Raw genomic sequence first — 62681 nt, forward strand, 5'->3', positions numbered from 1 at the left:
TAACTTAGAACAACCACTGCTTCAAGCAACCAAAATAAACTAGGATAGGATCAAGTAAATAAATACATAAGGAGCCGGTAAGCAGCTCAACGAAATCTCTTAATGTACAGTCAACATCCTTGCCAGGAGGACATTATATCTTCGATCTGTTACTACGTTCAAGGACAAGTTTGAAGGAAAAAGTATTTTAATCGTTTTAGCTTCTCTTGAAAGGAATTTCCCATGATGTATGATCTTATGCTCTTTACTTACTCTTGCGCAAACTAGTAAACTATTATAAAATCCAAAAAATACTTTCATAAAATCGGTGAATAAAAAAAGCTACTTGCAACTATAAAATTTTAAGCCGACGAAACAATTGCAAATGAAATAACTTATAGAGGTTCTTCGTCATTGAATAAAAGATGTATAAGAGTTTTTTCTATTTAGAATCGAGACAAATGGATCACTTTTCTAAACGCCCTAAGCGTCCTCCAGGGTACAGAACAAATGTCTATTGGTTCTTGCTAATCTACGAAGGGTACTCGATGGCGCTATCTATAAGTAATACATGGTCCATACAAAGTCCTTTCTAAATATGGCTATAAAGAGCATCCGTTCAGCTCTCATTCAATGCTGAAAGCCAAGTAAATGAAAGTGATAAGTAATCGCTCGTACCTTCGTTCCATGGTACACGTAGTTCGTTGTTTTCACCAGATCGTCCTCATGTTCTTTACCCGTGGAGTTATTCAGTTCACAGTTGTGTGCTTCTGCTCTATTTTTCCCCAAATAAAAGTTAACACTGACACAGTTATGGTCCAGGTAACAACGATATTCACACGTGTCTCTGTCAATCACACTGATGCCTGCTATGGTGTGGTTAACAAGACGTTCTCCCACGAAGAACAGAGTCGATGGAAATGCTAAGATACGACATTGATCTAAGAATGAAATTAATAAAACATCAAAATGAATTGGTTCTACCCCTTGAGAATCTCCATATGTCGTTAAGCAAGCTGTTTGAACTGGAGATAACAATACGTATATCGATAATTCCGACTTTTCCCCGGATTCTATATGTTAACATTGAAATACCCACCTTTATTTTGAGACAGAATTTGCATCCTATGCCATCAGTGGTTTTTCCTAATTGGTAAGTTCGCTCGATTATTTGACCTCCAAAAGCTTATCAACCGTTACTCAATAAAACTGTAAACTTTATTAGGAAGTCCTGTGTTTACCTAGCGGGCAATCGACAAGCTATTCAAGAATCAAAATTGAAAACTCATCAGGTATCTTTCGAACAGAAGCGAATTATAAACAATTAGTAAAGCCCACACCTTAGGGGAGTTAAAAATTTCATAACTCCTGCTAACATTAATTTATTATTTCAAATGGAAAAACTAGTATGATTTTTCCATTGGTGCACACATTGTTTTTAAACAAGAATTTCCCTCACCTGATAAGAAAGGTTGTTTTCAATAACAGTATCAACTATCTCTTTATAATCAAGATAGCGGTCATAGTTTTACAAGATACACGCGAGTTAGTAAGAAAAATGCTACCAAATTTCTCGAATATAAAGGTTTACTTTTCGCTCAGAGGTATCAAAGCCTTTTCATCACCGTTTCAATACTTCCAGTCCCATGGGGTCTCTTTTGAATATACTAGAGAAATACAAACATAAGTGGAATGTGAAAGACCTTACGAGAACTCTGTTGGACAAACTGGGGATAAAATGAGTAGTACTCAGTGGGGTACTTTCAAAGGCAGATATTTTTTTTAAACGAAGTGGAAGAATATGTTTCCCTACAGAATCAAAAAATTTTGTTATAGATTTGAAGTCACTGTATCAATTAAGTCTTGAGAGACTTATGTTCAGTCTTTACACTTTTGCATACCGAAGTTTTTTTTTTTCAATAAACTGTTGAGGACAAGTTTACCACACGAACAGACACAATGTTGAAACTGAATTTCTAAAAACAAGAAAGAAATGTTACCATCATAGCAGCATAAAACTTGCCCAAGGGGAAGAACCAAAGAGATTAAAAACAGATGAAGCAAAAGTACCATGTTCTCAGAACCTGGCCAAACAGGAACCTCAGCTCGGGAGTAAAAGAAACGTTTGGCAAACCTGCTATCTAAACATTAACTGCTGATTGAGACTTTAACAAGGCTTCTTACTTTAATCCTCTGGGGGGCCTGACAGAATATTTGCTGTGTATATTTTTTTTTTCTCTCTCTCTTTTCTTTTTTTTTTTTTTTTTCTTAACCTGTTATATTATATTTCACCTGTTATATTATGGCCTTCGCATTTCCGCGATACATTACATTTTTGTTTTGAATAGACATTTTGACGTTCGTTTTCGTCTTATTTCCGTTCACAATAATTCCAATTAATCCTCCTTTCCTACTGCCAAAAGTAAAATCTTTATTTACAGGTGTTGCATCATCAAACGAAGGAGGAAAACATTTACACGAGAAGACAAAACATGGAACCGCGTAATTTCGACACCCGCTGACTCGAAAGTTCCAGAGAAGGTGGAAAAGAATCACGTCATCTACAAATACAGAGGTCAGGAATTGAAAACCCGCGTCAAATAAAAGAAGAAAAGGCAGCGTTTTCTAATCATCCAGAAAACATTTTATTCACATTTTACTAAAAGAATCTTGGAGCCAAACCGTAGACAGAAAATTACCTCGTAGGCCGAGTAAAAAATTAATTACCTCTTGGCTGACTGGTAACCAACAATAATCTCTCGCCGAGTCATTATGTGGATAGAAGCACGAAGAGGACTAACTATCTAACCAACCATTGATTAGCTCTGGGCTTACATAGATTTAAAAAGGTTAGATGTGATTGTATCTGGGAGAGCAGAATGCTTGTTATTTCTTAGAACATTGAGTTACCCACTATTTTACCCTAAAAGGACAACGGAACGCGCAAAATATGCCACGGTCATACTCTGCAGAACGGGGCACAAATACGGACGTAAAGCAGAGGAACACAATGGCCGCGTTGAGAAATTCAATCTTTGATATTTTTGTCTTTTGCGCACGCCTTATTCGATCGGTAAGTGACTGCCAACCCAATGACAGGTTCTACAAATGGCAGCCACGTTGAATTATTCAGACAAAAATATATTTTTCAAATATTTGGTAACTTTTTTTTTATTACTCATTATTTCACTAAAGTACATCAAGTTACAAATAAAGGCTATCACAACTGCAATGGGAATTTACAGCGTATCACTAATTTGCGGTATAAGACTAACGACGGATTTATTGATGCCTCTCAACTACTGCTGTCACGACTAACCACGAAGAAAGACCAAGTAAAAAGGAGTAAAGACTGATATCGGACATGTGTACACTTTAAACGTAGGTAAGCGTTTGTAACCCCTACGCTGTGTTCGCTATTTACATTTAAAAAGTGATTATTTTCTTCAAAATTTGTTACTGATTAACATTTTCACCCTTAACTGGGTTAAATAACGTCAAAGAAGTTTTACATCCTGATTTGTTCGGAAAAAAAATTGTGTGCGAGTTCAAGAACTATGACTACCAATACCCCTTTCATTTCAAAACAAGAAACAAAGTCCATGCGGGTGAAATCAGTAGTATATTTGTGGTAATTCTATTTTACTCGGCCTACGAGCAAAACGGACTTCGTATTGTTTTCATGATAACTTTAGTCAGCACCACAATATCGCAAGTGACACGGATGCTCAGGAGGTGTGCCGCTGATGTTATACACAAAATATCCATTGCAATTCCTTACTTGGATGTTGATAGACCACTCACAGCATCTTGATGACCAATGAAAACAGACCTGCCTTGTGACTATACCCTCGCTCACGGTAGGATGAGACCCGTTCAACCAGCCAGTGGCCTGGGTTCCACACCGGTCAGTTGGGACACATGTGGTAGCCATTTTATTTCCGGCTGCTCCCTGAAAACGAAACCAATTTGGACCGAGTGAAGTGTCGCATACTGAAAAACTTCCGGAGTAAGTTTCTTTCCTTTCGGCATCTTTAAAACTTGAAGTATTTTGACATTCTGAGAAAGAAAAGAGTCAAAACAGTGATATAAACAATGCCTCATTATTGTTTGTGTTAAATTTTTTCTTTTCCGTTATTTTTGTCAGTTCCGTTTGTATTTAACCACTGACTTTTTCGAATACTCCTTACGTATTTTGATCGTTTCAACATTCAATCCGGAATGGTTGAAAATTTTTCTTCTATCATAAATTTTAATAGTTCATTATCCTACTACTGTAATATTTTCTCCCCCGATCACGTGCGTGGAAAAGAGCTTTGAATCTTATTTCGTATTAAAAATTATTCATATTTCTTTAAAAAATAAATTATAGATATCTCAACGAATAATTACTCACGAAACATTCTCACAAATCATTAACCCGCCCTCATCTAAAAAATGAAGAGCAACAGTCTCGTAGCAGCAACTCAGGTCAGACGAAAAATTCTGAAATAGCATTGTTATTGTAAGTCGGATCCTTTCATATTTCTTGTAAGAAAAAAAAATCAAACTGACCGGGTGACTGCACACTGTAACTTGTACTTCCGTCCCCAACGTAACCATGGTTATAAGAACAGTTGTAAGAACCAATAGTGTTTATGCACGTGGCTGTTTCATTGAGGCAACCGTGAACGCCAACTGAACATTCATCAATATCTGTGAAATATAAAAAGGCACCTGTCCATACTGTACATTTCCTGTAAATCATTTCTACGTGTGGGTTTAACATTTTTTTCACCAGGGCTCACCAAGCAAAAGAAATAGACTGATATCAAACTGGTTTTGAAAAGTCTAAACACAGTAAAACATTTTTTCCATAAAGGAAACAAAATAAATTCCTTTAAAATTGATTTAAGATATTTTTGCTGGGAGAAAAAAGCTTTAGGAACGTAGAAAGTTTTATCAGTCATAAACTTCCTTGTATCGGCTTATCTTAATTGTAAAACATCTTTGTCGTCTGTGCCATTTTTACGGTACCAGTACGTAATCCAAATGGATTCCAAAACTTACTTTTACCATGACATAAAAGTGTAATAGGTGCTTAGCTCGACCCAAACATTCTATCCCAGTTGATCAAACTATATAGAGTTAACTTGAGTTCGAGACTCCCTTAACATGGAAATGTATGTAGTAGCAATTATTGTATTACAAAACCTAATATTTTAAGATTGCATGATACTTGTACAAAAACTATACGTGAAAAAGGCCAAGGAACTAAATAATGAAATCCACACGTAGAGCTGATTCGGAAAGTATAGCAAAAGAGATGGGAATGGGTATAAAATGTACCAATAGAAAATCAACAGCTCTATCAAGAGCCATCCTCGGATGAGCCACTGATGGCCTGGATCGGAAGTCGATAGAAAGAGTCGTGGTCTAAGAAAGCATAGACGCAGATGAAGAACAAAGACAGGCGATAAGTCAACTTGTAGAGGAAACAGCTAATAAAAACTAGTGGTGCTCTCTAACAGGGAAGCCTTCTGTGTACCACACACAAAAATTAAATAAGTTCACTGAAAGTAATCTGCACATATAGTCCTCACAAACACATTATTTTCCCCTTTTCCACTTTTTTAGAGACAGTCTGCCCCTCCGGTCCCCCCTTGTGCAGATCACATAATGTTAGCGACCATGTGCACAAATAGTTGTGCGTTGTTTGTGCGTAGGAAGGTTTGCTTTTTTATTGTCTTTTGATGTTCATGTTCGGTTTAGCTTGCAGATGGACAAAAATATGTAAGTCGTCGCTTTGTGTGTTATTCTTTTTCTTGTAATTCAATATTTGTTTCAGTTTCGAGTTTAGCTTTCTGTTTTATGTAATTTGTTGCTGTACCGAATGAGAAGATCGCGTCCAGATTAAACATCTCCAGTTCAAAACATTTAGTCTGAGATTATCTTCAACACACTTTTCCACTCACTATGACTGAAACCATCTGCATTTTTATTTAGGGAGCACCTCTGAGACTTCGAGATAGATGCAAAGGTTTTGGCATCAGTTTCTTTTTCCAGTAACTCTTGCTTCTTTTAGATAGAGGTGCCTCCTGAGTAGAGATTCCTAGTATGGAAGGTTTCAATTGATATTTTTTCCAATAGCTCTTCCTTCTTTTTAATAATCAATTGTAAATTTTACGTATGTTTGTTTTTTTTTGTTTGTTTGCTTGTTTGTTTGGTCGGTTGCTGTTGTTTTTGTTTTACGTTTGATTAGTATTGTGTTTTAGGCTATAAAAGAAATATCAGGGTTACGATTTAAATTGACGAGGCCCTTGCGCTAAAAATTTTATCATGTCTTAACTTGTCCTTATCTTGTACCGTGTACAATGTGTTTAACTCGGTTTAGCATCTCACAAACATCATGTCATTCATCCTCCTTTCGAAAATAAGCAAATGAAGAAGCCTTGACCTTGCTCTGTTCTTTTGTAAAGCAAGCAAGAAGCGGCTAGAGCATAAAAGAAGTGCAAGGGTTGGAAATTTGGCAGACGAGAGTTCTTCCCTACTTCTTGACTGCTCTAAACGTTTCCTAAGTGCTGTACAATAGAGCTGAGCGCAGTCAAGGCTACTTTATCTGTTTTACAATAAAGAATCCGTATTTCAGTTTTCCTAGGGAACGTTACCTTACAATCTAACTGAGCGTAAAAACCTTCCAGGGCTCAGACAGTCCATTTCGTTTTCTCTTTGGTCATTCTCGTCAATAACATCAATTACGGCGCTTGGCATGTTTAGAAACCTTTGTTTGGTTCATCTGTTGCTACTTGCAAGCTCGCTTGTTCCGAAATTTCACTTACAATAAACAAAGAAAACTTAGAGAAAAGTCCAGGAAAAAGTCGAACATTGTCCAAATTGCATATTGCCTGATGGCTTCACCTCAGCTCCAAACTTTACCAATGAAAAGGTGAAACGTTTTTCCCACTTACTGTAATTGAACTCCGGTTTACCTTCGTAAGAGTAGCTGGGTTCTGGTGATACTTTTGTCTATATCTAGACTCACACACATTTTAACAATGTTCATGTGCCTTGATGTTTTCTCACCAAATATTGTCTCGACTATCACGTATCATCAACCTTGAACAGAAATCTATATTGACAATACATAGATGAATGCATTTTGCAGTGAATTTTAAATAAAAATCAATTGACCGTTGGTTCATGGTTAGCGTGCGTGTATCGCGATATGGATGCACGTGGAATGTTTTGAGAGCAGAGGCAAAGCATTCGTTATTCGTCATGTTTTGACAAATATAAAAAACCAGGTCGAGGGTTCTGAATCTGTTAATTCCGATGCTTAGAAACCTTAGATGGACAAATGTTACCTGTGCAAATCCTGCCATCGCCATTAAATCCAACCTTGCAGCTGCAGTTAAAAGAACCTTCGGTATTGTTGCACTCAGCGTTGACATCACATTTGTGGATATTGGTGAGACATTCATCTATATCTGCACAAATATTGAAGTCAGTTTTAAAATAAATAAGCTAGCAATGAAGAATGTTCAAAAGTAACGAGTAAATGCGCTGTTCTAGTCACCAGTGCAATTTTCATCATCACCATCAAATCCATCTTCGCAGCTGCAGTGAAAGGAACCTTCAGTATTTATGCACCGAAAATTCACACCACACTTGTGGGTATTGGTCGCACATTCGTCTACATCTTAACAAGAGAGAAAAACATTTAATAAAAAGTTTAGTGCAATTGTTTAGTTCTCAACAAATTGAATCTATCATGTTAAGAGCAACAAAAATTATTTAGCCAGCACAAGGAAGGCTTCTTTTAGACAAATCATCTAGAAAAGACAGGAGTTTACTTAGATAGAAAGAGGGCGCGAGACGTAACGTAATGCTAAGAATGATTCCAAGGATGAAAATATAATGGTGCTAAAAAGAAAACAAAACATTGTAAACTTAACTAACCTCCAAACACGAAGGGAGGATTGCAACCAAAACTAAGAGAACGCAATTTGCCGTCCACGACTCGAAAATCATTTGATGCCGGACTCGAAGTAGCACTCGAGACACGGAACGCGTAATAAAATGCACACTTCGACGGATGCCAAACGCGACAAACGTCACACTAACAGCCGACTGATCCCTCAAAATTACTATTCACAGCTTTGTTCTGAAAATCGTTGATGTTGTTGATACGCTGGTCAAGTTCTGAGCAAATATATATAAAGAAAAAAACCTAGGATTATGGATCTACTGATTTCGATCCATGGAACAATTTAGATGAACAAATTTCATAGTTACCTTTGCAGCTTTTGCCATCGCCATCAAACCCAACCTTGCAGCTGCAGTTGAAAGAACCTTCAGTATTGTTGCACTCAGCATTGACGTCAAATTTGTGGGTTTTGGTGGTAAACTCGTCTACATCTGGAGAAACAAATTCTTTCCGTTGATAGTGAAATTAGAAAAAAAAATAAATGATAAAAGCTTTTTGCAGGTAAGAGAGATCAGGGTAAAATGGATGCAAAAGAGACGCATAATCGTGGCAAAATAACTCTTGCCTTTTTCACAGTGTTCTCCCGTGTAGCCAGGTGGACACACACACTTGTATCCCTTGTTTTTGAATCCAACCAGGCAAGTTGCATTGTTGTAGCAGATGTTGAAGCAGCACTTGTTCTGATGGGGAAAGATGTTGAGCCTTATTTTTCATAAAATAACGGAGATGCTATTCATGCAAGCCATTTATACTTTTGATCCATACGGGGCATACTTGGAGTTTTTTCTTTTTTCGCTTATCAAATAAAGAATCCGCGACTGTTCTCTGTTGTGTTGTAAAGTCGCATGAAGCGGCTAGAGGACGAAAGAAGTAAAGCAGAAAAAGTATCCCTTCTCGATACCCTGATAAAGCAGACTGTCTCAGCCAGTCAGAGCGAAAGTAATAGGGAAACTTTATGTTTTAATTTATTTATTCACCTTTTTTGTCGGCCGATTCAGGTGTTTTCAGACCTCATTTTGAAAAAAGGCTAAACGTTTCTAAAAAAACTATGGTCCTGCGTCGGTGGGGGTAACAAGGTAATTTGGTTATATCAACTAAGTTAAAATTGTAAATTGGCCACCGTAACGAATAAAAAAGCTGACGTTTCGAGCAATAGCCCTTTGTCGGAGGGAATGGAGGAATTGTTGGTTGTATGTGGATTTATATGCAGAAAGCGAAGCTACGCCATTGGTGGGAACGTGGCGGCGAGAAAAACACGAATAAATTAGTGGAATGAGAAACGTTCGTTGATACCTGAGGGATTAAGGCTGCCAATTTGAAAGAGAAACTTTTGTTCAAGAGTTTTGCGGCTCTCCTTGTTGCCTAAATGTAAGGAAAGACCGCAGATTGCCATATGTTTTTTAGAATGATTGGGTAAATTAAAGTGTCTAGCGACTGGTTTTGATGCGTCCTTGTCATTGAAAGGAATGACAAGGAAGCACAATTCCTCTATTCGCTCCGACGAAGGGCTAACGCTCGAAACGTCAGCTTTTTTATTCGTTCCGGTGGCCAATTTGCAATTTTAACTTAGTTGATATAACCATATTACTTCGTTTTGAAAAGTTTTGAAATGATATTGCTTCATCTGAGTTTCCGAACACGCAATCACACACACACACACACACACACACACACACACACACACACACAACTTAATTATTACTTCCGTGCTCCTGTATATAAAGCCTGCCATCGGTTTCAGATCATTTGGGTGTTGTAAGTCGTCCGAGTCACTCAACTGACATAAAACTTTCTTTTTTTCTCCTGAGGGCCCCATGTTGATCGATTTACACCTGTCTTCCATACTGCACCAATTTTTACAGTGACTATGCATATGCATTCCGACTTGTAATGAAATGTTTTTAACGGCATGGCCCACCAATGCATATCCATCTCTGACTTCCAGAAACTTGAGTCTCCGACAGCTATCTGTATATTAGACAGGAGTAGAGAGATTTTGATTGGTTTACGGATCGGCTTGTGTGAGTTGGCAAAAAAAGAAATTCTGAAAACATGTGACTACAACAAAGTAAAGTTAAGGAATCGTGGATTTTAAAAATTCAATGGATATCAACCGCATCAGCTGAGAGTTCCCATTCAGATTCTATGCTATCTGCCAAAAAATTCGCTCTTGTACTGAATTGTCAGCCTTTGGTTCGGCGTAGGTCGGCATATCTGCGTTTTTTCGATTTAGTATTTTAGCTTTTATACATTTTCCAACAGAAATGGATTAATAGGAATGGGACGAGATCATTCAAAAGCTGGCAACCTCTGGGGTTTGCGAACGTCCGAGGCAGGTTATGACATCTCATCTTACTAGACAACGTTGAAAAGATAAAAAAAAGCGTAAATGAACGTCTAATCGTTTGTCTCACGAAGATTATAGATTATAGATTGTTTAATTTTTTTTTTTTTTTTTTTTTTTTTTTTTTACTGACTTCTAGCAGTTTTTATCTTGTTATGAATCATTTTAAAATATCTCCCATTCAGGCTAGTTGATCGAAACAGCATTTTAGGTACTCGCAGTAATGATCCATTTCTCCAAACCTCTATTTTACTCAAAGTCTACGAGAGAATAATGATAAAGTATTCGATTTGCATTCCTTGTTTCCCTAAACCAGGTTTCTTTTTTAAAAAAACTGCTCTGCTTTTTTCGCTGCTTTTATCAATGAAGTTATTACTTAGATTGCTAATGCATGAGGTAACTGTGCTTCAAAAGTTGCAAACGTTAAAAAGAAGAACAAAACTGTTTTTCGTTGACCCTCAACTTTCTTGATGGCTCCCGTGATGTCTTTGTAAATTATATTACTGTTAAAGACAGCAGAAACATTGAAATCCATCTTCCAAGCATTGTTTAGGAATGAAACATGTGTACGTCTCATCTTAAAACTAATCAAAAACATAAATAATCGATGTGTTTTTCACTTGGTATTCTTTGTATAATTAATAGCAATACCTCATTTGCTTTTGTATCCCTCCTTGAAATACAATCGTCAAGTAGAAAATTTTAATTTTCTACTTGATTATTTCTACTTGTAAAATTCCTGTTGTCAAGATGAATGTTGATATCTAATGCTTCCCAACAGTTTTGGGTGGCATTCAGTTTACTTGAATTCTATTGCTCTTGATGAGAACCCTTCTATCGACGACTTAGTTTTTTCCTTTGCTTAGACATTAAAATTGTTAATGCTGCTTTGTTCGAGCAAGTTGCCTTTTCTAATAAAATTCAGCAAGGAAAGCTATTTATAGGACATTTGAATTCTCTGTAATCTTTTTTGGTCAGAAAATATAACAAAACGAATTCTTACAATAGACGCATCTTTGCTTTATCTTTAGTTGGAATTGTATATGGATTAATCCCTTGGATCATTTTCAAACAATTCCCTTCTTTATTTTTCAAAATATGATTCAGGGAAAACTTTTTTATTTTGATACCAGATCCTGCACAGCAAGTTTGAGTCAAAACTCGTGAAACTCATGTAGTTAAAACAAATGACATATACACCCATTTCTTAGACTAACATTAAAAAACTGTTGCTTCAAATGAGATTTTACGGAACTTTAAGTTCTGTTATTATTTTTTGTTTTCGTATGTTAGACATATGAGAGTGTCTCTTACACATTCTGATCAATTATTAATCGGTATTTACCTGCGATCCCGATCTGACCACGGACAAACTTTGGGATTGTCGATAATAACCACAAAAATAGATTTTTTAGCATCTTTTTATTGATTGTTTCATGATGGATTTGATCAGAAAAATTCTCCTCAAAATTTGAACTGCCGCGTGTTGGCGTCCCTGCCCGTTGTTATTAAAACTTGTGTAGAAAGTTTCAAAAGGAGTTACCCTCTCTTAAAATCGTGTTTCGCTTTATTTCAAATTTCGGTGAGCAATAATTGCCGGAGAAAAATTCAATTTCGTTTTACCTAAGCTCACGTTAAATGTTCACGTTAGAGTTTAGTTCTGAGCCTCATTGATGAGCTGAAATAGGATATTCAAAGTGTTTAGTTAGCTTTCCTAGATAAGTTGTGGCATCTTCCCACATTGCGTGAAACGAATTGTCCTTAAAAATTGATTTGAAAGCTGCAAGTCTTCAACTTTTCTGTAGATGCATGAATAAAAAATCATAACACAAGAACCAACTGAAGTTAGATCGATTTTTCACCGCCTATTTTAACTTTTTGGATGGCGAAAGGCAGAGCTTTCGATCTGAAATCGAAAGCAATGACCGAAGTGCAACCGCATCTCCCGCCAAAAGAAACCAAAGAAACAACCAAGAAAGTTTAAAACATGTTACATTAAAGCTGCCATGAAAAATTAATATAATCCTTCATCTAACCCACACTATAGAGTGTTAAAGTAAACTCACCATGGTTTGCAAATGTAAGGGCATAAAACCAGCCTCCATATAGAAAAAAAAGAAATAGGAAAGAAAACATCGGGAAGCGACGACACTTCATCTTCAGAGTCTGAAGAAAAACGAAGTTTTACGGAGAGTATTCAAATATGTTTAATCGTGATTAATTATTAACCAAAAGTTGTACTCAATCTTTCTGTTTATTACTATTATTATTATTATTATTACTTAAATACTTCTCAACATGATTCATTATTAACCGGGAGTTTTCTCAATCTTCCTGTTTATAAAGTTCCTCTCACGCCCTTTTGGCACGGAACTGTTCACTGATTGGTCTCTCCTTTTGGCTTAATGCGCAAACAAATTGACTAAAACAGGGATTAAAACAACGAAAAATTAATAAAAAAACAGAGAGCTGCGGCAGAAATTTTGTCCTTTTTACACTATTTCAAGTTACTATCATCATCATTGTAATTGCTTTAACCATAATTATTATCGTTATGTAACTTTTTCCAGCAAGGTTCAACTATCAACTCCCTAGATGGGTTCATCTTGTATAAGCTGCGTCTTTTGTATTCTAGGTTGAAGTCAAAACGATACCATATTTTTATAAAGGCTGATAGTTTCTAAAGAAACTGTTTGGGGCTGCGTCGGTGGGGGTATCGAAATAATTTGAATATATCAACAAAGTTGAAATGGTAAATTGGCCACCGTTACGATTATAAAAGCTGTCGTTTCGAGTGTTAGCCCTTCTTCTGAGCGAATAGAGGAATTTTGGGTTGTGTGTGCTGTTAAAGGCAGAAAATGGAGCTACGTTATTGGTGGGAACATGGCAACGAGAAAAACACGAATAAATTAGTGGAATGTAAAGCGTTCGTTAATGCCTGTGGGATTTTTAGACTGCCGGTTTGAAAGATGAGCTTTTGTTCGAGAGTTTTACGGCTTTCCGTGCTACCTAAGTGCAAGGAAAGACCGCAGATTGCCATATGTTCCTTAGAATGATTAAGTAAATTCAAATGCCTAGCGACTGGTTTCGATGTGTCCTTGTCATTCCTCTCCACGTCGCGAAGGTGTTCTCGGAATCGGTCAGTTAGTCTTCTGCCTGTTTCACCGATGTAAATATTTTTGCAATAAGTGCAAGTTATGCAATAGATTGCATTGGCGGAGGTGCACGTGAAGTGATCGGTGATCTTAACGGATCGTTTAGGTCCCGATATTTTCTCGGTATTTTTATAAACTGACTTGACGACATGTTTTGTTTTTCATGCTCACATTTAATTTGGTATTCGGGAGTTAAGACTATCATTTCATGAACATCTGGTGTGTTGAATGACTAAAGAGTCAAAACTTGAAAGTTCGAGAGAGTTCATGTACCAGATACCAGATATATTCTATTTGAAGCTTTCCAAAGTCGAAAGTATTAGTTTATGTACGAGTTAGCTGTAGCGCTTTAAAATGTTTCTCAAGCAAGAGTGGAAAGGATTTCTACCATCTCCATTTGAAAACTTCCTTTCTGGCAGAAGCTTGTGTACATCCATTCATACGTGATCTCAGATATACTTCCGCTTTGTTACATCACGCAAAGTATTTCAACAGCATTTTTCTCATTTTTGGTGCACGGAAATTCTGCCTACAACTTTATCCTTTATTTTCACGAGTGGCGCTAATGAGGCATCGAAACTGATGTCTTGATTTTTCTATTCTATGGCCGCTTCTATAGCTATCAATCACTATTTTACTTGATCACGACTTAAACATATAATCTAGCTTGCATCGGACAAATGAATGACACACTTGGCCTCCTTCCCCATCCCACCTCTCCATCGTGCTAACCCTAGCCCCACCCCCTCCCTCCAGTCCGCTTCGCCTGAGATTGCCGGATTCTCATAATTAAACTTGCTGGACCAATGAGCATGACTGTCAGCTGGCGTTACTTGTGATCAAGCCATGAAGAGGCTTAATACTCGAATGCATCAGTTTAAACGAATCGATATCAGTTGCTGGACCCAGGACGCCCGAGTATCTCCTTGATGATACACCTCTAATTGAGATTAATTCGTTAATATAGACGGGCGCCAGACCGTGGTTAGCTTTAAAAGTATTTAAAAGCACTCTAAAGATTATTCTGTATCTGACGGGAAACCAGTGCAATGATTTCAGAAGTGGCGTTACATGGCAGTATTTGCTTTCTTCAAATATAAGGCGCGCGGCTGCACACTCAGCTAGTATTTGCTGCTGACCTCTTGTCCTCATTCACTCGCGTTGATCTCTTTGCGCGAATCAGCTGGCAGCTTTTTAATTGAACCAAGTTGAACTGGAAGGTAAGAAAACAGCGCAGCATCATTCCCATCCAAGACAGTTCACCATGTAAATAATTTGATATTATTAACTGAGGGGTTAATAAGGCAAGTTTACCACCATAAAGAGCATCTAAAGCCAATTTACGTTAATAACTCAGTTGAAAATACCGAGTTATCTTGTAATACTCCCTCCTCCAGCTATCCCCTTTAACCTGCATGTAAATAGTTTCGCTTTCAGAGGACTCACCTCTGTTGATACGTCGTCTGAAGTAATATCTCTCAGAGTTGGGTACAAAATCTTCAGGTATGGCTTCTTTGGTGCGGTTACTCAGCTCAAACTTGTCTTGAGTAAGGACGTAGTTGAAGCTTTGGCATGTCATGTCACAATGACATTCTCTTAAACACACATCAACATATGCCGCTCTAGTGATCGTCTTAAAAGCGTGTCCTCGCAGCATCATATCAGAAATTGACGTCTCACTGCTGAGTTGTCACTTCGATAGTCAGGTCAGGATCACGACGGACAAGTTACACTGTCCAGCAGAATCCAACTCGGATTGTGCTGTACACTTATGACAACAGACTAGAAGCAATAGGAGCAGCAGGAGGGTACGGATTATCCAGTAACAATGGTGAATACCGAGGGAGAGGTGTAAGAAGGATCGGCAATTTCTCCTTAACTAAAAGTGAGATCATCCGCATTCTTGTTGGCCGTGAAGGTGGAATCAACAACGTCTGTAATTCAGCAGGAGGAGGCGGAGGCACCTTCGTAGTGAGAGAAACTGACAATGCGCCTTTTATAATAGCAGGAGCCGGAGGAGGGATAGAAACGGTCACTTTCAGACATGAAGGATGTGATGCTAGTACGAACACAACAATTCATGGTCAGCGGGCAAGCGACGGACAAGGCACACAGATTGCTAATATTAGTAATTCAGCTGAGTAGACTTATTATGACAACATACAGTTGTATTTCAGTACCAGTTTTATTCCTAATCGTTATTGTGTTAGCTTACTTCTCAAATACTTCGTTTTAGATTACTTTAATTAGGTAAAAGCTTTCAAACACACTTTAAACCAGGGAAATTCAGCTAAATCTTGTACCCCTTTTCAGTCAATCTATGTTGAAAAGAAGAGAGAGTAATTGGATATATCCCTCCTATCATTTTTTCATTATTGTTTTAGGAGGTAAAATAGATGGTTTCTACTCCGGCGGCAGAAGTTCGCAGCACTTTGGTGGAATCATGCTGGGAATAAGTTGCAAAAATGAGATCAAGATTTTCCCTTATTTTTTCTACAATCGCGGCCGTTCATTTGCTAACAACTCAACTGAATTGCATTATCTAGAGTTGTTATTTATTTCCAGCAAAGGTGAGGGAAAACCTACACCATACCCAAAATGAATGAGCTACCTTGAGAAGAAAGAGAGAGGGAAAAACGTTTTAGCACTAAAGCTGAGAAAAAGAGGCCTGAAACTTGGCCTCTATGGACTTGAGTACTCATCACTAAGAATCCCGTATGTAAACTGACCCTTAGTAGTAAACATTATGAGGCGTAGCTAGCTGCATAAAATAATTTATTCCCTATGGGGGTAAAATTTAACCAGTATCGTCCGAGTAATGTTCTAACAGTAATCAAAACTATAACGAAATTCTCGAGCGTAATAGGTCATTACCAGCCCGATTCGAGCACTAATAAGACAATGTACGCGTCCTCCTTGTCATCGTTTAGTGTCATAGGACAGTTGACACTTAATGCCTGTGTAAGTGGCAATACGCGTCATGTGCGCGCGCTACTGTCGCCCATTTTGCGGTGCTAACTGTTGTTGTTTCATGAAAACGTATAACCGATGTTTAGTTTCTCTCTCAAATTTTGTCATAGTTTAGATTAATTGGGAACAGGACTTCGCGTCGTCCAATTCTGTCCTGTCACTAAAAGAACGATTAGCAGACTAGACTCCCGCTTCGCGTTCGTCCGATGATTACGGGCCGAATTGGACTCCACTCAGTTCTGGTACCATATAGGGGCTACAGAGAATGTCTTTGATTTATTCTTTCATATACAGAATCACGCATGATAACAACTTATATCAAGTGAAAATGGTTAAAGCGAAAAGTTTAGTTTTTGTCTTTCGATTAAGATGGGCACAACTAGCCTCACGCTGAGAGCGACGAAAATTTTGATGTATTAAGTTCTTTTTTCCGTACAAAACTTTATAACAATTTACACTGAAAGACGTGAAATAAATTTCATTTTTCCTCTGGATGAAATGATCCTGGAAGGCTTTTTTTATGCATCGCTAAAATTGTATTTCACCGGTGAGGATCAGTTTGCTTCATTTTCATCCGCAGATCAAATAAAATTTATTAAATTGTAAGTTCTAATCTAGATTTAGTAAAATCCCTATTTTTAGCGCTGAGCTTGTAAAAAATTTAGATGCAGATTATATTTTATCTGGGAGAGCAAAATACTTTAATCACAGGAGATTAAATTACCGAACTATATGTTTGAAATATAGGCGGTGAAGGGAACATTGGGTTCCATTCTTCAGCAATAACAACATTGCCTGGGCCTTTCAACCCAGTAGAGAAATTAACTGCCAAACCAGTTTCAGGTTTTTCAACGGGCGACCATGTTCGGTTTACAAAAGAATATAGTTTTCACAGTTTTACTGACTCTTTCCTTAGAAAAAGACAGTACACCAAGTATGAAAATGATACGATGAGGCTGTTACAACTGCTGTGGCTATTTTTTATAGTAAAACTGATTTGTGATTAAAAAAAGAAACATGGATTGGCATTGATGTTTTCCTTTTAAACGGCCATCGACAAAAGAATACTTTTAAACAACGGAGTTAAAGAGAAAAGAAGAATGATTTCGGATGTCTATTTCCTTTTACACGTAGGAAAACGCTTTCAAATTTACACCTTAGTCGTTGGTCTCATCCTGGAGTGATGGCCATTTTACGGTTTACGATTAAATTCTTTCTTTTGCGGTTGCCAGAAGTATTTTTACAGTTAACCCATCGTGTACGACTAGAAGTTAGAATTTGTGAGTTTTGACGCCTAACAGCTAAATTTTTAGCTATTAATCTCATTGAGACTCTCTCAGTCGTAATTTTAATTTTTACCTCTCATTATTTTATTTCAAAAATTAGCTGCTGATAAATAGTTTCTTCACTGTTTTGGCTTATTGATCTCAAACAAATTGTACACTCTAACCTCTCCATAAAAAAAAAAAAAAAAAAAATAGCTGGGACTTGAAAAAAAATTATTGCTAATCAGGGCTTCCTTCGCTTCAGAGTGATAAGTGATACCATTAGAGTTACGTGAACTGAAGCTAAGTACCTTAGGTAGCAACATAACATCGGATTATCGGGGTGCCGAAGAAACCACTTCTTATCACGTAAACAGAAATAAACTGAAATCTCGACTGCACTGCGTGAGCAAGCTCCTTTCATTTCTATCCACTAGGAACCTACATTATCCATGCCTTGTTTACAAGCTCCAACGGCTCTTGCATAGCATATCTTATGCAGGCAACGTTATGATTAACGTCGAGACGTGATCGAAGAAAGTCGCATGTGGGGCTATTATTTTCTGCTCATCAACAGTCTTTTGTTTCGCCGCTTTTCTTTATGCTTTTTGGTTATGATTAAGGTTATGATTAACGTTATGATTACGCTTTTCCGTAATGATTAACATCGAAACGGGATCGAAGAAAGTCGCATGTGGGGCTATTATTTTCTGCTCATCAACAGTCTTTTGTTTCGCCGCTTTTCTATTGCCACCGTAGCCAAAGTTCCTTTAAGTCCCTGTTACTTATTAGTATGATGCACGATCCTTCGCAGTAGATAGCGCTATTTATGCAATAGCGAAAATCAGACCTGAAAAAAATCAGGCCTGTACGGGATTCGAACCACTGACCTCTGCGATACTAGTGCAGCGCTCTACCAATTGAGCTAACAAGCCAACTGGGACTGCAGGCCGTTAAGTTGATTCGTGATAAACCCGTGATGATAAATCAGATTCAATGAATATATGAAGTTCATATATTTTGAACTACGGTAACTAATACCGCAGTTCAAAATATATGAACTTCATATATTCATTGTATCTTACTTATTAGTATTAATAAGAATGTGTGCCTTGATTGGCTGAAACGACTATCGTTTGTTGTGCTGATAAACCCATAGAAAACTGAAATATCTTCCTGTCCTGAGAAATAGCACCACTGGGGACGAATTCCAAGACGACGCTGTGAACGCCAAAAATAACGAGAAATATTCTAGGATCTTTCAAATTGTCTACCTAAAATGCTGAAGCTTCACATTTTCTCACCACGAAAGAAAAGTCGAGGAGGAGATGTTACCACGTTTAGACTTCAAGAGATAGGATCTTATTCGGAAATTTATAAGAAATTCGATCTTATTCGGAAATTTATAAGAAATTCGATCTTATTCGGAAATTTATTGGAAAGTTTGTAGACCACTCTCAAATCAAGTGGTACAGTTTTTTTCCATTACAAAACAGATATAAGTAATTTAAAGGAAGATGCTTCCCCGACACATCACCTGTTAAATTCTATTAGTCCAAACTGACTGTGTATATGGATAAGAGTGAACAAAATAATATATATGTGAACGGCGGGTTACCAAAGAAATATCAAAGCAATCTTCGCAGTAATGAACACTTCTCACGCATATGATTTTTATATTTTCACAGTCATTTATTCATCCCTTCACGGGTTTATTACGAAACATCATGTTTACTAACTCCCAGTTTGCTAGTTAGCTCAGTCGGTAGAGCACTGCACCAGTATCGCAGAGGTCGTGGGTTCAAAACTCCCGTATAGGTCTGATTTTTTTGTGCCCTATTTTGACTACTGTTCAAGTATTGTGCATTGCTGCGAAGATTGCTTAGATATTCATTTCTAAACCCGCAGTTCACATATATGATTTTCATATATTCCCAGGCAAAACAAATAATGTTGATAATGATAACAATTATAATAATGATAATAATAGTGATAATAAGAGGTATGGTAAGGGATGCATATATTTAAAGCAGTCTGTCAGTATCTCATTTGACAGCCTGTTGACAACACAACTAAAGAAGCAAGAATGAATTTCAAGTAAGGACTTAATCGGAGCTTAAAATTATGACAACTTTTGTGGTTTCTTTGTTCCCTCTGAGGAATCCACTGATACACATCAGTTGCTAGTCTCCTTCGCAACCGTTGTTTGGGCTCGTCACGCAATGCTCCCTCCCCCACGGCTGCGAAGGAGACTAATCAGTTGTCAGTATATACTAAAAATATGGATAGCGTCGAAAGTGGGCTCTGATTGGCTACTCAAACTGCCGATATCCTTTGTTAGTATATACTAAAATAGTGGATAGCGTTGAAGGCACGCTCTGATTGGCTAGTCAAACTCCGAATATCCTTTGCTATTTACCTCCAAGCAACTCGGGAAAAATTGGAGTCCCGGTTCGCATCCGTGACAAGCGAAGAAATCACTCAAATTAATTTTTGGTGGTGTATATATCTCACTGTTCTAGTATATACTGAAACAACTATTCACCACCGAGCAAAGCGCGCGGGATTTGCATCCAAAAATATTGGAACCGCTGTAGGATAAATTAGTAAAAATAATCGTTTTGTGCTATATTATCTCACTGTTTTGTTGTATTGAAACGACTATTCACCTTAGTGCTGGAGGTTAGCGGTTATTTACCTCATCCCTTTGTGGCTCAGCAAATATCCGCCATTAGCCACTTCGAATTCCACGTCGGCGGTTAGTTTTTAAATAGGGACCTTAAGCAGTCAGGACTGCGACGCCAAGGAAAACGTCGATTAAAAAATTAATTTCTACTTTTAATTAGAATTTAGAAAATGGCTGCATGTGTGTACCATCTCATACGGTACCACAACTCATCCTGAACATAACGTATTAAAGTAGCGTTGAGTTGCAAATGAAAATTGAAATAATTTGTATAAAGTAAAATTTAAGCTAGCACCAAGCTATATGCGAGATTTATTTTCAGCAAATCACATAGTGTGTAACTTAAGAGTTAAAGAATTTACTATTCCAAGATTTAACTCTATTAATTATGGCAGGCATTCCCTTAGGTATTTAAGACCTGTGCTATGGGCTAAGCTACCTTCCCGTAGTAGGACGTTGAATTCACTAGCGGGTTTTAAGAGGACAGTTAGAGGAATGGATTTGAAAATGTTAATGGACGATGGTGGTGGCTGTGTGGGCTGCTTGGTTTGCAGTGCATGATTCTTAGTGATATCTTAATTAGGCTCAGACTATTCCTTTCCCCCCACCCCCCCCCCCCCACGTCTTTGCAGTGCATGATTCTCAGTTATATCTTAGTTAGGCTCAGACTATTTCACTCCCCCTAGCCTAATTCTGCTGACCACAAATTTTATGCTATTTATTCGTATATTTTATGCTATTTAATCGTATATTAATACTTCGTTATTTATTATTTTATCTAAATTGTCTTGTTGTGTCCTTACTTAGTGGTTTTATTACTGCTATTTTATAATTGACACATAAATAAAGTTCATCATCATCATCATCATCATTTGCTGTTGCGGTTTCGGTTCGCAGATGACGCAAATTTTGCTAATTTCACGTTATCGTTTTGCAAAGGACGGCTGAGAAATGTACTAAGTTTTAAAATACACGTGCTGAGCTATTGTTCTGCTAATTAGATCTATTGTTTTTCCAAGTTCTCGTTGCCGTCGCCGTCGTGGTCTGCTTAAGGTCCCCAATTATCATCCGTAGGTTACAATTGGTTCAAATCCTTTTGAACCTGAGTTTTTTACTCTTTTCCAATGCATTTTTATCAGAGAGGATCATCTGTAACTTGAGGGTGACTTTAACTTTTATAAGGCACTTAGGTGTTATCAAATTGAAGATGCTGCATTGTTGCTTTGACGGATGTAAATATCTTACTTGTAATTGGCTACAAGCACGCTCCTAATTGTGGCTATTTTTAGACGAATTTGTGTTCTAGTGACGTTCTGTTTACGAACATTGGTTTTTATGTTTGCGATTGTGTTATAACAATTTTTGGATTCAGTTTGTGGATGAAAGTGAAAATTATCCAGGCCTTGGTTTCAGTCATCCTATTCATCCTCGGGGCTCCACGGATTTGGTGTGAATCCCGCAACCGTAGAGTGATGCACTGGAGATAATTTCCCTTTTTTTGTTTGTTTGCTTTTTTATTTATTTTTTTTTGTTTTTGTTTCGTCTTTTCTCTCCCTCTTGAATTAAAATATTGCAGTAAAATTTCATGTTATACGGTCAATAGAGTACTTTTAATGTGTCAAAGAACATGATTGTTGTTTGGGTCAATTGAAAGAAATGTACAGATTATCGAGTCAAAGATTTCAGGTTAAATACTCAAAATTCCAAATTGATAACTCCTTTCGTTCTCTGTTCATTGCGTGCTAAATAGATTATCTATGCTTCAAATTCAGCGACCACTATCGACAGTCCAAGACGGTTGTTTAGGCAATAGAGAGCGGCATAGCTAGTCGTCTACCTTAGAAATAAAGTTTCAAATTATTATCATCACGCCTTATCTGTGTGGCTCAGACAAACGTAACAAAGACCGATTATGGGACCTTAATTTACATGTTATATTTTCAATCTAACAATGATCAAAAACACTTTTGCAATGCCTCAGCAAAATCTGAAGACTTTTCTGCGCAGCCATAGCTTAATCGTAACATGTTCCGAAGTTAAAATATTTTTCCGACGCTTAGACTACAAAAGAAAAAAAGAGGGTGCGCTATACTTGAAATGAAAATAGAGAAAATTTAAAAACACAGCGGACACTGCGGTAAATTTTAGAACTAAAAGCGCTAACCTTGCTCCACTGAACGGAATTTGACCAAGATCTTTTCGTAGAGGTGAATCCCTTTAAAATTTGAGGATCATTATCAATAGCTGGGAACAGACCCTTATATAAAACTACCATGACAGTTTATTCAAAACCCTCTTATGTAAATCATCATCGTTACACAGCGACAATATAGAGGTACAAATATAAAACCCCTGGATGTCAAGTACGGTTCTGACCTTCACGATCGACGATCGATATCAACATCTGCGCGCAGACCCCTAGATGTAACATTTTACCATCGCAATAAACAACTGGGCACAGGTTTAACATGGATGTGACATTTTAAGTTCAATTAATCAATATCAACATCTGGACAAAGAATACGCACTGTATGTAAAGAGTTTCGATCAACACAGACTCCTAACCGTAATATACTAAGATAAGTAGCAACATCTGCCTACAGCCCATCATGTAAGACACATTGATTAAAACCCATGGATGTAAGAAACAACGAACAATATCAACATCTGGGCACAGCCCCCACGTGTAAGACACACTGATATAAACCCCTGAACGTAAGGAGCAACGATCATTATCAACCCCTGATTGTAAGAACCCCTTATTATAAGAACCTCTGATTGTAAGAACCCCTGACTGTAAGACCCCTGATTGTAAGAACCCCTGATTATAAGACCCCTAAATGTATGGCAATCTCTGAGTTGAAGGCTTTGATATTGTTGTAAGGTATGAATTAGAAGCCCTAACATAAACCAGAAATTTGCAACTCTTTTTTTTTATGTTTAAGGTGGACGGCCGGGCCCCGATGAAGGGAGGTGCAATCCCGCCGACCTACATGTTCTAATCCCAACCCATTGGCTGGCGTGCAATGCCTTAGGGATGGGGACCACCATAAACGAGGGTCACCAGACGCCAAACTCGCTGGGGAATCGAACCCCACCTCACTTAAAAATTACACACTCACTCCCAAAAATTAAACACACACACTCGACCTAAACTTAATTATGTACCTAATTTTGTACTTAGTTGTTGTAGATACTAATTAAGAGCCCATGACTGTAAATATCGAGAATCGCTGGCCAAGCTGAAAAATCGAAAATTCTGATAATTTTCGTGGAAAACCCTTTTAGGGAGATATATTAGAAAAAAATATTTCAAAGTCTGAAAAATCAAATGTTTCCGAGAAAATGGGGAAAAACCAAAATTCGGGTTTTTACCTAATTAATTCTGCAAAAAATACAGTAAAATTGAGCAACTTTAGCGTGCTAGTACTGAAGGAGGATGTTTCGTAAGAAATCGGGGATGTTTTTACTTGAAAATATAATTCATTTGATTTTTATTTATGGCACTTTTAGGAGCTTTGGCTTAATTTTAAAAATTACAAGATTTTTTAACAAAGTACTCTCAAACACTTGTTGCAAAAGGCGAAAATTCGAGCAACTTCAAGCCTTCAAAACGCGTCTTGGTATGTGAGAAATCATGTCAAAATGCATGCTCTCACAAAGTTTGGTCCCTATACTCAAATAATATGAAATAAAAGATTTGGGTAGTTCAGAAAAGGGTCGGAAAAATACAAGAGTTACGACGCAATATGGCCAAGGTCATGAATTTGCATGATACAAATCAGTTCTAGAAATCGTACTTGAGAGCTACGAAGTAAACAAGATAGTCAAAGATGGTTAAAACAATTATTTGATATGGAAATGATATGAAATTATACATTAAAAAATCCATAGTCATTGCTGAAGAGGGCTGTAAATTGATGTGTAGATACGAAATTTTCTGTTAATTTGAATTGCACAAGACTTTGTTAGTGTTGACTCGCTATTTCAACAGCACTACCTGCACCTAACTATAGATAAGGGCCGCTGTATATTTCACCATTTTTGTTGACTAGGTGTTTATTATCGACAATATTCTTTATTAAATAGCAACGTTTTCTGCAACTGCGATAATATTTCTTTTGAAATATCTTGCATATCTTGAAAAATGTTGTGTGAGTGAACAAAGTCACGCAACACCGCAAGCTTCTGCTGTGTAGTTTTTCAGCTAAGATAATAACCCAACTATTTTTTATGCCATTTACTCTTATCTTTTTCGGAAAAAGAGCCACATTTCTGTCAGAAAAATTGATAAAAAGGACTTATGTCACGGTAACAATTAGACCGTGTTGCAGTCTGGGCGATAATTCTCTATGAGGTAATCACGGTCTTTTTCTTAAAGGTAAACACGTGCGAGGTTTTTCACAGAGCTTAAAAATAAAACGATGTCATTCTGTAGCTTTGCTTCTCTTCTTGGGAGGGGGGGGGGTGGCTTGTGGTGCAAGTTCTGGGATTCGTGTAGTGACTAGAGTTAGACAGTCTCGGGGAACGCGAAACTGTTCCCCCAAGCAAAAGAAGATTAATAAACAACTTCAGATTTTATCCTGGTGGAATGAGGGTGTGGCAGACATTTGATAAAGACCCCGGCAAATGCATCTCTTTGGAAGGAACAAATGGTAAGCTTTACGTTAAACTCTCTTTCCATTTTCTAGCTCTAATGTAGCATGATCTCTCTTTAGTTTTGAGACTGAAAAATTCAGCGAGGGAAAGCTTGAAATCAAGACCACTTGAAAACATCAAACCTGGCGCCAGTTTTTGTTATAAAAATTATTTGAAGTTTTATTTTTTTTTTAATTTCGAACGCTATACTGGAAAAAGAAACTTTTACTTCGTTTAGGTAGCAGTGCACAAGCTGCACCTAACGCTATTTTCGCTGTGGGAAACGTACCAAATCTCGCTCTGGTCAATTTTTAGGTGTGTTTGATTTTGTCGTTAATCATCTTTCATGCTATTATTTTCCACAGAGCGCCATTACCAAAATATTCCCTCGGCGAATTTAAAGAGATCGCCCCAAGGAGAAAACTTAAAGAGCCTACTAAGTGAAGCCTACTGGCCGTGAAGCGAAAGGTGATGTTCAAGTGTTTCCACGTCCAAAAGAAGGCGCCACGCGTAGTTTCCAAAGGCATTCTTCTCTGGAAAAGCATCTCGCGTTCGGAACATGCACAAAGACGGTTGAAAGGGAGACATTTCTTGATAAAGCGAAGGTTAAATATGCCGCAAGGCTCGAGGGAGGTTCATGTTCCGTACCAAATGTTCCTCTACCTCCTGAAACCTGTCCTCGTAGCACTGAAGGCTTCGCTTTCAAACAAGTTAAGAAAGCTTACCTGTTTAACGAAAAGCAACGAGAATATCTGATTGTTAGATTTACCATCAAACAAGAAAGTGGCAAAAAGGTCGACGCGGAAATGGTTGCAACAGAAATGAGAAGAGCAAAGGGATCGAAAGGGAAGCGCTTGTTCACTGTCTCCGAGTTTTTGGTGACTCAACAAGTAGCTTCATTTTTTCCAGAATGGCACCAAAAGTGAAACAGCAGACAGCCCTCTGCGCACAAGCTGTAACTGAGGAAGATCTGGTTCCTATGGAAGAAGAGTTTAATTTGTCAAATATGCTAAGGGGTCTATTTTTGAGCAGTTAAATTAAAATGTAACCTGGGGTTGATCAGAGAAAAAAGACATCTTACATCGCTCTGCTCGAAGACCTTGTTAAATGCTGCTCATGCAGTGCAGTTTAACAGGCAAATGGCAAAAGGCTGCATCAAAAAATATTGAGTTTTATATGAACGTTGATATAAAATGGGGGCCATGGAGCATATTTTAGATCGGAGGAGCTATTTTAGTTCACGCGTAGTGTGAGCTCATTGACACCAACTTATCAATGAGGGTCCCGGGGCCTCCTTTTGTCTGTTTCTTAGTACGCCTTTCGTGGTTCAGAAAGACTGCTAGGTAGGGTGTCCTGGGATATGCTCCCCCCGCAATTTTTGAAATCTAGAGCTTCTGAAATCACCGGAACCGCGCTTCAGTCCTAGGAAAATTTGTGAACTTTTTTTTAATTACAAAGATTAAAATAAATAATAATGATTATAATAAATTGTTCTTGGTGGGGCAACAGCCCACTCAACCCCATAGCTCCGCGGTCCCCGTCTTAAAGACGCAAACCGGAAATGAAAAAGTCCCCTTCGAACTGCACTTGGCAGTCAGCCTGAAGTCAAACAGGATCAGGCCGGCGAGATGTTGTTCGATAAAGACTCATTAAAGAGTTTATACAAATAACTTAAAACGAGATATATAGGACTGGATGCTTTAGAATGGAGTTTTGACGAAATAAAGGATTGTGTCCGCTTTACTCGGCAACTTCACCTTTGATCCAACGTCACAATTGTCACGAAATTGAAACATTTTGCTTTTCCTCAAGACAGTATCGAGATAAAAAACAAAAACCTGATTGGCTTGAATAAGAATTAAACGCTATTAAATACTGGTCATTATTCTTGCACATTTTATGTTGAAGCCGTCAAAAGAGCCCTTTCTACACAAGAACCGTTAGGCGGTACGATTTCTACAACTGATTTGCATCATGCAAATTCGTGACCTCTGGCCACAGTGTGTCGCAAAGCTTTATGTTTTGCCGGTACGTTTCTGAATTACCCAAATTTTTTATTACATATTATTTTATTATAAGGACCAAACTTTGTGCCAGCATGTAGTTTGACATGATGCCACACATACCAAGACACGTTTTGAAGGTTTAAAGCTGGTGGATTTTTCGCTTCTTGCAACAAGCATTTGACAGCACTTAGTTAAAAAATCATGTAAATTTTAAAATGAACCAAAGCTCCTTAAACTGCCACATATAAAGGTCACATTAATTATACTTTGAAGTGAAAAAACTCCCGATTTCTTACGAAATAACCTCCTTTAGTACTAGCACGCTAAAGTTGCTCAATTTTACTGTATTTTTTGCATAATCAATTAGGTAAAAACCCGAATTTTCGTTTTTCCCCATTTCCTCGGATACATTTTATTTTTTAAACTTTGAAATTTTTTTTTGAACATATCTCCCTAAAGGAGTTTTCCAGGCAAATTATCAGAATTTTCGATCTTTTTAGCCTGGCCAGCAATTCTCGATATTTACAGTCACGACCTCTTAATTATTTTGTTTAAATTCTTTTAGGATATTATCCTTACAAATATGGTAAAGCTCAAAAGCAGCATTAAGCTCAAACTGTTCAAACACAAATCTGGGGTCCGTGTACCAAACAGTAATATCTTTACGAGCACGATGAGGCAGATAATTAGAGACAACAATGTCCGCCAAAAAGGCAAGCTGTTCCTTTGGAAAAGTACACAGCTTCGGGCTATTCGAGAAAAGGGGGAGAAGTCTTGAGCTAGTGACTGATGGCTTCGTTAGATCACTGGCCATTTCTTTAACAGCTAATACAGCACCTCTAGGGAGGGAGGGTTGGGCCTTAAGAACCTTCTTACTAACTTTGCCACCAGCTCGACGACGAGTAACAGAAGACCAGTTAGCCTCAACAGTGGGATTGGGCTCAGCAGAGCCCACAGGGGGACTGTTCGTTTCCTGACTGACAGATGGTTCAACAGCAGAGCTAGCGAAACCATCGACCGCGGTTACGACAACTAAGTCATATGGTACTGGAACATCGTCACCCCCGTTGGCCGTAGGCAAGGAGGCAAAACGATCTTCACTTCCCTCAGAGCCTGCCTCGGAGCCAGCCTCAGAACCTGAGACTGAAACGACCTCTTCATCCCCACCAGTTATCGGATCGGCAATAGGTTTAGAGCCTGTGACCGCAGGTACATTCGTAACCCCAGGTAGAGCACCAGCGGCTACCGTGCGATTTATGGCAAAATGCCCTTCTTGATGACACTTAAAACACTTGCCCTTAGAGGGACAAGCTGCAGCCTGGTAGCCGACCTTGCAACACAGCCCACATCTTAGGGGTTGGCCCCTATACCATATCTTAACACGAGTTCCCCCAATAGATATGAAACTAGGGATCTCCTTCTGAACAATCATTGAAACCACCCTAGAGCCTGTAGACACTGAAGGCCTACCAGGCCATACTTGATGCCGCACTGACTTAACAATACCGTAACCCGAGAGGGCTAACGAGATGGCTTCGTTAGGAGCCTCAAAGGGAAACCAGGAAACAATAACTGTCGACACTTGAGGGGGGGGGGGAGGGGGTGGCAGAACCACCTTACACTCCACCCCATCGAGAAGTACTGTGCCAAGTTCCTCGAAAAACAACTTAGCGACCTGACCACCTTCAACAAATGTGACTCGGGCCACACGCCCTGGACACGCCTGAATAGCTGCAACCGCGGCTGGGACTCACGGTCGAAATAAGCGAGTAGCAACTCAACAGCCTCCGGAGAAGTCATCCCCTCAGGGAGACGTCCACACTCCACATCAATAGTCCTATGAAAGGACAAAACCATCACGAAGCTCGGCCCCAACCAACAGACAAGTCTGAGGGATGGGTGACCAAGGCCAAGGCAAAAAAGAAAGAACCACCTGCCCAAGATGAAAAGCCCACAAGTTTTCCCTCCCGGCAGGTACTCACTTAACTGGAACTAAGCCTCTAAAAACCACCAAAACCAAACCAAACTCCACACCACTAGGATGAGGAGCCGACACTCACCAAGCAAGGAAAAATCCCACGTCAGGTAAGTGGGTCTCGTCAGTGCCAACTCTTGCAACTCTTTTTTTTTATGTTTAAGGTGGACGGCCGGGCCCCCGATGAAGGGAGGTGCAGTGCCCGCCGACCTACATGTCTAAGCCCAACCCATGGCAGGTGTGCAATGCCTTAGGGATGGGGTCCACCAGAAACGAGGATCACCAGACGTCAAACTCGCTGGGGAATCGCACCCCACCTCACCTAAAAATTACACACTCACTCCAGGGAAGAACGCACTTACAATAATAATAGCAGACCAAAACGATAATAATAGCCCCTAGCCAGCCAAGGGGTGGCACTGGAAAAAACCAAAACAATAATCATAGCCCCTAGCCAGACAAGGGGAGGCACCAGAAAAAACCAAAACAATAATCATAACCCCTAGCCAGCCAAGGGGAGGCACAACAAAAACCAAAACAAACCATTACAATTTAACGTAAGGATGGAAAGAGCCATCACAAAGCATGAAAGAAACATCATGACTTTTTCTTAGCCGAACGACTTGGATTAACCCTAGTAACAGCCGAAGGGCCCACAGGAAATTGAGGAGTGCCCGGGGTCCTCTTAGCTGGACGGCGCTTAGAAGTCGAGGAGGTAGAGGGCCTTTTGCGTTGGCCAGAGGCCGGTGACATATTCACATCCTGAGAGTCAACAGTGTAACCCCAGTCCTGAGGCTCATCTACATTAGGTAAGGTAGTATTTTCACTATTTGTATTAGGTTCGTTTGCAATTTCATTAACTAAGATAACTTCCCCATTGCCAGCGCTGGCCTTATTGTTAATTATATCACTACTTGTATCGTTAATTATTTCACTACTTGTATCATTAATTATTTCATTATTTGTACTACTTAGGATATCACCATTGCTCAAAATACCCTGAACAACCGACGAGGTGACACTAGCAACTTCATCCAACTGACTGAAGTGCTCGTCATACAATTTAACACCAGACTCCGAGGAATCTATATCACTAGAGGGAACACTAGCCCCTTGACCAGACACAACTACAATTGGGTCAACAACATCCTCATTTAAGTATCCTTGAGGATCAAGTGCGCCCTGCGAGGCAGGAGGAAAGACATCACCACACTCCATCGCAGTGTCCACAGGCTCGGGAGGGATGGGGTCAGCAACGTTAACATCCGAAGCAGAGTGGGCAGAACCTTCATCAACTGAACCAGCTGGAGGAGGGGGAAACAGACCACATGTGATTTTTTTTCTATCGATTGAACGATCGGCAACCAACCAAAATCAAGTTCATTCAAGTTCTATCGCTGAGTCCTTATGTGCATAGGCGTACGAAGAGAACCAACTAGCTAACTAACTCTTGATTAGCTCTGGGCTCACATAGACCTAAAACGGTTACATGTGGTTGTATCTGGGAGAGCATAATGCTTGCTATTTCTTAAGATATTGCGTTACTCACTATTTTACCATTTTATGACAACGGAACGCGAAAAGTATGCCACGGTAAAACACTTCAGAAGAGGACACAAGTAAGCCTTATACGATCGCTAAGATATGCTCAGATAAGTCCGCAGGAACTATTTCGTACGCTAAAAGTTAAAATACTAGAAAATGAAATGATAGGGGAATTGCCAATTCCTTATTCGATGGTTTACATTTAATACAAGCGGAAAGATATATCTGGAATATAATATATATCTGGAATATAAGAAGTGAAGAGAAGCTGGATTCCAGTCCTCGTCAGATATTTTCCTAGCCTATAAACTTGACAGTGTAAATACAAAACAGACAAACAAAAATATATTTTCCCAAACATATAATAACTTGGATTTTTATTTCTCATTATTTCACTGACGTACATCAAGTTACAAATGATTTAGAAAGGCTATCGGCACAACTTCAAAAGGAATTCACAGTATAACACTGATTTGTAATATAAGACTAAATGTGGCCTCATTGATGCCTCCCATGTCCTTCTACCACGACTACTCACGAAAAAATACAAAAAAAATTATCTGACGACCGAGTTCAGAAGAGTGGAGGTTGATATCGGACATAAGTATACTTTAAACGTAGTAAAGCGTTTGTAACCCTACACCGCATTCGTTATTTCTATTTAAAATTTGATCATTTTCTTCAAAAAATTATTGCTGAATACTAATATCTCCACCCATCACCTGGTTGAATGACGTGAAAGAATATTTACATGTTAATTTCTTCGGGAAAATATTCGTGTGCGAGTTCAAGAACTACGACTACCAACATCACTTTCATTTCAAAACAAGAAATAAAATCCTTGCGGGTGAAATCAGTTGTATATATGTGGCTACTCTATTTTACTCGGTCTAAAAGCTAACCGGCCTTAGTATTGTTTTCATGATAGCTTTAGTCAGCACCACAATATCGCAAGCGACACGGATGCGATGGAGGCGTACCACTGATGTAATACACAAAATATCCGTTGCAATTCCTTACTTGGATGTTGATGGACCAATCACAACATCCTCCTGACCAATTAAAACAGACCTGCCTTGTGACTATACCCTCGCTCACGGTAGGATGAGACCCGTTCAACCAGCCAGTGGCATCAGTTCCACAGCGTTTAGCTGGGACGCATGTAGCAGCCATTTTATTTCCGGCAGCTCCCTGGAAACGAAACCAATTTGGACCGAGTGAATTGTCGCACAAAGAACCTCTTGAGTAATTCACTTTCCTGTTGGCATCTGTAAGACTTGTAGTATTTTGACATTCTGAGGAAGAAAACAGATAAATGCACAAGTAGAGGGTTGTAGCTACGCTGCTTTGCTGATAGACTGGGATCAGTCCACCCTGAGTTCGTCCCAAGGGTCAAAACAAAATCAGCAAAACTGAACTGTTAAAATGTATGGTATAATTAACAATTATTCCACGAGCGCGCTTTGGATATGAGATGATAGATAGCCAACGAGGCGCGTAGCGCTGAGTTGGTTATAATCATCATATCCAACAAGCGCGAGTGGAATAATTGTTTTATTAAAAACGTTAAAAAAGAATTATTAAATTTTATTAAAGTTTTAGCTCCTTTTTAATTTTAAGCTGACACGTACGCTTGCCATATTTGTAGATTATGGTATATTGGCTGATATACCATAACGGCTAAGCCGAAATTCTAGAATTCCATTATCCAATGATTTAGTTTTTAATATATATCTATAAAGTGTGACTTGATTTTAGTAGAACGGTGCTCAATACATAGAAGTAGAGCGAAGTATATATTGTGGGAGGAAAAAGACAAGTAAACTACAAGTTCATCCCTACAAGCCTGTTTCGTGGTCGCCCACTCATCAGGGGATTCTCATTAAATCCCCTGATGAGTGGGCGACCACGAAACAGGCTTGTAAGGATGAACTTGTAGGTTACTTGTCTTTTTCCTCCCACAATATATATATATATATAACTAACTGCAGACAGTACTGTTTCGGCCTTCTGGGCCTCATTAGTGCAGTGCTAATGCTAAGATGGGGGAGAACCGAGACGGTCACCCCAAACGACCCAACCTTTGTGGTATCGTCTAAGCCATGCCAGAGTGCTCAAACTAGAGTAAACCAGCGAGCATGCGCAATTGCAACGGCAATGACTCATCCTAGATAGAGTGCTCAATTTGGACATGAAAGCAAAGCTTTATATATCATTAGACGTTTCGTTGTGCAGTATCGCTGAGCATTTTTACTCAGTGTTTTTATATTGACTCTCCCTACGAGTTCGTCAAAGTATGGCGTGCAACGGCGAAACTCGTAAAAATTCTGTGATCATAGACACCAAAACGTTTTGTGAGATACATGTCTTCATACATATTAACAGTTCAGTAAAATGTTATTGACGTTACTGAAATCTTTTTTCCTCCAAGGACGTAGCCAGGGGGGTCCAGGGCTGTCCGTGATCCCCCCTTGGTAGGCCTTCTTTAGAGCAAACAACCTACAATATTCAGGTGGTGAAAACGCCATGACAATATCTTGGCCGAAAAAGCCATTGTTGAAAAGCCCACTTTTTTAATTTTTTGTTATTTTGTGAAGTATTCTCGTCAACGGCTCTTGTATTTAGTTAATAAGGGCCTTCATGCCGCGATAATACGACTGAGCCCGCTGATACACGCGGGAGAGCAGCGGTGTAAATGGTGAGTAGCCTCTGTGACCACCCCTTTGGAAAATCCTGGCTACGCCCCTGTCCTGCGATCGAGAGGAAGTAGCTTTAAATCTTCACTCGCATTATCTATACTTTGGTTGAGAACAAAATATGTCAAAACAACTAAACTGCTCACAAATCACTTCCCGCCCTCCAATCCTACACAATGAAAAAAAAAATTTTGTTAATGATAATAATAAACAATTTAACGTGAAGAAACACTTAGCTAGAAGCTAGTTTACAGGTTTTCCACGAAACAACTAAAATAAATAATTCAAATTGAAAATAACATTTATTAAGAATCCCAACTGGCCAAAGGCAAACCAGTTGGCTATATTACAAGCATGGCCGAGGATTCGAAACTCTGGGCTACTGTGAAATAAATTCAGGTAGTGACCAGGGCGGGACTTGAACCGGGGAGCGGTGGATTGCAAGACTGACATGCTGACCACTCGACCATGCTGCCTTCGCCAAGACGAAAAATGTAAAATACTATTGGTTAAGCAAAAATGCAAACCTCAGGTATCGTGAGTTACATTCTTTTACATCACTGCTAAGTAAAAGAAAAATTAACTGACCGACTGACTGTACAGAGCAACTTGTCCTTCCATCTCCTTCGTAACCATGGTTACAAGAACAGTTGTATGAACCGATAGTGTTTACACATGTAGCTGTTCCACTAAGGCAAGTATGAACACCAGCTGCACATTCATCAATATCTGTGAAATATAAAAAGCTACCTGATTATCTTGTACACTTCTAAGTGCATATTTGTCATAGGCCCCCTCCCCCATCAAATCTTAACACCTCTAAAAGTTTGTTATAAATCACAGCGTTGAACCAAATGGATAATTCGCATATACTCTATCCTTTAAACAGTTACCTGTCTCGCATTCGTGGCCAGTGAATCCAGAAGGACATAAACATCGATATCGTCGCCTCGTAAAACCCGACTGACAGGTTCCGTAGTTCTTGCATGGGGATTGAGCACAAAAATTCTTCAAGAAAAAAGGTTGAACATGAATAATCTGCTTAAGAGAAATGTGCATAACTTAGAACAACCACTGCTTCAAGCAACCAATATAAACTAGGATAGGATCAAGTAAATAAATACATAAGGAGCCGGTAAGCAGCTCAACGAAACCTCTTAATCTACAGTCAACATCCTTGCCAGGAGGACATTATGTCTTCGATCTGTTACTACGTTCAAGGACAAGTTTGAAGGAAAAAGTATTTTAATCGTTTTAGCTTCTCTTGAAAGGAATTTCCCATGATGTATGATCTTATGCTCTTTACTTACTCTTGCGCAAACTAGTAAACTATTATAAAATCCAAAAAATACTTTCATAAAATCGGTGAATAAAAAAAGCTACTTGCAACTATAAAATTTTAAGCCGACGAAACAATTGCAAAAGAAATAACTTATAGAGGTTCTTCGTCATTGAATAAAAAGATGTATAAGAGTTTTTTCTATTTAGAATCGAGACAAATGGATCACTTTTCTAAAAGCCCTAAGCGTCCTCCAAGGTACAGAACAAATGTCTATTGGTTCTTGCTAATCTACGAAGGGTACTCGATGGCGCTATCTATAAGTAATACATGGTCCATACAAAGTCCTTTCTAAATATGGCTATAAAGAGCATCCGTTCAGCTCTCATTCAATGCTAAAAGCCAAGTAAATGAAAGTGATAAGTAATCGCTCGTACCTTCGTTCCATGGTACACGTAGTTCGTTGTTTTCACCAGATCGTCCTCATGTTCTTTACCCGTGGAGTTATTCAGTTCACAGTTGTGTGCCTCTGCTCTATTTTTCCCCAAATAAAAGTTAACACTGACACAGTTATGGTCCAGGTAACAACGATATTCACACGTGTCTCTGTCAATCACACTGATGTCTGCTATGGTGTGGTTAACAAGACGTTCTCCCACGAAGAACAGAGTCGATGGAAATGCTAAGATACGACATTGATCTAAGAATGAAATTAATAAAACATCAAAATGAATTGGTTCTACCCCTTGAGAATCTCCATATGTCGTTAAGCAAGCTGTTTGAACTGGAGATAACAATACGTATATCGATAATTCCGACTTTTCCCCGGATTCTATATGTTAACATTGAAATACCCACCTTTATTTTGAGACAGAATTTGCATCCTATGCCATCAGTGGTTTTTCCTAATTGGTAAGTTCGCTCGATTATTTGACCTCCAAAAGCTTATCAACCGTTACTCAATAAAACTGTAAACTTTATTAGGAAGTCCTGTGTTTACCTAGCGGGCAATCGACAAGCTATTCAAGAATCAAAATTGAAAACTCATCAGGTATCTTTCGAACAGAAGTGAATTATAAACAATTAGTAAAGCCCACACCTTAGGGGAGTTAAATATTTCATAACTCCTGCTAACATTAATTTATTATTTCAAATGGAAAAACTAGTATGATTTTTCCATTGGTGCACACATTGTTTTTAAACAAGAATTTCCCTCACCTGATAAGAAAGGTTGTTTTCAATAACAGTATCAACTATCTCTTTATAATCAAGATAGCGGTCATAGTTTTACAAGATACACGCGAGTTAGTAAGAAAAATGCTACCAAATTTCTCGAATATAAAGGTTTACTTTTCGCTCAGAGGTATCAAAGCCTTTTCATCACCGTTTCAATACTTCCAGTCCCATGGGGTCTCTTTTGAATATACTAGAGAAATACAAACATAAGTGGAATGTGAAAGACCTTACGAGAACTCTGTTGGACAAACTGGGGATAAAATCAGTAGTGCTCAGTGGGGTACTTTCAAAGGCAGATATTTTTTTTAAACGAAGTGGAAGAATATGTTTCCCTACAGAATCAAAAAATTTTGTTATAGATTTGAAGTCACTGTATCAATTAAGTCTTGAGAGACTTATGTTCAGTCTTTACACTTTTGCATACCGAAGTTTTTTTTTTTTCAATAAACTGTTGAGGAGAAGTTTACCACACGAACAGACACAATGTTGAAACTGAATTTCTAAAAACAAGAAAGAAATGTTACCATCATAGCAGCATAAAACTTGCCCAAGGGGAAGAACCAAAGAGATTAAAAACAGATGAAGCAAAAGTACCATGTTCTCAGAACCTGGCCAAACAGGAACCTCAGCTCGGGAGTAAAAGAAACGTTTGGCAAACCTGCTATCTAAACATTAACTGCTGATTGAGACTTTAACAAGGCTTCTTACTTTAATCCTCTGGGGGGCCTGACAGAATATTTGCTGTGTATATATTTTTTTTTCTCTCTCTCTTTTCTTTTTTTTTTTTTTTTTTTTAACCTGTTATATTATATTTCACCTGTTATATTATGGCCTTCGCATTTCCGCGATACATTACATTTTTGTTTTGAATAGACATTTTGACTTTCGTTTTCGTCTTATTTCCGTTCACAATAATTCCAATTAATCCTCCTTTCCTACTGCCAAAAGTAAAATCTTTATTTACAGGTGTTGCATCATCAAACGAAGGAGGAAAACATTTACACGAGAAGACAAAACATGGAACCGCGTAATTTCGACACCCGCTGACTCGAAAGTTCCAGAGAAGGTGGAAAAGAATCACGTCATCTACAAATACAGAGGTCAGGAATTGAAAACCCGCGTCAAATAAAAGAAGAAAAGGCAGCGTTTTCTAATCATCCAGAAAACATTTTATTCACATTTTACTAAAAGAATCTTGGAGCCAAACCGTAGATAGAAAATTACCTCGTAGGCCGAGTAAAAAATTAATTACCTCTTGGCTGACTGGTAACCAACAATAATCTCTCGCCGAGTCATTATGTGGATAGAAGCACGAAGAGGACTAACTATCTAACCAACTATTGATTAGCTCTGGGCTTACATAGATTTAAAAAGGTTAGATGTGATTGTATCTGGGAGAGCAGAATGCTTGTTATTTCTTAGAACATTGAGTTACCCACTATTTTACCCTAAAAGGACAACGGAACGCGCAAAATATGCCACGGTCATACTCTGCAGAACGGGGCACAAATACGGACGTAAAGCAGAGGAACACAATGGCCGCGTTGAGAAATTCAATCTTTGATATTTTTTCTCTTTTGCGCACGCCTTATTCGATCGGTAAGTGACTGCCAACCCAATAACAGGTTCTACAAATGGCAGCCACGTTGAATTATTCAGACAAAAATATATTTTTCAAATATTTGGTAACTTTTTTTTTATTACTCATTATTTCACTAAAGTATATCAAGTTACAAATAAAGGCTATCACAACTGCAATGGGAATTTACAGCGTATCACTAATTTGCGGTATAAGACTAACGACGGATTCATTGATGCCTCTCAACTACTGCTGTCACGACTAACCACGAAGAAAGACCAAGTAAAAAAGAGTAAAGACTGATATCGGACATGTGTACACTTTAAACGTAGGTAAGCGTTGGTAACCCCTACGCCGTGTTCGCTATTTACATTTAAAAAGTGATTATTTTCTTCAAAATTTGTTACTGATTAACATTTTCACCCTTAACTGGGTTAAATAACGTCAAAGAAGTTTTACACCCTGATTTGTTCGGAAAAATATTGTGTGCGAGTTTAAGAACTATGACTACCAATACCCCTTTCATTTCAAAACAAGAAACAAAATCCATGCGGGTGAAGTCAGTAGTATATTTGTGGTAATTCTATTTTACTCGGCCTACGAGCAAAACGGACTTCGTATTGTTTTCATGATAACTTTAGTCAGCACCACAATATCGCAAGTTACACGGATGCTCTGGAGGTGTGCCGCTGATGTTATACACAAAATATCCATTGCAATTCCTTACTTGGATGTTGATAGACCACTCACAGCATCTTGATGACCAATGAAAACAGACCTGCCTTGTGACTATACCCTCGCTCACGGTAGGATGAGACCCGTTCAACCAGCCAGTGGCATGGGTTCCACACCGGTCAGTTGGGACACATGTGGTAGCCATTTTATTTCCGGCTGCTCCCTGAAAACGAAACCAATTTGGACCGAGTGAACTGTCGCATACTGAAAGACTTCCGGAGTAAGTTTCTTTCCTTTCGGCATCTTTAAGACTTGAAGGATTTTGACATTCTGAGAAAGAAAAGAGTCAAAACAGCGATATAAACAATGCCTCATTATTGTTTGTGTTAATTTTTTTCTTTTCCGTTATTTTTGTCAGTTCCGTTTGTATTTAACCACCGACTTTTTCGAATGCTCCTTACGTATTTTGATCGTTTCAACATTCAATCCGGAATGGTTGAAAATTTTCTTCTATCATAAATTTTACTGGTTCATTATCCTACTACTGTAATATTTTCTCCCCCGATCATGTGCGTGGAAAAGAGCTTTGAATCTTATTTCGTATAAAAAATTATTCATATTTCTTTAAAAAATAAATTATAGATATCTCAACGAATAAATACTCACGACTCATTCTCACAAATCATTAACCCGCCCTCATCTAAAAAATGAAGAGCAACAGTCTCGTAGCAGCAACTCAGGTCAGACGAAAAATTCTGAAATAGCATTTTTATTGTAAGTCGGATCCTTTCATAGTTCTTGTAAGAAAAAAAATCAAACTGACCGGGTGACTGCACACTGTAACTTGTACTTCCGTCCCCAACGTAACCATGGTTATAAGAACAGGTGTAAGAACCAATAGTGTTTATGCACGTGGCTGTTCCATTGAGGCAACCGTGAACGCCAACTGAACATTCATCAATATCTGTGAAATATAAAAAGGCACCTGTCCATACTGTACACTTCCTGTAAGTCATTTCTACGTGTGGGTTTAACATTTTTTTCACCAGGGCTCACCAAGCAAAAGAAATAGACTGATATCAAACTGGTTTTGAAAAGTCTAAACACAGTAAAACATTTTTTCCATAAAGGAAACAAAATAAATTCCTTTAAAATTGATTTAAGATATTTTTGTTGGGAGAAAAAAGCTTTAGGAACGTAGAAAGTTTTATCAGTCATAAACTTCCTTGTATCGGCTTATCTTAATTGTAAAACATCTTTGTCGTCTGTGCCATTTTTACGGTACCAGTACGTAATCCAAATGGATTCAAAAACTTACTTTTACCATGACAGAAAAGTGTGATAGGTGCTTAGCTCGACTCAAACATTCTATCCCAGTTGATCAAACTATATAAAGTTAACTTGAATTCGAGACTCCCTTAATATGGAAATGTATGTAGTAGCAATTATTGTATTACAAAACCTAATATTTTAAGATTCCATGATACTTGTACAAAAACTATACGTGAAAAAGGTCAAGGAACTAAATAATGAAATCCACACGTAGAGCTGATTCGGAAAGTATAGCAAAAGAGATGGGAATGGGTATAAAATGTACCAATAGCACATCAAGAGCTCTATCAAGAGCCATCCTCGGATGAGCCACTGATGGCCTGGATCGGAAGTCGATAGAAAGAGTCGTGGTCTAAGAAAGCATAGAGGCAGATGAAGAACAAAGACAGGCGATAAGTCAACTTGTAGAGGAAACAGCTAATAAAAACTAGTGGTGCTCTCTAACAGGGAAGCCTTCTGTGTACCACACACAAAAATTAAATAAGTTCACTGAAAGTAATCTGCACATATAGTCCTTACAAACACATTATTTTCTCCTTTTCCACTTTTTTAGAGACAGTCTGCCCCTCCGGTCCCCCCTTGTGCAGATCACATAATGTTAGCGACCATGTGCTCAAATCGTTGTGCGTTGTTTGTGCGTAGGAAGGTTTGCTTTTTTATTGTCTTTTGATGCTCATGTTCGGTTTAGCTTGCTGATGGACAAAAATATGTAAGTCGTCGCTTTGTGTGTTTTTCTTTTTCTTGTAATTCAATATTTGTTTCAGTTTCGAGTCTAGCCTTCTGTTTTATGTAATTTGTTGCTGTACCGAATGAGAAGATTGCGTCCAGATTAAACATCTCCAGTTCAAAACATTTAGTCTGAGATTATCTTCAACACACTTTTCCACTCACTATGACTGAAACCATCTGCATTTTTATTTAGGGAGCAGCTCTGAGACTTCGAGATAGATGCAAAGGTTATGGCATCAGTTTCTTTTTCCAGTAACTCTTGCTTCTTTTAGATAGAGGTGCCTCCTGAGTAGAGATTCCTAGTACGGAAGGTTTCAATTGATATTTTTTCCAATAGCTCTTACTTCTTTTTAATAGTCAATTGTAAATTTTACGTGTGTTTGTTTTTTTGTTTGTTTGCTTGTTTGTTTGGTCGGTTGCTGTTGTTTTTGTTTTACGTTTGATTAGTATTGTGTTTTAGGCTATAAAAGAAATATCAGGGTTACGATTTAAATTGACGAGGCCCTTGCGCTAAAAATTTTATCATGTCTTAACTTGTCCTTATCCTGTACCGTGTACAATGTGTTTAACTCGGTTTAGCATCTCACAAACATCATGTCATTCATCCTCCTTTCGTATAATAAGCAAATGAAGAAGCCTTGACCTTACTCCGTTTTCTTGTAAAGCAAGCAAGAAGCGGCTAGAGCATAAAAGAAGTGTAAGGGGTGGAAATTTGGCAGACGAGTGTTCTTCCCTACTTCTTGACTGCTCTAAACGTTTCCTAAGTGCTGTACAACAGAGCTGAGCGCAGTCAAGGCTACTTTATCTGTTTTACAATAAAGAATCCGTGTTTCAGTTTTACTAGGGAACGTTACCTTACAATCTAACTGAGCGTAAAAACCTTCCAGGGCTCTGACAGCGCATTTCGTTTTCTCTTTGGTCATTCTCGTCAATAACATCAATTACGGCGCTTGGCATGTTTAGAAACCTTTGTTTGGTTCATCTGTTGCTACTTGCAAGCTCGCTTGTTCCGACATTTCACTTACAATAAACGAAGAAAACTTAGAGAAAAGTCCAGGAAAAAGTCGAACATTGTCCAAATTGCATATTTCCTGATGGCTTCGCCTCAGCTCCAAACTTTACCAATGAAAAGGTGAAACGTTTTTCCCACTGACTGTAATTGAACTCCGGTTTACCTTCGTAAGAGTAGCTGGGTTCTGGTGATACTCTTCTCTATATCTAGACTCACACACATTTTAACAATTTTCATGTGCCTTGATGTTTTCTCACCAAATATTGTCTCGACTATCACGTATCATCAACCTTGAACAGAAATCTATATTGACAATACATAGATGAATGCATTTTGCAGTGAATTTTAAATAAAAATCAATTGACCGTTGGTTCATGGTTAGCGTGCGTGTATCGCGATATGGATGCACGTGGAATGTTTTGATAGAAGAGGCAAAGCATTCGTTATTCGTCATGTTTTGACAAATATAAAAAACCAGGTCGAGGGTTCTGAATCTGTTAATTCCGATGCTTAGAAACCTTAGATGGACAAATGTTACCTGTGCAAATCCTGCCATCGCCATTAAATCCAACCTTGCAGCTGCAGTTAAAAGAACCTTCGGTATTGTTGCACTCAGCGTTGACATCACATTTGTGGATATTGGTGAGACATTCATCTATATCTGCACAAATATTGAAGTCAGTTTTAAAATAAATAAGCTAGCAATGAAGAATGTTCAAAAGTAACGAGTAAATGCGCTGTTCTAGTCACCAGTGCAATTTTCATCATCACCATCAAATCCATCTTCGCAGCTGCAGTGAAAGGAACCTTCAGTATTTATGCACCGAAAATTCACACCACACTTGTGGGTATTGGTCGCACATTCGTCTACATCTTAACAAGAGAGAAAAACATTTAATAAAAAGTTTAGTGCAAGTGTTTATTTCTCAACAAATTGAATCTATCATGTTAAGAGCAACAAAAATTATTTAGCCAGCACAAGGAAGGCTTCTTTTAGACAAATCATCTAGAAAAGACAGGAGTTTACTTAGATAGAAAGAGGGCGCGAGACGTAACGTAATGCTAAGAATGATTCCAAGGATGAAAATATAATGGTGCTAAAAAGAAAACAAAACATTGTAAACTTAACTAACCTCCAAACACGAAGGGAGGATTGCAACCAAAACTAAGAGAACACAATTTGCCGTCCACGACTCGAAAATCATTTGATGCCGGACTCGAAGTAGCACTCGAGACACGGAACGCGTAATAAAATGCACACTTCGACGGATGCCAAACGCGACAAACGTCACACTAACAGCCGACTGATCCCTCAAAATTACTATTCACAGATTTGTTGTGAAAATCGTTGATGTTTTTGATACGCTGGTCAAGTTTTGAGCAAATATATATAAAGAAAAAAACCTAGGATTATGGATCTACTGATTTCGATGCATGGAACAATTTAGATGAATAAATTTCATAGTTACCTTTGCAGCTTTTGCCGTCGCCATCAAACCCAACCTTGCAGCTGCAGTTGAAAGAACCTTCAGTATTGTTGCACTCAGCATTGACGTCAAATTTGTGGGTTTTGGTGGTAAACTCGTCTACATCTGGAGAAACAAATTCTTTCCGTTGATAGTGAAATTAGAAAAGAAATAAATGATAAAAGCTTTTTGCAGGTAAGAGAGATCAGGGTAAAATGGATGCAAAAGAGACGCATAATCGTAGCAAAATAACTCTTGCCTTTTTCACAGTGTTCTCCCGTGTAGCCAGGTGGACACACACACTTGTATCCCTTGTTTGTGAATCCAACCAGGCAAGTTGCATTGTTGTAGCAGATGTTGAAGCAGCACTTGTTCTGATGGGGAAAGATGTTGAGCCTTATTTTTCATAAAATAACGGAGATGCTATTCATGCAAGCCATTTATACTTTTGATCCATACGGGGCATACTTGGAGTTTTTTCTTTTTTCGCTTATCAAATAAAGAATCCGCGACTGTTCTCTGTTGTGTTGTAAAGTCGCATGAAGCGGCTAGAGGACGAAAGAAGTAAAGCAGAAAAAGTATCTCTTCTCGATACCCTGATAAAGCAGACTGTCTCAGCCAGTCAGAGCGAAAGTAATAGGGAAACTTTATGTTTTAATTTATTTATTCACCTTTTTTGTCGGCCGATTCAGGTGTTTTCAGACCTCATTTTGAAAAAAGGCTAAACGTTTCTAAAAAAACTGTGGTCCTGCGTCGGTGGGGGTAACAAGGTAATTTGGTTATATCAACTAAGTTAAAATTGTAAATTGGCCACCGTAACGAATAAAAAAGCTGACGTTTCGAGCAATAGCCCTTTGTCGGACGGAATGGAGGAATTGTTGGTTGTATGTGGATTTATATGCAGAAAGCGAAGCTACGCCATTGGTGGGAACGTGGCGGCGAGAAAAACACGAATAAATTAGTGGAATGAGAAACCTTCGTTGATACCTGAGGGATTAAGACTGCCAATTTGAAAGAGAAACTTTTGTTCAAGAGTTTTGCGGCTCTCCTTGTTGCCTAAATGTAAGGAAAGACCGCAGATTGCCATATGTTTTTTAGAATGATTGGGTAAATTAAAGTGTCTAGCGACTGGTTTTGATGCGTCCTTGTCATTGAAAGGAATGACAAGGACGCACAATTCCTCTATTCGCTCCGACGAAGGGCTAACGCTCGAAACGTCAGCTTTTTTATTCGTTACGGTGGCCAATTTGCAATTTTAACTTAGTTGATATAACCATATTACTTCGTTTTGAAAAGTTTTGAAATGATATTGCTTCATCTGAGTTTCCAAACACGCAATCACACACACACACACACACACACACACAAAACTTAATTATTACTTCCGTGCTCCTGTATATAAAGCCTGCCATCGGTTTCAGATCATTTGGGTGTTGTAAGTCGTCCGAGTCACTCAACTGACATAAAACTTTCTTTTTTTCTCCTGAGGGCCCCATGTTGATCGATTTACACCTGTCTTCCATACTGCACCCATTTTTACAGTGACTATGCATATGCATTCCGACTTGTAATGAAATGTTTTTAACGGCATGGCCCACCAATGCATATCCATCTCTGACTTCCAGAAACTTGAGTCTCCGACAGCTATCTGTATATTAGACAGGAGTAGAGAGATTTTGATTGGTTTACGGATCGGCTTGTGTGAGTTGGCAAAAAAAGAAATTCTGAAAACATGTGACTACAACAAAGTAAAGTTAAGGAATCGTGGATTTTAAAAATTCAATGGATATCAACCGCATCAGCTGAGAGTTCCCATTCAGATTCTATGCTATCTGCCAAAAAACTCGCTCTTGTACTAAATTGTCAGCCTTTGGTTCGGCGTAGGTCGGCATATCTGCGTTTTTTCGATTTAGTATTTTAGCTTTTATACATTTTCGAACAGAAATGGATTAATAGGAATGGGACGAGATCATTCAAAAGCTCGCAACCTCTGGGGTTTGCGAACGTCCGAGGCAGGTTATGACATCTCATCTTACTAGACAACGTTGCAAAGATAAAAAAAAAGCGTAAATGAACGTCTAATCGTTTGTCTCACGAAGATTATAGATTATAGATTGTTTAATTTTTTTTTTTTTTTTTTACTGACTTCTAGCAGTTTTTATCTTGTTATGAATCATTTTAAAATATCTCCCATTCAGACTAGTTGATCGAAACAGCATTTTAGGTACTCGCAGTAATGATCCATTTCTCCAAACCTCTATTTTACTCAAAGTCTACGAGAGAATAATGATAAAATATTCGATTTGCATTCCTTGTTTCCCTAAACCAGGTTTCTTTTTTAAAAAAACTGCTTTGCTTTTTTCGCTGCTTTTATCAATGAAGTTATTACTTAGATTGCTAATGCATGAGGTAACTGTGCTTCAAAAGTTGCAAACGTTAAAAAGAAGAACAAAACTGTTTTTCGTTGACCCTCAATTTTCTTGATGGCTCCCGTGATGTCTTTGTAAATTATATTACTGTTAAAGACAGCAGAAACATTGAAATCCATCTTCCAAGCATTGTTTAGGAATGAAACATGTGTACATCTCATCTTAAAACTAATCAAAAACATAAATAATCGATGTGTTTTTCACTTGGTATTCTTTGTAGAATTAATAGCAATACCTCATTTGCTTTTGTATCCCTCCTTGAAATACAATAGTCAAGTAGAAAATTTTAATTTTCTACTTGATTATTTCTACTTGTAAAATTCCTGTTGTCAAGATGAATGTTGATATCTAATGCTTCCCAACAGTTTTGGGTGGCATTCAGTTTACTTGAATTCTATTGCTCTTGATGAGAACCCTTCTATCGACGACTTAGTTTTTTTCTTTGCTTAGACATTAAAATTGTTAATGCTGCTTTGTTCGAGCAAGTTGCCGTTTCTAATAAAATTCAGCAAGGAAAGCTATTTATAGGACATTTGAATTCTCTGTAATCTTTTTTGGTCAGAAAATATAACAAAACGAATTCTTACAATAGACGCATATTTGCTTTATCTTTAGTTGGAATTGTATATGGATTAATCCCTTCGCTCATTTTCAAACAATTCCCTTCTTTATTTTTCAAAATATGATTCAGGGAAAACTTTTTTATTTCCGATACCAGATCCTGGACAGCGAGTTTGAGTCAAAACTCGTGAAACTCATGTAGTTAAAATAAATGACATATACACCCATTTCTTAGACTAACATTAAAAAACTGTTGCTTCAAATGAGATTTTACGGAACTTTAAGTTCTGTTATTATTTTTTGTTTTCGTATGTTAGACATATGAGAGTGTCTCTTACACATTCTGATCATTTATTAATCGGTATTTACCTGCGAGCCCGATCTGACCTCGGACAAACTTTGGGATTGTCGATAATAACCACAAAAATAGATTTTTTAGCATCTTTTTATTGATTGTTTCATGATGGATTTGATCAGAAAAATTCTCCTCAAAATTTGAACTGCCGCGTGTTGGCGTCCCTGCCCGTTGTTATTAAAACTTGTGTAGAAAGTTTCAAAAGGAGTTACCCTCTCTTAAAATCGTGTTTCGCTTTATTTCAAATTTCGGTGAGCAATAATTGCCGGAGAAAAATTCAATTTCGTTTTACCTAAGCTCACGTTAAATGTTCACGTTAGAGTTTAGTTCTGAGCCTCATTGATGAGCTGAAATAAGATATTCAAAGTGTTTAGTTAGCTTTCCTAGCTAAGTTGTGGCATCTTCCCACATTGCGTGAAACGAATTGTCCTTAAGAATTGATTTGAAAGCTGCAAGTCTTCAACTTTTCTGTAGATGCATGAATAAAAAATCATAACACAAGAACCAACTGAAGTTAGATCGATTTTTCACCGCCTATTTTAACTTTTTGGATAGCGAAAGGCAGAGCTTTCGATCTGAAATCGAAAGCAATGACCGAAGTGCAACCGCATCTCCCGCCAAAAGAAACCAAAGAAACAACCAAGAAAGTTTAAAACATGTTACATTAAAGCTGCCATGAAAAATTAATATAATCCTTCATCTAACCCACACTATAGAGTGTTCAAGTAAACTCACCATGGTTTGCAAATGTAAGGGCATAAAACCAGCCTCCATATAGAAAAAAAAGAAATAGGAAAGAAAACATCGGGAAGCGACGACACTTCATCTTCAGAGTCTGAAGAAAAACGAAGTTTTACGGAGAGTATTCAAATATGTTTAATCGTGATTAATTATTAACAAAAAGTTGTACTCAATCTTTCTGTTTATTACTATTATTATTATTATTATTTAAATACTTCTCAACATGATTCATTATTAACCGGGAGTTTTCTCAATCTTCCTGTTTATAAAGTTCCTCTCACGCCCTTTTGGCATGGAACTGTTCACTGATTGGTCTCTCCTTTTGGCTTAATGCGCAAACAAATTGACTAAAACAGGGATTAAAACAACGAAAAATTAATAAAAAAACAGAGAGCTGCGGCAGAAATTTTGTCCTTTTTACACTATTTCAAGTTACTATCATCATCATTGTAATTGCTTTAACCATAATTATTATCGTTATGTAACTTCTTCCAGCAAGGTTCAACTAGCAACTCCCGAGATGGGTTCATCTTGTATAAGCTGCGTCTTTTGTATTCTAGGTTGAAGTCAAAACGATACCATATTTTTATAAAGGCTGATAGTTTCTAGAGAAACTGTGTGGGGCTGCGTCGGTGGGGGTATCGAAATAATTTGAATATATCAACAAAGTTGAAATGGTAAATTGGCCACCGTTACGATTATAAAAGCTGTCGTTTCGAGTGTTAGCCCTTCTTCTGAGCGAATAGAGGAATTGTGGGTTGTGTGTGCTGTTAAAGGCAGAAAATGGAGCTACGTTATTGGTGGGAACATGGCAACGAGAAAAACACGAATAAATTAGTGGAATGTAAAGCGTTCGTTAATGCCTGTGGGATTTTTAGACTGCCGGTTTGAAAGATGAGCTTTTGTTCGAGAGTTTTACGGCTTTCCGTGCTACCTAAGTGCAAGGAAAGACCGCAGATTGCCATATGTTCCTTAGAATGATTAAGTAAATTCAAATGCCTAGCGACTGGTTTCGATGTGTCCTTGTCATTCCTCTCCACGTCGCGAAGGTGTTCTCGGAATCGGTCAATTAGTCTTCTGCCTGTTTCACCGATGTAAATCTTTTTGCAATAAGTGCAAGTTATGCAATAGATTGCATTGGCGGAGGTGCACGTGAAGTGATCGGTGATCTTAACGGATCGTTTAGGTCCCGATATTTTCTCAGTGTTTTTATAAACTGACTTGACGACATGTTTTGTTTTTCATGCTCACATTTAATTTGGTATTCGGGAGTTAAGACTATCATTTCATGAACATCTGGTGTGTTGAATGACTAAAGAGTCAAAACTTGAAAGTTCGAGAGAGTTCATGTACCAGATACCAGATATATTCTATTTGAAGCTTTCAAAGTCGAAAGTATTAGTTTATGTACGAGTTAGCTGTAGCGCTTTAAAATGTTTCTCAAGCAAGAGTGGAAAGGATTTCTACCATCTCCATTTGAAAACTTCCTTTCTGGCAGAAGCTTGTGTACAGCCATTCATACGTGATCTCAGATATACTTCCGCTTTGTTACATCACGCAAAGTATTTCAACAGCATTTTTCTCATTTTTGGTGCACGGAAATTCTGCCTACAACTTTATCCTTTATTTTCACGAGTGGCGCTAATGAGGCATCGAAACTGATGTCTTGATTTTTCTATTCTATGGCCGCTTCTATAGCTATCAATCACTATTTTACTTGATCACGACTTAAACATATAATATAGCTTGCATCGGACAAATGAATGACACACTTGGCCTCCTTCCCCATCCCACCTCTCCCTCGTGCTAACCCTAGCCCCACCCCCTCCCTCCAGTCCGCTTCGCCTGAGATTGCCGGATGCTCATAATTAAACTTGCTGGACCAATGAGCATGACTGTCAGTTGGCGTTACTTGTGATCAAGCCATGATGAGGCTTAATACTCGAATGCATCAGTTTAAACGAATCGATATCAGTTGCTGGACCCAGGACGCCCGAGTATCTGCTTGATGATACATCTCTAATTGAGATTAATTCGTTAATATAGACGGGCGCCAGACCGTGGTTAGCTTTAAAAGTAATTAAAAGCACTCTAAAGATTATTCTGTATCTGACGGGAAACCAGTGCAATGATTTCAGACGTGGCTTTACATGGCAGTATTTGCTTTCTTCAAATATAAGGTGCGCGGCTGTAGACTCAGCAAGTATTTGCTGCTGACCTCTTGTCCTCATTCACTTGCGTTGATCTCTTTGCACGAATCAGCTGCCAGCTTTTTAATTGAACCAAGTTGAACTGGAAGGTAAGAAAATAGCGCAGCATCATTCCCATCCAAGACAGTTCACTATGTAAATAATTTGATATTATTAACCGAGTGGTTAATAAGGCAGGTTTACCAACATAAAGAGCATCTAAATCCAATTTACGTTAATAACTCAGTTGACAAAACCGAATTATCTAGTAATACTCCCTCCTCCAGCTACCCCCTTTAACCTGCATGTAAATAGTTTCGCTTTCAGAGGACTCACCTCTGTTGATACCTCGTCTGAAGTAATATCTCTCAGAGTTGGGTATAAAATCTTTAGGTATGGCTTCTTTGGTGCGGTTACTCAGCTCACTCTTGTCTTGAGTAAGGACGTAGTTGAAGCTTTGGCATGTCATGTCACCATGACATTCTCTTAAACACACAACAACATATGCTGCTCTAGTGATCGTCTTAAAAGCGTGTCCTCGCAGCATCATATCAGAAATTGACGTCTCACTGCTGAGTTGTCACTTCCGGATTATCCAGTAACAATGGTGAATACCGAGGGAGAGGTGTAAGAAGGATCGGTAATTTCTCTTTAACTAAAAGTGAGATCATCCACATTTTTGTAGGTCATGGAGGTGGAATCAACAACGTCTGTAATTCAGCAGGAGGAGGCGGAGGCACCTTCGTAGTGAGAGAAACTGACAATGCGCCTTTTATAATCGCAGGAGCCGAAGGAGGGATAGAAACGGTCACTTTCAGACCTGAAGGATGTGATGCTAGTACGAGCACAACAATTCATGGTCAGCGGGGAAGCGACGGACAAGGCACGCATATTGCTAATATTAGTAATTCAGCTGAGCAGACACATACAGTTGTATTTCAGTCCCACTTTTATTCCTAATCGTTATCGTGTTAGCTTACTTCTCAAACACTTCGTTTTAGTTTGTTTTAATTAGGTAAAAGCTTTCAAGCACACCTTAAACCATGGAAATTCAGCTAAATCCTGTACCCCTTTTCAGTCAATCTATGTTGAAAAGAAGAGACAGTCATTGGATATATCCCTCCTATTATTTTTTCATTATTGTTTTAGGAGGTAAAGTAGATGGTTTCTACTCCGGCGGCAGAAGTTCACAGCACTTTGGTGGAATCATGCTGGGAATAAGTTGCAAAAATTACATCAAGACTTTCCCTTATCTTTTCTACAATCGCGTCCGTTCATTTGCTAACAACTCAACTGAATTGTATTATCTAGAGTTGTTATTTATTTCCAGCAAAGGTGAGGGAGAACCTACACCATACCCAAAATGAATGAGCTGCCTTGAGAAGAAAGAGAGAGGGAAAAACGTTTTAGCACTAAAGCTGAGAAAAAGAGGCCTGAAACTTGGCCTCTATGGACTTGAGTACTCATCACTAAGAATCCCGTATGTAAACTGACCCTTAGTAGTAAACATTATGAGGCGTAGCTAACTGCATAAAATAATTTATTCCCTATGGGGGTAAAATTTAACCAGTATCGTCGGAGTAATGTTCTAACAGTAATCAAAACTATAACGAAATTCTCGAGCGTAATAGGTCATCACCAGCCCGATTTGAGCACTAATAAGACAATGTACGCGTCCTCCTTCTCATCGGTTAGTGTCATAGGACAGTTGACACTTCATGCCTGTGTAAGTGGACAATACGCGTCATGTGCGCGCGCTACTGTCGCCCATTTTGCGGAGTTAACTGTTGTTATTTCATGAAAACGTATAACCGATGTCTAGTTTCTCTCTCAAATTTTGTCATAGTTTAGATTAATTGGTAACAGGACTTCGCGTCGTCCAATTCTGTCCTGTCACCAAAAGAACGATTAGCAGACTAGACTCCCTCTTCGCGTTCGTCCGATGATTACGGGCCGACTTGGACTCAACTCAGTTCTGTTACCATATAGGGGCTACAGAGAATGTCTTTAATTTATTCTTTCATATACAGAATCACGCATGGTAACAACTTATATCAAGTAAAAATGGTTAAAGCGAAAAGTTTAATTTTTGTCTTTCGATTAAGATGGGTACAACTAGCCTCACGCTGAGAGCGACGAAAATTGTAATGTATTAAGTTCTTCTTTCCGTACAAAACTTTATAACAATTTACACTGAAAGACGTGAAATAAATTTCATTTTTCCTGTGGATGAAATGATCCTGGTAGGCGTTTTTTACGCATCGCTAAAGTTGTCTTTCACCGGTGAGGATCAGTTTGCTTCATTTTCATCCGCAAATCAAATAAAATTTATTTCATTGTAAGTTCTAATCTAGATTTAGTAAAATCCCTGTTTTTAGCGCTGAGCTTGTAAAAAATTTAGATGCAGATTACATTTTATCTGGGAGAGCAAAATACCTTAATCACAGGAGATTAAATTACCGAACTATATGTTTGAATAGAGGCGGTGAAGGGAATATTGGGTTCCATTCTTCAGCAATAACAACATTGCCTGGGCCTTTCAACCCAGTAGAGAAATTAACTGCCAAACCATTTTCAGGTTTTTCAACGGGTGACCATGTTCGGTTTACAAAAGAATATAGTTTTCACAGTTTCACTGACTCTTTTTTATTCGACTTTTCTTTCCTTAGAAAAAAAAAGTACACAAGTATGCAAATGATACGATGAGGTTGTTAGAACTGCTGTGGCTATTTTTATAGTAAAACTGATTTGTGATTAAAAAATGAAACATGGATTGGCATAGATGTTTTCCTTTTAAACGGCCATCGACAAAAGAATACTTTTCAACAACCGAGTTAAAGAGAAAAGAAGAATGATTTCGGACGTCTATTTACTTTTACACGTAGGAAAACGTTTTCAAATTTACACCTTAGTCGTTGGTCTCATGATGGAGTGATGGCCATTTTACGGTTTACGGTTAAATTATTTCCTTTGCGGTTGCCAGAAGTATTTTTACAGTTAACCCATCGTGTACGACTAGAAGTTAGAATTTGTGAATTTTGACGCCTAACAGCTAGACTTTTAGCTATTAATCTCATTGAGACTCTCTTAGTCGTAATTTTGATTTTTACCTCTCATTATCTTATTTCAAAAATTAGCTGCTGATAAATAGTTTCTCCACTGTTTTGGCTTATTGATCTCAAACAAATTATACACTCTAACCTCTCCATAAAAATAAAAATGGCTGGGACTTAAAAAAAAAAAAATTATTATTAATCAGGGCTTCCTTCGCTTCAGAGTGATAAGCAAATTGCTTGAGGATGAAATCAGAAGAGGATTTGTGGCAAATCTATTTTGCTCACTCTACAAGCTAAACGGTCCCAGTATTTCTTTCTCTAATCAGCACCACAATATCGCAAATGACACGGATGCACTGGAGGCGTGCCGCTGATGTAATACACAAAATATCCACTGCAATTCCTTACTTGGATGTTGATGGACCAATTACAACATCCTCCTGACCAATGAAAACAGACCTGCCTTGTGACTATACCCTCGCTCACCGTAGGATGGGCCCCGTTTAACCAGCCAGTGGCATCAGTTCCACAGCGCCTGGTTGGAACACATGTGGTAGCCATTTTATTTCCAGCTGCTCCCTGGAAACGAAACCAATTTGGACCGAGTGAACTGTCGCATAAAAGAACTCCAGTGTACGTTTCTTTCCTGTTAGCATCTGTAAGGCTTGCTGGATTTTGGCATTCTGTTAAAGAAAACAGACAAAACAGTTACACTAACGCTACCTAATTATCGTTTGGGCTCATTTTATCCTTTTCCTTTCCTTTTTTATCAGTCTTGTATTCTTATTGACTTTTCTTTAAATACTCTTTAGGTATTTAATTTAATTTATTAATTTGTTAGATTCACCGATAGGCAGGGACACCGAAACCACTTGTGCCAATTACTGCGGGCCCAGTAAATCCACCCATCCCACCCCAATGGGAGGACATCCACCACACAGTAATCTCGTGCGTGGGAAATTAACGTCTCCTACCCCCTAACTCTGCAGGAGACGGAGCCTACGGTTTATTCGTCCTTATCCGAGAAGACTAGAATATCTATCCATTTCTTAACATCATAGAAAGGTAGAAAATTCTCCTCAGTTATTTTAAGACCCTGAGTGTTGATCCGGCCGGGACTTGAACCCTCGGCCTCCCTCGCAATAGTCCGGCGCTCTGCCAATTGAGCTAACCAGGACGCGGTATTTCCATTTAAGTCGTATCTTTTCTCATTCATTGTAAGAAAAAAAAAACTAACTGACCAGCCGACTCTACGTAACAACTTGTCCTTCCGTCCCCTACGTAACCATGGTTACAAGAACAGTTGTAAGATCCAATAGTATTTGTGCACGTAGCTGTTCCATCGAGACAACTGTGAACGCCAACTGCACATTCATCAATATCTGTGAAATATAAAAAAGTTACTTGAGTGTTTATACTGTACATTTCATAAACAGAATTATCTAAGTTAAGACTTTTTATCATCTCCTTTGTGCAAAACAAAGGGACAAAGATCAAACTGGTTTTAAATTGTCTGATCGGCAGATAAACTTTTCTCTGTAAAGGATAAAAACGAACTTCCTTGGGAATTAATGTAAGATATTTATTTCTTTGAAGAGAAAAATCTGTGGGAACATGGAAGATTTAATCGGTCTAATCCTCCTCTATGTATGTTCGCCTAAATTTTAAAAACATTCAATCATTTTTTGCCATTTCTATGGTACCACTAATCTATATGGATAACAAAACTGTTCTTTGCCATGACAGATAAGTCAAATTAGTTTCCAGCTTTCTTTAAATATATATGCTCCTGGGGATCACGGAAAAGCCAAAAGTGGTGGGAGGTGAAAATTATTTCCCTCTTGAATAGAGTTCAAAACTACCCTTATAGGAAATATGGCATGGGTTTGTTACAGTATTTGATTATCAACCAATAAAATAATATGAAAAAGGGAAACTAGATAATGAAACTCATATACGTGAAGAACTGATTCGCAAATTATAGCAAAAGAGATGGAAATGGGCACATTTGAGGAACAAATCAGCCCTGTCAATAGTCATCCTCGGATGGAACACTATGGCCTGGAGGGGAACTCGACAGAGAGAGTGGTGGTACTTTACGGAAAGCAGAAAGGTAGATGAAGATCGAGCGAAGGAAATTGAGTCAACTTGCATGAGGGGCACTGCCTATAAAATCAGCGGTGCTCTGCAGCAGGTAAGCCTCGTCTGCGTGCCACACACAAAAGTGAAACTAAGTTCAAAAGTAATCTGTACATATTGTCCTTACCAACACATTTTTTTCCACTTTTAGTGAAGCCAGAATAACAGGTACAGTGATATGAACCGTTGGTGTTTGTGCAGTTTGCATTAGAGCCACAAATATGGACGTCAGCGCTGCACTCGTCAACATCTGATGAGGCAATTTGCAAAAACATTACAGGCATGCAGACTTTCCATGTTGTATTGGGCAGTTAAGAGATTACTCTCTCACTATGAAGCATTTTTATATTTATATACAAGGAGCGCCTCTGAGACTTCCAGACAGATGCAAAAGTAATGGCAGCATTATTTTTTTTCAATAGCTCATGCTACAGAGATGCATTAAAGGAGAGGTTTCTGTTGATAGCAGTGTAACTGGAAAACATTCTATAGTAGCATAGCGATGTAAAGACATCCTCAGTACTTAATTCTCAGCCCTCCAAGCATACTACAATAACACAACTGATTGAACTTAGAAGTTCTCTGAGAGCCTTATCGAACTTCGCCGTAATCACGTACGTTGAAAAACCTTACCTTCTTCCCAAACTTCAGCTCGCGCTCAGCTAAACTGTCCCATAAAAATTAATAATTAATACGTAGCAGTAAAATTTCAGAAGTCCCGATATATTTCAAAAAGTCATGCGCAGCCGAATATCTGAACAGAGAGATTTAGCACCGATTTAGCATGCCCTTTCACGTTCCGCGTAAAAAAGCGTGAACCTTGCAGCTATGGCCTCGCGTAACTTCACGTTATGGTGGATTTGAAGGCGCCCTTGACTTACAATGAATACTTTTTGTAGCCTTTTTACGATAATTAACTTCCACTCTGTGAGAGAATAAGAAGAAAAACCTTAAGTACACAGCAAACGTGAAAAACTCGCGGAAAAACAAGGTCACGTGGTCACTGCTAAATCTCTCTTGTAGAAAATGCACCAACGTGGCGCTCTTCAAAAGTAAATCTATGCGCGGGTAAGACAATAGACAGGTGTTGTGTCCTGTTTAACTTGCCTTCTGTCTCCATATCACATTGAGCAAGAACGGATTTTCCAGATACAATAGAATTAAGCCAATATTTGCCACTGACTGCGTGACCTTCACTCAATTTGATTTCTTTACATGTCTCCGCAGGAAGCTCAGGTATGGATCCGAGAGGGACTGCAAAAATATAAAACGGATAAGAATTATGAAGGAAACTGGCAGGAGGGTCTAGAAGCCGCAAAGCAGCGAAAAAAACTAACAAATTTTAGCCGCGTATGTCGTACGTAAAGTCAACCGTATTTTTTTTTTCCTTTTTAGCACAACAATAAGAAATTGACCATTAGCCGTAAAAAGGCAAAAATCTTAACCGTTAACCGTAAAAGCGATTAACCCATTGAGGCCCTCCCAAAGAAAGTGCCTGAAGAAAAAGAACTGGGAGAGAAAAAAGTACACATGATGTATTGTTTGTAAAATTATGTAACAGGCCTTTCTAATGAACTGCTTTGCGGTACAAAGATGCTCACACATGTCCGGTCTCCTAATCTAGCGCCTTGCTGGCATAATGGCATCGTGTAATACCATAGAATATGCCGACGGATCTATATATCTTCGTATTTTGATTGGCTACATTTTTATAGTATGTATAAGAAAACAAACAAACAAACCTCACCCCTATTCTTGTATCGTGTAAGATAATACCGGGATGAATCTGGCACAAAATCCTCAGGTCTAGCCTTGTTTGTGCGGTCATTTAACTCACAGCCACCTTCACCGAAGACATAGTTAAGGCTCTGACAGCTCTCATCATCCTTACAAGCTTGATGACACTCCAATGGGCTAGAAATCTTTATCGTCTTATAAATGTGTCTTGTTAACATCATGCCGAAAATGGAATATTCTTGTTCACATTGATTAGCGGCTGTTGCAGGCAGCAGGTGGACAACGAACAAAGTTACGACGAGAAGAGTCATCCTTGGGCCAATTGGGCAAGTCTTTTTACTCTAAAGATGGTAACGTTAGAGGTTTCCCAGTTGGAGCTGTGCAAAGTGTTCCATATTCAGAGAAGAATAAAAAGAAGAGAAGGAAATAATAAAATCGTACCGTTAACGGTTTACCTATTAAAGCTGTGCAAAGTTTTCCGGCCATATTTAGAGAAGAATAGAAAGTAGAGAAGGAATATAATAGACTTTGAAAATGGTACCGTTAGAATTACGTGAAACTGAAGCTAAGTACCTTAGGTAGCGGCATAGCATCGGATTATCGGGGTTTCGAAGAAACCACTTCTTATCACGTGAACAGAAATAAACTGAGATCTCGACTACACTGCGTGAGCAAGCTCCTTTCATTTTTAGCGAATAATTACACGTCGGTTTCTCTTAGACAACAAGTTAAAAAAATATAAGTAGTCAAGACGGCGACGTCTAAAAAATTATCGACTAGAAAGAGGAAACTACATTATCCATGCCTTTTTTACAGCTCCAACGGCTCTTGCATAGTATATCTTATGCAGGCAACGTTATGATTAACATCGAGACGTGATCGAAGAAAGTAGCATGCGGGGCTATTATTTTCTGCTCATCAATAGTCTCTTGTTTCGCCGCTTTTCTATTGCCACTGTAGCCAAAGTGTCTCTAAGTCCCTGTTACTTATTAGTATTAATAAGAATGTGTGCTTTGATTGGCTGAAACGGCTATCGTTTGTTGTGCTGATAAACCCATAGAAAACTGAAATATCTTCTTGTCCTGAGAAATGGCACCACAGGGGACGAATTCCAAGACGATGCTGTGAACGCCGAAAAGAACGAGAAATATTCTAGGATCTTTCAAATTGTCTACTTGAAATGTTGACTCTTCACATTTTCTCACCACGAAAGAAAAGTCGAGGAGGAAATGTTGCCACGTTTTGACTTCAAGAAATAGGATCTTATTCGGAAATTTATTGGAAATTGGATATTATTCGGAAATTTATTGCAAAGTTTGTAGACCACTCTCAAATCAAGTGGTACAGTTTTTTTCCATTACAAAACAGATATAAGTAATTTAAAGGAAGATGCTTCCCCGACATATCACCTGCTAAATTCTAGTCGAAATTGACTGTGTATATGGATAGGAGCGAACAAAATAATATATATGTGAACGGCGGGTTGCCAAAGAAATATCAAAGCAATCTTCGCAGTAACGAACACTTCTTACGCATATGAATTTTATATTTTCACAGTCATTTATTCATCACTTCACGGGTTTATAACGAAACATCATGATTACCAACTCCCAGATTGCTTGTTAGCTCATTCGGTAGAGCACTGCACCGGTATCGCAGAGGTAGTGGGTTTAAAATCCCGTATAGGCCTGATATTTTTGTGCCCTATTTTGACTACTCTTCAAGTATTGTTTATTGCTGCGAAGATGGCTTATATATTCATTTCTAAACCCGCAGTTCAAATATATAATTTTCATGTATGATTTTCATATATGATTTTCATATATTCCCAGGCAAAACAAATAATGTTGATAATGATAACAATTATGATAATGATAACAATGTTGAAAATAAAAGGTATGGTAAGGGAATGCATATAATTAAAGCAGTCTGTCAGTATCTCTTTTCACATCTTGTTGACAACACAACTAAAGAAGCAAGAATTAACTTCAAGTAAGGACTTAATCGGAGCTTAAAATTATGACAGCTTTTGTGGTTTCTTTGTTCCCTCTGAGGAATCCACTGAGATACATCAGTTGTTAGTCTCCTTCGCAACCGCAGTTTCGGCTCGTCACGCAACGCTCCCTCCCCCAAGGCTGGGAAGGAGACTAATCAGTTGTCAGTATATACTAAAACTGCGGATAGCGTCGAAAGTGGGCTCTGATCGGCTACTCAAACTGCTGATATCCTTTGTTAGTATATACTAAAACAGTGGATAGCGTTGAAGGCACGCTCTGATTGGCTAGTCAAACTCCGAATATCCTTTGCTATTTACCTCCCAGCAACTCGGGAAAAAATGGAGTCCCGGTTTGCATCCGTGACAAGCGAAGAAATCACTCAAATTAATTTTTGGTGGTGTATATATCTTACTTTGTCAGTATATACTGAGACAGCTATTCACCACCGAACAAAGCGCGCGGGATTTGCACCCAAAAATATCGGAACCGTTGTAGGATAAATGGATAAAAATAATCGTTTTGTGCTATATTATCTCACTGTTTTGGTGTATTGAAACGACTATTCACCTCAGTGCCGGAGGTTAGCGGTTATTTACCTCACCCCTTTCGTGGCTCAGCAAAGATCCGCCATTAGCCACTTCGAATTCCACGTCGGCGGTTAGTTGTTAATTATCATCCGCAGGTTAGACTTGGCTCAAATCCTTTTGAAACCTGAAGTTTTTACTCTTTTCAAATGCATTTTTATCAGAGAGGATCATCTGTAACTTGAGGATGACTTTAACTTTTATAAGGCACTTAGGTGTCATCAAAATGAAGATGCTGCATTGTTGCTCTGACGGATGTAAATATCTTACTTGTAATTGGCTACAAGCACGCTCTAATTGTGGCTATTTTTAGACGAATTTGTGTTGTAGTGACGTTCTTTTTACTAACATTGGTTTTTATGTTTGCGATTGTGTTAAAACAATTTTTGGATTCAGTTTGTGGATAAAAGTGAAAATTATAGAGGCCTTGGTTTGAGTCATCCGATTCATTCTCGGGACTCGACGGATAAAGACGTGCGGTTCACATTGATGTGAATCCCGCGACCGTAGAGTGACGCACTTTAGATTATTTCCTTTTTTCTGTTTTGTTTTGTTTTGTTTTTTTTAATTTTGTTTTGTTTTGTTTTGTCTTTCCTCTCCCTCTTTAATTAAAACATCGCAGTAAACTGTCATGTTATACGGTTAGTAGAGTACTATATAGTGTCAGAGAACATGATTGTTGTTTGGGTCAACCGAAAGAAATACGCAAATTATCGAGTCAAAGATTCCAAATTAAAAACTCAAAATTCCAATTTGATAACTCAATTCGTTCATATATTATCTATGCTTCAAATTGAGCGACCATTACCGACAGTTCAAGACGGTTGTTTAAGAAGAGGGCGACATAGCTAGTCGTCTACTTTAAAAATAAAGTTTCAAATATTATCATCACGCCTTATCTGTGTGGCACATACAAACGTAACTAAGACCGATTATTGGACCTTAGTTTACATGTTATATTTTCAATCTAACAATGATCAAAAACACTTTTGCAATGCCTCAGCAAAATCTGAAGACTTTTCTGCGCAGCCATAGCTTAATCGTAACATTTTCCGAAGTTAAAATATTTTTCCGACACTTTGACTAACAAAAGGAAAAAAGAGGGTGCGCTATACTTGAAATGAAAATGAAGAAAATTTAAAAACAATGCGGACACTGCAGTAAATCTTAGAATCAAAAGCGCTAACCTTGCTCCACTGAACGGAATTTGACCAAGATCTTTTCGTAGAGGTGAATCCCTTTAAAATTTGATATATTTTCGCACAACGACGAATTATCTAGACTACAACAATTACGCATTAACGAGAATTGAAAATGAGTGGCTCTAAAAGCTAACACAGGTGAAAGAGTAATAAATAATTCATCGCAGCAATATGTAAGAAGGGAATGGAGATGAACAAGCTGAGAATGTGTATATTGCAACATATTAAATTCATTTTGGTTTTCTAAACTTTGAGACATTCTCGGCGATTAGAAATTTAACAAAATGTGGTCCAGGCTACCTGAAAAATAGCACCAAATGTTTCCCACGGAGAGTTTAATTTTGCGTAGGCAGATCAGGTGTTGGTCATAGAATTATTTTTCTTTATAGATACTAATTCAAATTATGTTAATTAGAGGATTGCAAATGGAACGAAATCGAATGTGAAGGCTAATGGTACGTCATAAATCAAACAAACATAAATTATACAATTCCTGAATGTGCTAACAATTATCAGCATACATAATTCTTAAAATGGCTCGAGGTCTAACGTTAAAATAACTGGAACAATCATTTACTCAGCAGGACATTACTAATGGAGCTTAAAATTTTTTTTTTTCTTCCAAACTGCCTGCTGGATAAAGGTCTCATTACTTTTCGCTAATTCCCAGGCTGCTGTCGATAAACTAGTACAGACAACGCTGCTAGCGTCAAGGGGTCACGCAGCGCGTCACGCACTGATAGAATCGTTTTATTTGACATCGTGGTAAAAAAGAATCAAATCAGCAGTGGTTTGGCGTGGTCTGTACCCTCATCGACAACGATATTTGTCATCCCAGTAGTCAAATTTTTTGGCCGACTCACTCGGCTGCGCTTCGTGAGTGCACAACATTTTGACCACTGTAATGACGAACACTATTGTCGATAAGGGTACAGACCGCGATAACCCAACATTGGATTTCTTAAATTTACTCGTTGTTCCGATCTGTTTTAAGCTGATTTTACGGACTCTATCAGAGAGTGTTTTAAAACAAAATGAACGACTCAAAGCCTGACTATTGTGGAGAACAGGGCTACAAACACACGCGACAGGTGCCGATCTTATTTATTTAGCCATTGAGATGCCATGATGAACAAAGAATTTCTCCTTACAATATCCATGCAATATCAAGCAAACAGGAGACGAGAACAAAGAAAATATTAGCTAGGAAGTTATAAGTTACTACAACACCGACTTTCTCAAACTTAGATCATAAGAGTTGTGTGGCAAATCGTAGGAGGAATGATTCATGCAACTCAGGAAGGGGGAATTAGGGTTAATTAAATCCTTCGGTGTTTCCAAAAATTTCATCGTTTCCGATGCGGGTTTTGTGTAGGTAAGTGTTGCGTGCATTCGAGAGCAGCTTTTATTTCCGCACTTAACACTTATTACATCAGTCATTGCTCTTTCGGAGGGGGGGAGGGGGAAGGGAGAAGGAAAGGGGGAGTCATTTAAGGTTGTGAGACAATAAAGTTAACATGATTTCCCTCCCCCCCCCCTCCTTCCTAAGGCTCCGTAGTATTCTAATGCTCGTTCCTCATGGACAGTCAACTTCCATATTCCTCCTTTATAATCTGTTGACAACGACTGTTTCACCGCTCCGTTCGCATTCAAAACCATGTAATCCCTCCAAATCTTCCTTTCCCCACACCCCCCTCCCCTCAAGCAAAAAATAATTATTTTTTATGTGAACGCGGAGTATGGTTACAGTTCGAACGACTCAGTCATTTTCTCAGAAATAGATGGTGCATAACAAGGACACGAAGGATGGTGTGATTGTTGAGTTGTACCACACTTTTTCTTAAGCGTCTTGACCTGACCTCGCATATTTCTGGTTGGGTGCCGTGTTTCAGTGTTCGAAGGAAGCTTTTCAATGAGTACAAACGATAGTAATTGTTTCATCTTGCATGGAGCTCATTGTCAGAGCGTCGAAATAGCACTTAGTCTTATTGCTGCTAACTTTTCCAGGCATTCATCCAACAATTGGCCCATTACTTTCTTGAGACTTTTTTGAAAATACGAATATGTCCCTTGATGAAATAAAACAAGTTTAATCATTGAAGGTGAAACACACGCTATTTATTTAATAACAAGATTTAAAACGAGAGAGCTAAAGCTATTCTGGCCTCAGCTACAAATTCTGACAATTTGTGGTCCGTTGTCATCAATTCTATTTCGCTCTTCTTAATTATGTCTCAAGTCTATCGTAAGCGTTGTTTTTTTTTCCTTTGGACTCGTCATAACTTACTTATTTTTATTGCTATTTCCTTTTTTTATTCATACTGACATTATTTTTTTCTTCCTTGTTTTCAATCTAAAGGAGCTTTATCTAGCACTAAATAGCTGCTCTTTTCAAAGTAACATCAGGGAGATTATTACATCTATAAATTAGTTCTTCTCCGAAGGCCACTTTCCAGTTCCAAATCCTCCCGAGTTGTCCACGGGATAAGCACGGGTATGTTCTACGTTAACGGCAGCCACATTCTGTGGCGATCATGTTTCGGTATTGGCGTAGTATCACGTGACCATCTTTCTTAAAGTACATGATTCCCAGCATATCGGTGCTGAAGTTTGTCGCAACGCAGCAGTGATGGGCTACCTTGCCTACCCCATCCATCCTCTCCGCGGCGAGGGAGCGAACCATGGCATGCTTGCTGAAACTGGCCGGAGCAGCATTCAAGTCACATTTTCCCATACAGTTATAGGCATTAAATGACAGTGGAGCGATGAGGAAGCTCCCGAAAGTCTGCTTGGTGTTTATGAGCAAGTAACGTCTGGTGCACAGATCATTGTTATTGGCAGATGACTGGGAAGACGTCTTGTTCATCCCAAGAGGGAGCTTAAGCAAACACGACGACGAACGGAGGACGACGACCTGAAGTAGCAAGAACGTCACTGCGCAAGCGCGAACCATGAGTTCCGTCGTCGTCTTCTCGTGGACGACTTGAGATGGACCAGTTTCACGTCGTCGTGAACTTTCGAACTTCAAAGTAGTTTTTCTCATCAAAAGGTGCAGGTTTATTGTCAGTTTTTAGACAGTCTATGGCCGGCGGGTTGGAGTTTGTATTCGCTTCTTCGTTTGATTTAAACCACCCTGTTCAGTTTTCTAAACAAATAAA

The 62681-nt window shown here is 38.4% G+C and overlaps 6 protein-coding genes across 11 annotated transcripts in view; all 6 read right to left on the reverse strand.

The window, feature by feature from the left end:
• LOC148737216 (uromodulin-like) overlaps positions 1–2185 on the reverse strand; it is a 6001-nt gene extending 3816 nt beyond the window's left edge. The window contains exons 1-3 of one of the 3 annotated variants that reach the window (XM_088749055.1): positions 1980–2057; positions 1079–1646; positions 658–920 (exon numbers count right to left, since the gene is read on the reverse strand). In XM_088749055.1, coding sequence (XP_088605181.1) covers positions 658–920; positions 1079–1103 — 288 coding nt within the window. In that variant the 5' untranslated portion in view covers positions 1104–1646; positions 1980–2057. Of the gene's footprint in view, positions 1–657; positions 921–1078; positions 1957–1979 lie in introns of those variants that run through there. The other 2 variants (XM_088749053.1, XM_088749054.1) reach the window with 2 other exon arrangements.
• A 33-nt stretch (positions 2186–2218) lies between these two features.
• LOC148737217 (uncharacterized) lies at positions 2219–12481 on the reverse strand. 2 transcript variants are annotated; one of them, XM_088749024.1, is made up of 8 exons: positions 12356–12481; positions 9648–9913; positions 8511–8625; positions 8254–8376; positions 7556–7657; positions 7323–7445; positions 4534–4674; positions 2219–4038 (listed from the first exon to the last, which is right to left on the reverse strand). In XM_088749024.1, exons 1-8 carry the CDS (start codon positions 12444–12446, stop codon positions 3671–3673), a joined length of 1329 nt encoding a protein of 442 aa, XP_088605150.1. In that variant the 5' UTR covers positions 12447–12481; the 3' UTR covers positions 2219–3670. The 2 variants fall into 2 exon arrangements, with proteins under 2 accessions (XP_088605150.1, XP_088605149.1); XM_088749023.1 differs by having other exon boundaries at positions 7535–7657.
• An 18408-nt stretch (positions 12482–30889) lies between these two features.
• Positions 30890–36470, reverse strand: LOC148737218 (uromodulin-like). Of its 2 annotated transcripts, none has more exons than XM_088749056.1 (5): positions 36265–36470; positions 34942–35204; positions 34119–34233; positions 33814–33954; positions 30890–31824 (listed from the first exon to the last, which is right to left on the reverse strand). In XM_088749056.1, exons 1-5 carry the CDS (start codon positions 36335–36337, stop codon positions 31460–31462), a joined length of 957 nt encoding a protein of 318 aa, XP_088605182.1. In that variant the 5' UTR covers positions 36338–36470; the 3' UTR covers positions 30890–31459. The 2 variants fall into 2 exon arrangements, with proteins under 2 accessions (XP_088605182.1, XP_088605183.1); XM_088749057.1 differs by lacking the exon at positions 36265–36470 and adding an exon at positions 35363–36236.
• Positions 36471–36504: 34 nt separating this feature from the next.
• LOC148737219 (uromodulin-like) lies at positions 36505–41850 on the reverse strand. The gene is made up of 4 exons (XM_088749281.1): positions 41839–41850; positions 41606–41765; positions 38818–38958; positions 36505–38324 (listed from the first exon to the last, which is right to left on the reverse strand). Exons 1-4 carry the CDS (start codon positions 41848–41850, stop codon positions 37957–37959), a joined length of 681 nt encoding a protein of 226 aa, XP_088605407.1. The 3' UTR covers positions 36505–37956.
• A 279-nt stretch (positions 41851–42129) lies between these two features.
• On the reverse strand, positions 42130–46739 carry LOC148737220 (uncharacterized). Its single transcript, XM_088749282.1, has 5 exons — positions 46614–46739; positions 43916–44181; positions 42793–42907; positions 42537–42659; positions 42130–42164 (listed from the first exon to the last, which is right to left on the reverse strand). Exons 1-5 carry the CDS (start codon positions 46702–46704, stop codon positions 42130–42132), a joined length of 630 nt encoding a protein of 209 aa, XP_088605408.1. The 5' UTR covers positions 46705–46739.
• Positions 46740–49804: 3065 nt separating this feature from the next.
• On the reverse strand, positions 49805–59627 carry LOC148737221 (uromodulin-like). 2 transcript variants are annotated; one of them, XM_088749046.1, is made up of 6 exons: positions 58305–58622; positions 55751–56117; positions 55111–55257; positions 54131–54253; positions 53106–53246; positions 49805–52547 (listed from the first exon to the last, which is right to left on the reverse strand). In XM_088749046.1, the coding sequence occupies exons 2-6, from the start codon at positions 56049–56051 to the stop codon at positions 52183–52185; spliced, it is 1077 nt and encodes a 358-aa protein (XP_088605172.1). In that variant the 5' UTR covers positions 56052–56117; positions 58305–58622; the 3' UTR covers positions 49805–52182. The 2 variants fall into 2 exon arrangements, with proteins under 2 accessions (XP_088605172.1, XP_088605171.1); XM_088749045.1 differs by lacking the exon at positions 58305–58622 and adding an exon at positions 59509–59627 and having other exon boundaries at positions 49806–52547.
• Between the last annotated feature and the right edge of the window lie 3054 nt (positions 59628–62681).

Source organism: Stylophora pistillata, chromosome 2 (assembly GCF_964205215.1).
Source record: "Stylophora pistillata chromosome 2, jaStyPist1.2, whole genome shotgun sequence".
In the NCBI taxonomy this organism is placed as follows: domain Eukaryota; kingdom Metazoa; phylum Cnidaria; class Anthozoa; order Scleractinia; family Pocilloporidae; genus Stylophora; species Stylophora pistillata.

Excerpts from the sequence above, each read along its gene's own strand:
- LOC148737220 (XM_088749282.1), bottom strand. The coding sequence starts at position 46,704 with ATGAAGTGTCGTCGCTTCCCGATGTTTTCTTTCCTATTTCTTTTTTTT. Across the intron at positions 44,182-46,613 it reads CCTTACATTTGCAAACCATG|ATAGCTGTCGGAGACTCAAG; the intron begins GTGAGTTTACTT and ends TCTAATATACAG. Across the intron at positions 42,660-42,792 it reads GGGAGAACACTGTGAAAAAG|ATGTAGACGAGTTTACCACC; the intron begins GCAAGAGTTATT and ends TTGTTTCTCCAG.
- LOC148737219 (XM_088749281.1), bottom strand. Across the intron at positions 38,959-41,605 it reads CGATGGCAGGATTTGCACAG|ATATTGATGAATGTTCAGTT; the intron begins GTAACATTTGTC and ends TATATTTCACAG. Across the intron at positions 38,325-38,817 it reads TTACAGTGTGCAGTCACCCG|AATGTCAAAATCCTTCAAGT; the intron begins GTCAGTTTGATT and ends TTTCTTTCTCAG.
- LOC148737221 (XM_088749046.1), bottom strand. The coding sequence starts at position 56,051 with ATGACTCTTCTCGTCGTAACTTTGTTCGTTGTCCACCTGCTGCCTGCA. Across the intron at positions 55,258-55,750 it reads TACACGATACAAGAATAGGG|TCCCTCTCGGATCCATACCT; the intron begins GTGAGGTTTGTT and ends ATATTTTTGCAG. Across the intron at positions 52,548-53,105 it reads TTGTTACGTAGAGTCGGCTG|AATGCCAAAATCCAGCAAGC; the intron begins GTCAGTTAGTTT and ends TTTCTTTAACAG.
- LOC148737217 (XM_088749023.1), bottom strand. The coding sequence starts at position 12,446 with ATGAAGTGTCGTCGCTTCCCGATGTTTTCTTTCCTATTTCTTTTTTTT. Across the intron at positions 4,675-7,322 it reads CGATGGCAGGATTTGCACAG|ATATTGATGAATGTTCAGTT; the intron begins GTAACATTTGTC and ends TATATTTCACAG. Across the intron at positions 4,039-4,533 it reads TTACAGTGTGCAGTCACCCG|AATGTCAAAATACTTCAAGT; the intron begins GTCAGTTTGATT and ends TTTCTTTCTCAG.
- LOC148737218 (XM_088749056.1), bottom strand. The coding sequence starts at position 36,337 with ATGGTACTTTTGCTTCATCTGTTTTTAATCTCTTTGGTTCTTCCCCTT. Across the intron at positions 33,955-34,118 it reads TGGCCACGAATGCGAGACAG|ATATTGATGAATGTGCAGCT; the intron begins GTAACTGTTTAA and ends TATATTTCACAG. Across the intron at positions 31,825-33,813 it reads TTGCTCTGTACAGTCAGTCG|AATGTCAAAATACTACAAGT; the intron begins GTCAGTTAATTT and ends TTTCTTCCTCAG.